At 43.3% G+C, this 72,089-nt stretch overlaps 1 protein-coding gene across 1 annotated transcript; it reads left to right on the top strand.

The window, feature by feature from the left end:
• Window positions 1-42,754: 42,754 nt before the first annotated feature.
• On the top strand, window positions 42,755-71,640 carry pdia4 (protein disulfide isomerase family A, member 4). The gene is made up of 10 exons (XM_078236452.1): window positions 42,755-43,087; window positions 56,714-56,882; window positions 58,013-58,218; window positions 59,328-59,466; window positions 59,748-59,953; window positions 62,879-63,037; window positions 66,203-66,354; window positions 66,722-66,878; window positions 68,876-69,109; window positions 70,968-71,640. Exons 1-10 carry the CDS (start codon window positions 43,006-43,008, stop codon window positions 71,381-71,383), a joined length of 1,920 nt encoding a protein of 639 aa, XP_078092578.1. The 5' UTR covers window positions 42,755-43,005; the 3' UTR covers window positions 71,384-71,640.
• The last annotated feature ends 449 nt before the right edge of the window (window positions 71,641-72,089 follow it).

The following is a 72,089-nucleotide window of genomic DNA, read 5'->3' as shown; positions in this document are numbered from 1 at the left end:
GGAGCAAGTGCCTCGTACCTGTTGGACAGGGTCAAGGGCTGAGGCTCCTGAGTTCCTGACTGCTGGTTCCCTTTACCTGCCTGACTTGCAGTCACACCCTGCTGTCCCTGGCCACTGGCAGGATTTAAACTATTTACTCTGACAGGTGTGACTGCCTCCTGAAACACAGTGTCCAGGTAAGTCTCCCCCTCCCGGATGTGCCTCAGTGTTTGAAGCTCAGACTCCAGCTCATCAACTCTGAGCCGGAGTTTTTCAAGCAGCCAACACTTACTGCAGATGTGGTCGCTGTTGCTCGCAATGGGATCTGCCAGCTCCCACATCAAGCAGCTCAAGCACATCACCTGACCAGCCATCTCTAATTAATTAATTAGTTTAATTTAAGTTTATGAGTTTAGCTGTGTTTTTTTTAAATTTGGGGCAGATTTGCTATCAACCAATCAGATCACAGCTTCCCTCTGACGTCACTTTTGAAGAAAGAAAAAGTGGAAAACAGGAAGTTGCCGTTAGGTTTTTATACTCACCCAGAGACTGCTCCTCCTCCTCCGAACTGCTCCCGAAACTAGGCCCCGATCCCCGGGTTAAAGTGAGTTTTTATACTCACCCAGAGACTGCTCCTCCTCCTCCGAACTGCTCCCGAAACTAGGCCCCGATCCCCGGGTTAAAGTGAGTTTTTATACTCACCCAGAGACTGCTCCTCCTCCTCTGAACTGCTCCCGAAACTAGGCCCCGATCCCCGGGTTAAAGTGAACCTGATGATTGATCCGGACCTTCAGAGCACCCTCCGTGCTCTCATCCTACGTATTCCCCGCGTTGGAGATCTCCACTGCCTCCCGAAGATACACAAGGCAAACGCACCCGGCCGTCCCATCGTATCGGGCAATGGGACCCTGTGCGAGAACCTCTCTGGCTACGTCAAGGGCGTCCTGAAACTCATTGTACAAAGAACCCCCAGCTTTTGTCGCAACACTATGGACTTCCTACAGAAACTCAGCACACATGGAGCTGTTGAACCAGTAGCACACCTCGTCACAATGGATGTCTCGGCACTCTACACCAGCATCCCCCATGACGATGGCATTGCTGCAACTGCCTCAGTACTCAACGCCGACAACTGCCAATCTCCAGATGCAATTTTACAACTCATCCGCTTCATCCTGGACCACAATGTCTTCACCTTCAACAACCAGTTCTTCATCCAGACACACGGAACAGCCATGGGGACCAAATTCGCACCTCAATATGCCAACATCTTCATGCACAGGTTCGAACAAGACCTCTTCACCGCACAGGACCTTCAACCGATGCTATACACTAGATACATTGATGACATTTTCTTCCTTTGGACTCATAGTGAACAAACAATTATATGATGACATCAACAAGTTCCATCCCACCATCAGAATCACCATGGACTACTCTCCGGAATCGGTTGCATTCTTGGGCACACGCATCTCCATCAAGGACGGTCACCTCAGCACTTCACTGTACCGTAAGCCCACGGACAACCTCACGATGCTCCACTTCTCCAGCTTCCACCCTAAACACGTTAAAGAAGCCATCCCCTACGGACAAGTCCTCTGTATAAACAGGACCTGCTCAGATGAGGAGGATCGCAACAGACACCTCCAGACGCTGAAAGATGCCCTCATAAGAACAGGATGTGGCGCTCGACTCATCGATCGATAGTTCCAACACGCCACAACGAGAAACCGCACCGACCTCCTCAGAAGACAAACAGGGGACACGGCGGACAGAGTACCCTTCGTCGTCCAGTACTTCCCCGGAACGGAGAAGCTACGACATCTTCTCCGGAGCCTTCAACATGTCATTGATGAAGACGAACATCTCGCCAAGGCCATCCCCACACCCCCACTTCTTGCCTTCAAACAACTGCACAAGCTCAAACAGACCATTGTCCGCAGCAAACTACCCAGCCTTCAGGTGAACAGTGACCACGACACCACACAACCCTGCCACAGCAACCTCTGCAAGACGTGCCAGATCATCGACACGGGTGCCATCATCTCACGTGAGAACACCATCCACCAGGTACACGGTACATACACTTGCAACTCGGCCAATGTTGTCTACCTGATACAGGAAAGGATGTCCCGAGGCATGGTACATTGGGGAGACCATGCAGACGCTACGACATGAATGAACACCATTCGACAATCACCAAGCAAGAGTGTTCTCTTCCTGTTGGGAAACACTTCAGCGGTCACGGGCATTCGGCCTCTGATCTTCGGGTAAGCGTTCTCCAACGCGACCTTCACAACACATGACAATGCAGAGTCACTGAGCAGAGACTGATAGCCACGTTCCGCGCACATGAGGACGGCCTCAACCGGGATCTTGGGTTCATGTCACACTATCTGTAACCCCCACAACTTGCCTGGGCTTGCAAAATCTCACTAACTGTCCTGGCTGGAGACAATACACATCTCTTTAACCTGTGCTTAACTCTCTCTCCACTCACATTGTCTGTACCTTTAAGACTTGATTACCTGTAAAGACTCGCATTCCAACCATTATTTTGTAAATTGAGTTTGTGTCTTTATATACCCTGTTTGTGAACAGAACTCCCACTTACCTGATGAAGGAGCAGCGCTCCGAAAGCTAGTGGCTTTTGCTACCAAATAAACCTGTTGGACTTTAACCTGGTGTTGTGAGACTTCTTACAACATAACAGCCAGTCAGGTTTGCACTTTCTCAAATTCGAACTCCCAAATGCTGGATACCAACTGCTGCTGTGCATGGCAGGACTGCAACTCCCATCAGGATCTGCAGGCTGGATCTTCCCCCAATACCATACTGTCATTCCTCACTGCACAGAGGCACAGCACTTCATGGGTAACATCATTGCCACTGGCAGTTGTATCAGGAAAGATCTGCCCCCTTCTCTGTGGTTGGCTCAGAGTGATTGACGTAAATCCTGGAAGGGATTAAAAGTAGTTCTGTTCCCGATTGGCCGTGAATGACTTTCTCATTCTTTTGGGGCCCCCAGTCATTTGGGGGCCCTATGCCTCAGCACAGTTGTTTCATTATAAATCCGTTCGGCAACTTCCCCCCATTTTCCAGACCCCAGCCCTCTCTCTGTTTCCGCTGTGCCGGAAAATTCAGCTCAAACTATTCCTGACTGAACTTCTTTCAGCCATTTCTACTTTGTCCCAGCAGAGGGCAGGAGTTCCCAATTCATCACAAGACCAGAAATTGTGACTTGCAGTAAATGCCCTTGAAAGCACATCTGTTATTGCAACACAGTAAGAGTTTTAACAACACCAGGTTAAAGTCCAACAGGTTTATTTGGTAGCAAATACCATTAGCTTTCGGAGCTCCTTCATCAGATGGAATCCATGCTTAGGGTGCTGATCTGCACCAGGGGATTAAAAGATGCATGCACGCATTCCAAGCAGGTATGTTCATAAAGTATGTTAACTGCAAAAATTCATAGTATCCCTACAGTACAGAAAGAAGCCATTTGGCCCATCGATTCTGCGCTGACTCTTTGACAGAGCATCTTACCCAGGACCATCCCCTGCCTTATCCCCGTAATCCCACACATTTACCCCACTAATCTCCCTAACCTACACATCTTCAGACACTAAGGGGCAATTTGCCATAGCCAATTGACCTAACCAGCACATCTTTGGACTGTGAAGGGAAACCAGAGCACCTGGAGGAAACCCATGCAGACACGCAGAGAATGTGCAAACTTCACACAGTCAGTTACCCAACGCCAGATTCAAATCCAAGTCCCTGGCGCTGTGAGGCAGCAGTGCTAACACTGTGCCACCATGCTACCCCCAAGAAGAATTGGATTTTCCTCACCTAATGAGCAAAATGCAGTATAATATTCTCAGCTTGATTTTTATTTCAATAATCTAAAGCACACCATCTTCAATGTGCATTCTTCAACATTCTTGATTTGATTTAATATTGTCACATGTATTAGTATACACAGTGAAAAGTATTGTTTCTTGCGCATGATACAGACAAAGCAAACCATTCATAGAGAAGGAAATGAGAAAGTGCAGAAAGTAGTGTTACAGTCATAGCTAGGGTGTAGAGAAAGATCAAATTAATGCGAGGTAAGTCCATTCAAAAGTCTGATGGCAGCGGGGAAGAAGCTGTTCTCGAGTCAGTTGATACAAAAGTCTGAGGTAATGTATCTTTTTCCCGACAGAAGAAGGTGGAAGAGAGAATATCCGAGGTGCGTGAGGTTCTTAATTATGCTGGCTGCTTTGTCGAGGCAGTGGGAAGTGTAGACAGAGTCAATGGAATGGAAGGCTGGTTTGCGTTCTGGATTGGTCTACATTCATGACCTTTTGTAGTTTTTTGCGGTCTTGGGCAAAGCAGGAGCCATACCAAGCAGTGATACAACCAGAAAGATTGCTTTCTATGGTGCATCTGTAAAAGTTGGTGAGAGTCGTAGCTGACATGTCAAATTTCCTTAGTCTTCTGAGAAAGTAGGTAGGGGCTTTCTTAATTATAGTGTCAGCATAAGGGGACCAGGACAGGTTGTTGGTGATCTGGACACCTAAAAACTTGAAGCTTTCGACCATTTCTACTTCGTCCCCGTTGATGTAGACAGGAGCATGTTCTCCACTATGCTTCCTGAAGTCGATGACAATCTCCTTTGTTTTGTTGACATTGAGGGAAAGATTAATGTGCTGCACCAGTTCACCAGATTCTCTATCTCATTCCTGTGCTCTGTCTCGTCATTGTTTGAGATCCAACCCACTGCGGTGGTGTCGTCAGCAAACTTGAAAATCGAGTTGGAAGGGAATTTGGCCACACAATCATAGGTGTATAAGGAGTCTAGTAGGGGGGTGAGAACACAGCCTTGTGGGGCACCGGTGTTGAGAATGATCGTGGAGGAAGTGTTGTTGCCTATCCCTACGGATTGTGGTCTCTGGGTTAGGAAGTTCAGGATCCAGTCACAGAGGGAGGAGCCGAGGCCCAGGCCATGGAGTTTGGAGATGAGTTTCGGAGTAATAATGATGTTGAAGGTTGAGCTGTAGTCAATAAATAGGAGTCTGACATAGGTGTATTTGTTATCTTGGTGTTCCAGGCTTGAGTGCAGGGCCAGGGAGGTGGCGTCTGCTGTGGACCTGTTGCGGCGGTAGGCAAACTGTAGTGGATCCAGGTAGTCGGGAGGCTGGAATTGATCCATGCCATGACTAACCTTTCGAAGCACTTCAAATGATGGATGTCAGAGCAACCGGACGATAGTCATTAAGACACGCTGCTTGGCTTTTCTTGGGTACCGGGATGATGGTCGTCTTCTTGAAGCAGATAGGGACCTCAGATTGTCGTAAAGAGAGGCTGAAGATGTCTGCAAATACCCCCGCCAGCTGATCTATGCAGGATCTGAGTGATCGTCCGGGTACCCCATCCGGGCCAGTCGCTTTCCATGGGTTGACCTTCGAGAAAGCTGCTCTGACATCTGGAATGGTGACCCCAGATACAGGTTCATCCAAGGCTTCCAGGATGGAGGGCATGCTCTTGCTGACCTCTTGCTCAAAACGGGCATAGAATGCATTGAGCTCATCAGGGAGGGGTGTGTTGGAGCCGGCGATTTTACATGCCTTCATCGTGTAGCCTGTTATGTCTTGCAGACCTTGCCACAGTCGGTGGGGGTCGTGTGGCTAGCCTGGGACTCTAGCTTGGTCCAGTACTGTCTTTTGGCATTTTTGATGGATCTCCTTAAATCATATCTGGCTTTCTTGTATAGGTGAGTATCGCCTGACTTGAATGCCTCAGACCTGGACTTCAGCAAGCAGTGATTGTCCCTGTTCATCCATGGTTTTCAATTGGGAAACAGGTGGATTTGCTTCTTTGGCACACAGTCTTCTACACACTTACTAATGAAGTCAGTTACTGTAGTGGCTGGTCGCAGAGTTTTTAAAAATTGACCAGTCCACTGACTCTAAGCACTCCCATAGGAGATCATCCAATTCCTTAGACCAACATTGCACGACTTTGACAGATTCTCCCATTTCAGTTTTTACTTATAAGCCGGAAGCAAGAGCACAGCCTTGTGGTCTGATTTGCCAAATTGTAGGTCGGTGATAGAGCGGTAGGCATGTTTGATATTTGTGTAGCAGTGGTCTAGGATGTTTGGGCCTCTGGTGGAACATGAGACATGTTGGTGGACAGCTAGTACAGATGATCACCTACTTTGCAAATTTGTGGCTTTGTGCCAGTCACTTCTGATGGAAAGAAATAGATACTTTCTGTCAGAAAGATTTCAATTGCTGGAAATCTGAACTGGAAATAAAAAATGTTGGAAATACAAGGCGTGTCTCAACTCGTGAAAAGAAAACAGAAGGATAGGTTAACAGTGCAAGAGTAGATCTTGGTGTAGTTTCTTTTAACAAAAGCTGTAATTATGAGACATGTCTGCTCTTGCTAATGAACAGTCAGCAGTCCTGGGCACTCCTCAGAATAATTTGTTTAACTGGCACCTTGTCCTCCCCTGTGATATAATGGGGTTTTAATCTACCTAATGGCTGTTTCTATCATACCTTCAGTAATAAAATTTTCACATGGCAATCACCCTCTCAGTTGAAAATAGATGTTATTCTTGATTTTATCTACAGTTAATTTAACATAGAATCATAGAACCCCTGCAGTGCAGAAGAGGCCATTTGACCCATCGAGTCAGCACCAACTCTCTGACAGAGTATTTTACCCAGGCCCTCTCCCCCGCCCTATCCCCATAATCCCATACATTTCCCATGGCTAATCCATCTAATTTACACATCTTGGGACACTAAGGGGCAATTTATCATGGCCAATCCATCTAACCTGCACATCTTTGGAATAGATTTAGAATGGATAACTAATTGACTGTAAGACTGACAGCAGAGACTAATGGTAAATGGTAGCTATTCAGATTGGCAGATGGAAAGTGAGGTGTTGCAAGAATCAATGCTTGATCAAATCTTGACCAAATTTATAATAACGATTTAGACTCAATTTCTAAATTTGCCAGTGACCCCAAATTGTGGGGAGGGGTGGAAATAGTCAATAGTGAAGAAGACTGCAACAAATTAGAGGAAGACATTAATGGAAGTTAGACTACTTTTGGAGCACTGTGTAGTTTTGGTCATCATTATGAAATGAATATAGAAGCACTAGAGAGGGTACAAAAACGATTTACGAGGTTTATACCAGAAATGCATTATACCTATCAGCAAAGAGTGAACAGGCTGAATCCCTTGAAAATTGAAGGCTGAGGGGTGATCTACTAGAGGTCTTTAAAATTCTGAAAGGTTTTGATAAAGTGGACACGCAATAAAGTATTTCCACTAATGGGAAGAGTAAAACTAGGTTACATCAATATAAGGTGTTCACCATAATATCAAGTAACAAATTCAGAATTTTTTTTAGCCAGAGAGTTACAAAAATATGGAACTCACTACCATGGAGAATTTGAAGAAAAGGGGAAGCTAGATAAACATGGGAGGAAAGGTAGTGTAGCAGTTAGATTACTGGACTAGTAAACCAGTGGCCTGAACAAATGATGAGAGAGACATGAGGACAAACCCCTACACAGCAACTCAGGAAATTAAATTCAATTAGTTCATAAATCTGAAATTAAAAAGCCAATAACAGTAACGATAACCACTTAACTACCAGTTTGTCATAAAAACCAATCTGGTTTACTAGTGGTCTTTAGGGAAGGAAATTAGCTAATCTGTATGTGCCCACAGAAATACGGTTGACTCTTAACTGCCCTCTAAAGTGGGCTTGTGAGCCATCCATTTGTATGAAACTACTATGACAAAGCATAATAAGAATAAAACCAGATGGACAACATGGTAATGGCCGAGGCATTGGATCTCGATACAACAAAGATACACCTACACACTACTTATTGAATCAGGGTTGGAGAGGGATGTGCCAGACCGTGAGGCAACAGATAGTGGTGACAAAGTAGTCTGCTTGATTGAAACCCCTTTCACAAACATTCAGTCCCTCCACCACCCATGAATGGTGGCAGCAGTGTGTACCATTTTCAAGATGCACTGCAGAACTCACCAAGGCTCCTTAGACCATAAGGTAAAGCCATAAGAAATAGGAGTAAAAGTAGGCCATTCAGTCATTGAGCCTGCTCACCATCCAATGAGATCATGACTGATCTGATATGGTAATCATCAACTCCACTTTCCTGCCATCCCCATAACCTTTGATTCTTTTACTGATTAAAAATTGGTCTATCTCAGCCATGAACATACTTAATGATCGAGCCTCTACAGCCATCTGTAGTAAAGAATTCCACATATTTACTATCCTCAGAGAAGAAATTCTTCCTCATCTATGTTTTAAATACCTTAAATCGCCCTTGCTCTGGGATTATGCCCTCTGGTCCTAGACTCTCCCACAAAGGGAAACAATCTCTTATTATCTACTATGTCAAGCCCCCTGAGAATCCTTTACATCTCAATAAGTTCACCTCTCACTTTTATAAACTATAAGCTACACAACCTCTCCTTATAAGAAAGTCCCTCCATACCTGGGATCAACGTAGCGAAGCTTTTCTGGACTGCCTTCGATGCCACTACATATTTCCATAGGTAAGGAAACCAAAACTGTTCACAGTATTCCAGGTGTGTTCTAATTAGTACCTTCTATAGTTTTAGCAGAACTTCCCTATTCTTCTATTCCATTCCCTTTGAATTAAAGACCAAAATTACATTTGCCTTCCCTATTACCTGCTGAACATTTTGTGATTTCTGTACACGGATCCCTAAATCCCTCTGTGCTGCAGCTTTCTGCAGTCTTTCTCCATTTAAATAATATTCAGTTCCTTTACTCTTCTTACAAAGTGCATCTGCCAAGTTTTTGCCCACTCACTTAACCTGGCTATATCCCTCTGTAGACGCTGTCATCCCCACCACTTGCCATCCCACCTATTCTTGTATCACCTACAAACTTGGCAGTAGTGCATTCACTTCCCTCATCCAAGTCATTAATAGATATAGTAAATATTTGTGGACCCAGCACCAATCCCTGTCGTACTCCACTAGTTACAGGTTACCATCCTGATAATGCCCCTCTTATCCCAACTCTATGTCTACTATTAGTTAGTCAATCCTCTATCTATGCTAATATACTACCCCCAACACCATGGGCTCTTATTAAATGGCCTTTTGTGCAGTACCTTATCAAATGGCTTTTTGGAAATCCAAGTATCTACCGGTTCCCCTCTATTTATCCTGCTCATTACGACCAAAAAAAACCCCATTAAATTACCAGATCTAAATTTGTCAAGCATGATTTCCCCTTCATGAAGCCATGCTGACTCTGCTTGATTATAATTACATCCTTTATAATAGACTCTTAACATTTTTCCAATGACAAATATTAAGCTAACTGATCTATAGTTACCCTGTTTTAGTTCTCCCTCCCGATTTGAATAAGGGTGTTACATTGGCAGTTTTCCAACCCTCTGGGACTTCTCCAGAGTTTAAGAATTCTTGAAAGATTAAGATTAGTGCATCTATTATCTCCATAGCTACTTCCTTTGATATCATCAGATGCAACAAATCAAGCCCAGGGGACCTATCAGCCTTTAGCCCAATTAGTTTCCCTATAATTTTCTCTAGTGATAGTTATCGTATTTATTTCCTCCCATACTTTTGCCCCTTGATTATTTAGTACTTTTGGAATGTTATCAGTGTCTTGATTTGCTATATATATCAATGTCTTGGATGAGGGAAGTGAATGCACTATTGCCAAGTTTGCAGATTGTGAAGATTGACACAAGGTATTTATTTAACTATTCTGCCATTTCCTTGTTCCCCATTATTATTTCCCCGGTCTCATTCTCTAAGAGGCCTATATTCATTTTTGGCCTCTACCTTCCTTTTTATATATTTAAAGAAGATCTTACTGCCTGTTTTTATATTACTTGCTAGTTTACCCTCATAGATTCTCTTCTCCTTTTCTTTTTGGTCATCTTTTGTTGGTTTTTAAACCTTTTCCAATCCTCTGGTTTACCACTAATCTTTGCCATATTGTATGTTTTTTTCTTTCAGTTAAATACTGTCCTTAACTTCCTTGGTTAACAATGGTTGATTTATCCCCTGCCAAGAATCCTGCTTCCTCACTGGGATATATCTTTGTTGTGAGTCATGAACTATTTTCAGAAACATCTGCCATTGCTGCTCAACCATCTTTCCTGCTAAACTCCTTTCCCAGTCCACTCCAGCCTACTCTGCCCTCATCCCTTATTTAAGTTTTGCACTGTTGTTTCTGAATCAGGTTTGTTACTCTCAAACTAAATGCTAAATTCTACCATGCTATGGTTACTGTATCTTCGGGGATCTTTTCCACAGATTATTTACTAAACCTGCCTCATCATACATTACCAGATCTAAAATAGCCTGATCCATGGTTGGATCCACAACATTTTGTTCTAAGAAATGTCCCAAACATACTCTATGAATTCTTCCTCATGGTTACCTCTGCCAATTTGATTTTTCCAATCTATGGGAATTAAAATCACCCATGATTAATGTACTGCATTTTTACATGCCCTCATTATCTCCTGATTTATTCTCCATCCTACAGTACAGCTGTTGTTAGGGGGCCTATAGACCACTACAACCAATGTGTTTTTCCCCTTGTTATTTGTTACCTCCACCCATATGTATTCTGCATCTTCTGATCCAAGATAATTTCTTGCTATTGTTCTTATTCCATCTCGCATGAGAAAAGCTATCCCATCATCCATTCCTTCCTGCCTGTCCTTACCCCTGAATAGTTATTTCCCAGTTTTGATCTCCTTGTAACCATGGGCTTGATTCTCCCAACGCGACACGCAACTTTTCTAGTGGGTCCGGTTGGGAGAATCGCGTGTTGGCCTTTTTCCGAGATTTGTGCATGCGCCAGGAACGCATGCACGTCTCCCAGAGTCGGAGAAAAGTCGCAGTCGAGACTGCGCTGGAAACCAGCAGGTAGAGGGGTAAGTAATTTGAATCTTTTTTTAATGTATCTTAAATATACTTTGCACGTCATTATCGGGCCCAGAAAGTTCCGTGCCGGGCCCGATCTCATCTCCCACCCTGCCAGGAGTACTTCATTCCGGCGGGGTATAGAGTAGCTCCCCATGTTCATGGAACGAGCAGGAGATCTCACCTAAATGAATGGGGGGCAATCGGGGCCCCCCCAGGGGGTCAGGCAGCTGGGGGGTGGTGCCCTGGCAGTGCCAGCTTGTGCCCCCTGGCAGTGCCCAAGGGGCAGAGTGCCCAAGGGCACCTTGGCACTGCCCATCGGTCATCGAGCAGTGCCAAGGGGGCGGGGCCTAGGGGCGATTGGTGGGGGTGGTTGGTCCCGCTGCCACTCTGCATGGGGATCAGTCTGGGCTGGAGGGAGGGCAGTGACTGGGGTGGGTTGGGGGTTGTCTGCCGGGGGGGGGGGGGGGCTGCCTCCCAGGGGGATCTGACCCGGGGTGGGGGGAGGGTGGGGGCGGGCTGGACATCGGGGCGCTCCGGGACCCGTGGGGGGGGGGTCAGGGCTGGCCCGGGAATTGTTGTGGGGGGCCATGATCGGGCCATCGGGGGGGCTAGAGGGGCAGCACTGCGGGGGTCCCGGGCTGGCCAGTGATTTGCTGGACAGCAATGGGGAGACTGACAGATTGGGGCGACTGCGCATGCGCAGAGTTCCGGAGCTGTCAGGCTCTGGTGTGAATAGGCCCCACCCTCCCCCCGGGTTTTTAATGAGATTCCCAATTGTGGCCTCTGCATTGCACAGAGTGGGGAGATTCAGGTCTGAAGCTGCACTGAAAAAACAGTTGTGATCTAGAACAGTTTTCCCACCAATTCAGCACTTCTGGGAGAATCGTCCCCCATGTCTATGTAATGGCTATAAGATCATACCCATTAACCTGAATTTATGCCATTGATTAATTTATTTTGTGCCAAATACTATGTGCATTTAAGTAAAGAGTTATTAATTTTGCTTTTTACCAACTTTCCCCTTTTGACCCTATTTGCTGCTTTTCTCTATGTTTGTACCCTCTCTCCCTTCCAGTCACACTCTGGTATCATTACCTAAATAGCTGCCTTGCAACACTGCCATATCCTTTTGCTTTGTAAGCCTAAGTAGCCCCTCTCCGGAACCATCCCTGCCCCCCAACACTGGTCCCAGTACGGTTCAAATGTAGGATGTCTCAATGGTACTGCCCCCACTTTCCACAGTACTCCTTGGGTCGCACATTCCAAACACGTGACCATTACCATAGCAAAGGACAAGGTCAGCAGACACATGGGAACACCACTACCTGGCAGTTCCCCTCTAAGTCACCCACCAATCTGACTTGAAAATATATCACTGTTTCTTCACTGTTGCTGGGTCTAAATAGTGGAGCTCCCTCCCTAACAGCACTGTGAGTGGATGTTAGATCTATTCTGAATCTATTCCATTTAGCATGCGATTGGTCAATAATGGCTTCACAGGATTTTGATGACAGGCCATTCATTGATGGCAATGCTAGTGAATATCAAAAGAAGGTGGTCAGCTTCTCTCTTGTTCAAGATAATTGTCAGGAACTTTTCTGGCATGAACATTAGTTGCCACTTAGCCACCCAAAACTGAATGTTTTCCTGGTCTTATTACATGCAGCAAGGGGCTCTTTCACTACCTGAGGAGTCGGCAATTAACTGTGTTACTTCAATTCTATATGTCAATCCTGTGCTTTCTTGGCATCCATAGAATTTTGATCAATTGAAAGGTCATTAAGAACTTCTGCCAGATATTCTCCCTTCCTTATCTAGTGAAATTCAGGAAAATAGTACACTGCCAAGAATGGTTAGCAGAGTCCTGACCAGGGATCAAAACTGGACTCTTTCCTATATATTTTGCTTATTACAATTCTGGTTGACTATAAACCAATGCAGGAGATATTGAGATTATATTTTCACCTGAAAATGGAATATTACCAAGGAGTCTGACATTTTAGATTAATGGTGATCCATCTATCAATTGTAATATTGCAGACACGTTTCCTTGTCCCTGGGGTCAAAAAATAGTTTTACTCCTGTCAGCCGTTATTACAGCACACAAATTGTGGGTGACAATTGTTTCAGAATATTATCTACCATTCATAACGTAAATGCGTTGATTTTCACAAAGCTGCACAATTTTAAAAGATGTCCACACAATCTCTGAAAATGGCAAAGTCATAAATCTGTAAAATATTGTGAAGTATGTTAACAAATTCAATCAAATGTGACCTTTAGACTACTTCAAGAGATAAAAGTGCAATCTTTATATTCACTCCTGGACTTCTGTCCCATTAATCCTTTTCTCCCAAAGGCTGGACTGCAATTTCATAGATATAAATTATTAATTTGAAAGCTTGAAAACTGAGGACTAAAATTCAATTAGGCCCATTAGTGGGTGTAGGGATCATAAAATCCTACAGTGCAGAAGGAGACCATTCGGCCCATGAGGTTTGCACTGACCACAATCCCACCCAGGCCCTATCCCCATAACCCCATGCATTTACCCTAGCTAGTCCCCCGACGCTAAGGGGCAATTTAGCATGGCCAATCCACCTAACCCACACGTCTTTGGACTGTGGGAGGAAACTGGAGCACCCGAAGAAAACCCATGCAGACATGGGGAGAATGTGCAGATTCCACACAGGCAGTGACCCAAGCCGGGAATCGAACCCGGGTCCCTGGCACTGTGAGGCAGCAGTGCAAACCACTGTGCCACTGTGCCGCCCTTTCATGTTGCACAATTATCCCATGGCCAGCCAAGTTAAGCCAGACAGCAGGCAAACTTCATGCTGCCTGTTCACCTCAATGATTGTGGTGTGCAAACCAATAAAAAAATACACTGCTGACTGGCTGAGGTTTGTGCATAGACAGAACTACATAGAGTTAACTGGAACTTTTTAAACGCACACTGCCCCCTCTGAAAGAGGAGGCTCGCTCACACTCCTGCAGTTGCAGTGTCAGAAAGTCTTTGAGGAAAGAAAGGAGACTGAAAAATGGAGCAACAGGTCAGATCAAGGGCTCCCAGGTTCTCTGTTGCAATACTGGAGATCTTAGCAGGAGGTTAAGAGAGGAGAGAGAGATCATGTTTCAACAGGGGCCCAGGAAAGTCCTAAAGGAAATGGAAGCAGCAGAGGTCAATTCCCAGTCTAGCCCAAGGACCAGTGGTGGAAAAGGTTCAATGACTTCACACAAATAATCACAGTCAATGAATGCACCTTCAAATGAAAGTTCCTATCCATCGCACCAACAAACTCCAACTGTTGCTCAAGACACCACACTCACATCACTCAAACACCAGCAATCAGGACTCACACCTAACACTCAGATGCTTCACTTTATCTGCTCACACATACAAATGCTGCCCCCCTTGCACACCCCTCTTATATTTTTCACATGCCTGCAATTATTCAGCTATGGCAGACACATAACCCAACATATTGCAATAACTCACTGACATTCTTCCCTGTGGGGTGTGCAAGGGGGGCAGCATTTGTATGTGTGAGCAGATAAAGTGAAGCATCTGAGTGTTAGGTGTGAGTCCTGATTGCTGGTGTTTGAGTCAGTGCAGCCTCACAATAAAGTGCACAAGCAAAAGTCTGATGAAGGTGCACGATTACTTATTCTGAGACTCGCAGCCACCAGTTGAGTTACTAACACTCGCGTACTTTAAAGGGCAGTATGGACACAGGATCCTAGAACCAGTTAGCTCAAGATGGTTAAAATGCAGCGCGTAATGATGCCATAGGCAATAAACTTGTTTACAATCGAACAGAATGTGTCATCAGATCTAAGGCACGAATCTCACACACACACACATACTCGCAGACACACGAGAGAGGCCCCTAGGTCCACCTCAGTCAGTACAGGGACTGAAGTGCAGCTTCAGTACTGACTGAGGTGGATCTAGGGGCTTCTCTCTTCTACCTGCCCCATTTTGATATAATGGCATCACGGAAAGATCATGGGCCGGCACGGTGGCACAGTGGTTAGCACTGCTATCTCACAGCGCCAGGGACCCGGGTTTGATTCCCGGCTTGAATCACTGTCTGTGTGGAGTTTGCACGTTCTCCCTGTATTTGCATGGGTTTCCTCTGGGTGCTCCAGTTTCCTCCCATAGTCTGAAAGATATGCTGGTTAGGTGCATTGACCCGAACAGGCGCCAGAGTGTGGCGATTAGGGGAATTTCACAATAACTTAATTGCAGTGTTAATGTAAGCCTTACTTGTGACTAATAAATAAACTTTTTAAGAAAGATAAGGAAATAGGGACATATGAAGAGTCATGATTACTAATGCTCCAACAACCAAGAACATGACATGAAGAGAAAGAGTTAACACCAACATGTGGTATATCACAAGCACAAGTGGATTTCAGCCAGGACAGAGTGATAAGGATAGCATTTGAACCAGCTCATTGAATAGCGAAGTTGCAGATGGAGATGGGCTCTGCTGCACACAATTCAGATGAGGACATTGATGTTGCAACATGAAGGAGAAAACGGGTGAACACAGAGATGCTTAATGCAGCACCATTGTCAGAGAGTTGGTTGAAATTGTCAAGGGGTACGGAGTTAGGCTCTAACCTGGCACATGGCTTCATGCAAAGCTTGGAGAACATCCTTTTCACATGGAAGTGGTGGCCAATTCCGTGACAGCATGCGCAGGCGCAGATGTGATGTAGTGTCTGGTGATCAATGTCTCAGTTTCCATTGCAGCACAGGCAGAAGCCATCTAACATTTCAATGCAGCAGAGTAAACTCAGAATGAGTTCATCAGATCCACACTTACTATGCAAGCCTAGCTTGGTGCCATGCAGATTCAGACTTTGCCATCATGGCTGCAGATACCAATAATGAAAAGGGCATGCAGAATGCCACAGTTGTTCAGAAGCCTGTGTTCCAGCTGATTACTAGGACTGCTGAAGTGCCACCCCAGAGAATTGACAGTGCCAGCATGGAGCAGGAATCTGCTGCCCTCTCTCAGGATGACAGCATTCATTCTCTCACTGCTGCTGCTCTGCCAGTACTCTGTTGCCTTTGAGCTAGCCAGCCCAGACTGCTGGCATCCATGCCAACGTAGTTCAAACTAAAAACAGATCTTCAGGGCCTACATCTGTTCAAGGGCATCCTTCAAGACCATATGCAGCCTCCGCCACCATCCACCAACCATGCACCAGTCACTTGAATAGCACTGTGCAGAAACACAAGGAGAAGCAAAGGCACCTACAATTAGATATTAAGAAAAAGATTGGTGAAGACAAATATCAAGGTAGCTTACAGTCAGAAACAGGTAAATTTATAATGGGGAGCAAATGGCTCACCAACTAAATACATACTTTGGTTCTGTCTTCACAATGGAGGACACAGATAATGCACCAGAAATATTGGGGAACACAGGGTTTAGCAAGAAGAAGGAACTGAAGGAAATCAGTATTATTACAGAAATGGTGTTGGGGAAATTGATGGGATCAAAGGCCGATAAAACCTCAGGGCCTGAAGCTCACCACCACCATCTCAAGGGCAACTAGGGATGGGCAATAAATGCTGGCCAGCCAGCGACGCCGATGTCCCACAAATAAATAAAGAAAAATCTACATCCCAGAGTCCTTAAAGAAGTGGCCCTGGAAATAGTGGATGCATTGGTAACCACCTTCCAAGATTCTATAGCTTCTGGAACAGTTCCTACAGATTGGAAGGTGGCTAATGTAACACCACTATTTAACAAGGGAGTTAGAGAGAAAACACAAAATTATGGACCAGTCAGCCTGATGTCAATAGTGGGGAAAATTCATTATCAAAGATCTCATAGCAGAGCATTTGGAAAACAATGGTAGAATCAGACAGAGACAGCCTGGGTTTACAAAAGGGAAATAATGCTTGACAAATTTACTGGAATCTTTGAGGATGTAACTAATAGAGTTGATGAGGGGAACCAATGGATGTGGTTTATTTGTACTTTCAGAAGGCTTTCAATAAAGCCTCATATAAGATATTAGCATGTAAAATTAAAGCACATGGGATTGGAGGTAATGTATTGAAATGGATAGAAAACTGGTTGGCAGATAGGAAACAAAGAATAGGAATAAATGGGTCTTTTGGAATGGCTGGCAGTGATTAGTGGAGTACCGCAGGGATCAATGGAAGCAATCTTTATCTCCGTTTTAAGATGTTTTGTCGCTTACCAACCCTGTTGTCTTTGACAGTTCCAGTCCTTTGGTCAGCTCCTGCATGATGATAGCTTCCGTAAATGTTCTCACTTTGGATGAGCTGAGAAAACTGTCCTGAATCCCACCCCCACCTACCCTCCCCACCCCTGGTGGCATTGTTCCATCCAGGTGGTGTCACTTGCACTGTTGAAGTAGTCTCTCCCCTCCATCCTCCTTCAGGGCCGTTGCTGCTACCGACTTCCCAGATGTGTTGAACATCTGGGCGGCACGGTAGCACAGTGGTTAGCACTGCTGCTTCACAGCTCCAGGGTCCTGGGTTCGATTCCCGGCTCGGGTCACTGTCTGTGTGGAGTTTGCACATTCTCCTCGTGTCTGCGTGGGTTTCCTCCGGGTGCTCCGGTTTCCTCCCATAGTCCAAAGATGTGCGGGTTAGGTTGATTGGCCAGGTTAAAAATTGCCCCTTAGAGTTCTGAGATGTGTAGATTAGTGGGTAAATATGTGGGGGTAGGGCTTGGGTGGGGTTGTGGTCGGTGCAGACTCGATGGGCCGAATGGCCTCCTTCTGCACTGTAGGGTTTCTATGTCACTGATGGTCACTTCCTGGAGCTGAGATGTGCTGGTGTCCTTACTTTGGGGTTGGAGCTGGAGTGCGCTGGTCTCCTCATTGTTTCCGATGCTCTAGAGCTCAGGTGTCCCCTTCTCCAACTCCTAAGAGCTTTGCCATTTCTTCTGTAGATGCCTTTTTTCCTTCCTTGTTCAAGGCATAGCAGCACCCATCATCTGTGTTGGATGGGTCTGGTCTCTTGCTGCTCACTTGGGAGAAGTGATAAGACCCTACCATCAACAGTAACATTCTCATCATCACCTTATCTGATGAAGACAAATCCAATAACTGCGGGCGCTATCTTACCTGTGGTTCATGCCATGCACCCGCTGCAGCAAAGTCAGTGAATTTGGTGGCCAGCCAAATCTCTGCTCACTGCGGCAGCATGGGAAAATCCCACCAGTGCGAACGGTTGTAAGATTCCGGCTTGTGTTCAAACCGGATATCTTTCTGGTTTGTGTAGCTGCCCTATAGCATAATTTGTTTACTCACTTAGCTATTATAAAAGTACTAATAATCAATTTTTATTCATTTAATGAAGGAAATCTATTATATTCCAAAATTAATGATTCAATACTGAAGCATGAATTCTGAAAAGTGCATTGTTGACCAATCTTTGAACAACTGAAATAACAAATGACTAATTTAATAATACATTTTAATTTATTTCCCCATTGTTAAAAATAGGAGCTGTATTGTTTTTCTTTAAATGCAGTCAATAACCATTAAATAATTTCTGTGAAGTGCTAGATTTAAAAAAAATAATTGTTGCATCATTTCCCGAGCAATGTTTAATTTAGAACAATTGATGCACTTTATACAAGAGGAATGTATTTATATTAATAATGGAATATTTTTCCTTGATGAAGCAACTCTTGAAGCAACAGGAAACTCCATTGTGTTACTCAGAATTATTTCTTAAATTTAAATTGCAGTTTACCTCACAACAACTGTTCAATTAGAAACAGAGAAAACAGAAGTAGGAGTAGACCATTGAGCCCTTCGAGCCTGCTCTGCCATTCATTTTGATCATGGCTAATCATCAAATTCAGTATTCTGATCCTCCCTTCCCCCCATCTCCCTTGATCCCTTTAGCTCCAAGAGCTATATCTAATTTCTCCTTGAAATTACACAATGTTTGACCTCAACTACTTTCTGTGGTAGTAAATTCCACACATTCACCACTCTCTGTGTAAAGAAATTTCTCCTCACCTCAGTTCTAAAAGGTTTACTCCTTATCCTCAAACTATGACCCCTAGTTTTGGACTTCCCACCATTGGGAACATTCTTTCCGAATCTACCCTGTCCAACCCTGTTAGAATTTTATAAATTTTTATGAGATTCCCCTCTCACTCCTCTAAACTCCAGTGAATATAATCCTACCAACTTAGTCTCTCCTCATACGACAGACCTGCTATCCCAGGAATCAGCCTGGTAAACCTTTGCTGCACTCCCTGTTGTTGTTGACACCATTCTGGTTTCATTAGAATTTCAAACACAATAAATTGTTGTGAATCCTTCAATTCTTCTATGGATATTCGACTTTATATGCCCTTATCCTAACTGCCAAGGCTGTGCTTCACAAAGGAACAAGAGATGAATTGTGCATTAGATCCAACAACACATGCAAATATGTTTGAACATTCAGTAACTTCGGCAATAAATTGGATAGCTCCCAAAAACAAGTTGCAGGATTACAATGCATGCTCAACTGCCACCTGTTGATTGCCAAGCAAACAGCCCACCACCATAATGTTGCTCCCTTATTTGAACGATCTCTGTGTTAGCCAGCATTAACTGCATTGTTTAATGGTTGGATGCATCAGCAAGAGGCCAATATCATGAGTGACTGGCACCACTTAAAGCTGGCCTGCATTTCTTGAAGGAGTGGTACACTGTGGCTGGAAGAGGTGAAAGTCATTATTGTACAGAATCTGATTTAGCAAAGAATGAGGAGTGGCACAACTTTGGCAAGCTTTAAAGTCATCTGGCGCTTCACAGGAGGTCTTGATGGATGAGAGGGAAAAGAGGAGACACTGCTGAAGTTTCTGCCTACAGAAACAGTTTGGATATGGCCACAGCAGCTGCTGAGTGCCAAGACAGGCCATTTAAAAGGCTCTGGAACTTTGTCACAGTTATGTGGTCGAATATTAGCTGCTCTAACCCTCACCCCCCCTCTGACCACTTCCCATGCCTATTCCATGTTGTTATGATCCCAGTTAGTTTTACTACTGGACAGGAAGATTTCAGAATGGAACCCTGGCTCAAAGATCGTAACTTTTACTTTTTAGAAAACTTGGAGGAACAGAGTCACAGGACCACTAATTGATTCTAACAAATAGAAAAAAAATTAAACATGAAAAGTTTGATTATGCTATTAGTCCAGTTCAGCTTCTGGTCAATGGTATTGAAAGTGGGGAAGTCAGCGATAATAATGTCATTGAATGTCAAGGGGCAATGATTAGATTCTCTCTTGTGGAGATGGTCATTGCCTGGCACTTGTGTGGCATGAATATTGTCAGTTGTCAGCCCAAGGTGACAAGTGACCCTATGTACCTTAAAGTGGAACACCAGTGAAAACTGGCCTGTGACAGCCTCCAAGTATTCAGGCTGTATTTAACAACAATCACCCTCATTGCCGAACTTGGTATAAGCCAAATGTTTTCTTCCAGATGGCCCTGCATGCTGCCATGTTCACAAAGATACTCCCCACACTTGCTTGATCATCTGGTTACAAGTGATTTGCTCTACTATTCAATACAGAGCAATTCTAGTTCCCCTCACAATGAAGATCAAAGAGACATCAATAAATAGTAGTATCCACTGTCCATGTTGTCTCGGTATTACTTGTAGATATGCTGACCTAAACAGAAACTACTGGAAAATGTCAGCAGGTCTGACAGCATCTGTGGGGAGAGAATAGAGCCAATGTTTTGAGTCTAGATGGCCCTTCATCAGAGCTGACCTACTGAGAACTATTTGCACTGGTTATAGTATTCTGTTTGAATACTTAAGCAGCATTTTTAATGGTGCTTTGGCTTAATGACTCAATTGTATCTTACTTCCAGCTTTCAAAAAGCACATTGAGTAAAGTTGTGAATTCCCGTGAGGCACTAAAATGGGAAAAAATAACTTCTAGTTAAAACACTATTGGTGTATTTAATGATTACTATCAGGACAGCAGTTGCAGGGATTTCTATTCATGCTCAAGATGTTTCAAACATTAAACAGCAGAGGTCTCAGTATTTCCAACTTCAGACATTATTACTTAGATCAAGTCCAGGGCTCGATGTCTCGATGTCCCGGTATTTGTTTAAACATGGAACAGAAATATTCCCTGCAAAGCTGCATCCATAGACCCCTTAAAATCATCACAGGTCTAAAAATATGTCATAATACAAATGATCCAAGCATGAAGAGATGCATTGATTTTTAATGGCTTGACCTGTATATATGAGCCCTATCACAAAAGCAAAATACTGTGGATGTTGGAAATCTGAAATAAAGTAAGAAAATGTTGGAAATACTCAGCAGATCAGGCAGCACCTATGTTTCGGGTCAGCTTAATGTTTTGGGCCCTCTGACTGAGGTGGCAGTTCTCAGGGGCGGATGACCATCCTATACAGGGCTGTGGCCCCAACTGCAATAACTTAATTAGCTGCTGATATAAAATTGAGTGGGACGTTCCACTGGCTGACTGTGTTTGTTGCCGACTCGTTTCTGCCAAATGTCAGTACCTCGACAGTTTTGGTAAAATCTTGGCCATTAACTCTGTTGTTCTCTCTCCACAGATATTACCTGACCTGCTGACCCAGCGTTATCCACTTTTATATTAGCTCCAACCTCACTTTGGTACAATAGGGAATACCCACCTTCAGCCAAAAATGAGAGTGGATTTACATGGAACACGAAGGCCTGAATTTCACTCCTGGGTTGGAAGCGCAAAGTCAGGACAATTCATGCCTCTGCAAACACAACCCAGGAAAAAGTGTTGCAGAAGTTTGGATTTTTGGTCCAGGCTGGGCCATGTGAAAATGGATGGGTGATCCTGGAAACAGATTAGAGGCTGTCAGATGTGGGGACATGCTGGACAAAATGCTTGCCTTGGTCCTCACATTGTCAAGCATATAAAAATTAATGAAACAAAAAACAACACCCCAGTCCTCACCTTCACATCCCCTCACCCTGCGACAGACTGCCCATGCTCCATCTACACCAACCCATGCCATGTCATGCCCCACGCATCCCCCCTGACCCCTTATCCCCTCCATGCCAACTCATGCCCCTCCCACCTAACACATGGCCTTTTATAGCCCCTATGCTAACTTGGTGCAAGATCATGCCAACTCATGACCCACCCATCACCTTACACCGACTATGCCAACTCACCCAGTATCCACCATGGGCAGACCTCAAGAGCTATGCTGAAATTAGATAGAGTTCTTAAGTGTCTTTTGATGAATTCACTATTTCAAAAAAAAAATCACTCTCATTGATAAAAAAGTCATTCACTACATTTAACTTCCTTTAATCGCTTATGAAAACAAGCATTATATTAAAACTCTCACTTCAAAGTGTTTATAACTACTTGGAGATGCCAATCAAACTGAACTAATAAGCAATCCACTGTGATAATAATAGGTTGCGAAATCAGTCATCCAGCATTAATCCTATAATGATAACCCTAAGCTTACATCAACGAATTGAGTGAAATAACAAGGAGTGATTTTTTGACACTGCAGACAATTTTTTTTTCAAATACTTGAAGGGCAGGAAATGTAATTCCTTGACAGCCTGACTGTTCTCTGGACATTTCTCTTGACAGCTCAAAAAACTTGACACTTCCAATGAGTTTGTGCATCTTTTACATACATCCCAAAGGGTAGCTTACTTCTCCCAAAGAGCACCTGACCTCTCCCAAAACTGTCCAGGGACCAGATCCAAAAGTGGATAAAGCACTCGTGAGAGACATACCAGTCTAAATGTCTAACACATTACAATCCCCCCTCCCTCCCATACGCACACCATGAATGTTTGATTGCTTCCATGGAAAGGGGTGACCAAAAAGATCAGAGCAGCAAAGGGGAACAGCATCTCCTCCACGCCTTGGCAGGGGTGGAACAAAGGGAAAAGGCAACTCAAGAACGGCTTCTTCCCTGCTGCCATCAGATTTTTGAATGGACCTACCTCGTACTAAATTGTTCTTTCTCTACACCCTAACTATGACTGTAACACTGCATTCTGCACTCTCTCCTTTTCTTCTCTATGAACGGTATGCTTTGTCTGTATAGCATGTAAGAGACAATACTTTTCACTGTAAACTAATACATGGGCCAATAATAAATCAAATAAATAAAATCAATGTGGAGTGAGGTACTGAAGAGATTCGTAAACAAGGTTGAAGATTTTGAAAGCAATGTGTTCAAGGTTCAGTGTAGAATCGAGCTTGAAAATCCAAACAATGGAGATGATGAAGGTGTGAATGAGGGCTTTGGTAGTGTTAAAATGAAGGAGAGATGGAAGTGGACAATATTGCAGAGGAGGAATTTGGCAGTCTTAATGACACAAAATGTAAAGAATGAAACTCAGCACAATATCGAAAGTTGCTTTTATCTTGAGTTTAGAGCATATTGGGAGGGATTGTGATACAATGTGCTAGAAATTCAATTTCCTGATAATATATTGCAGATTAGTTCTAAATTGAAATGCAATAACTACATCAAAATTATTAATATCTTTTTATGAACCTTCTGTTTAGGGGCCACTTTAACCATTTTGGAAATTGATCTCTATTCCCAACTTCCAATGTATGGGTCTCACAAAGCCAGCCATAGCCTTAGAGTAAACCTTCTGGATTTACTAAGACCAGCTACTGGAAGATCCAGTAAAAGATGGAAGTCAGCCTTGGGGGATCTAGCAGGTTTATTGCACAAGTCACTTGAATCAGACTAAAGACATAAAACACCCAACTGAATCCAAAATAAAAGCACGTTACAGGATAAAAACAGAAAGTGGTGGAAATGCTCAACAGGTCAAGCTGCATTCACAGTATTTTGTTTTTGCACTTTTCAACATTTAGTTCAAATGAGCAGTCAAGGATAGTTCAGATCAGAAAGAATACTTTTCTGTGTGCTGAGTTAGTTATCTCAACAGAGGCAACAACTAGCCAAGCACTCCTGGGTTAAGGGCAAAATTGTTCAGTATAGAGCTCCCAGATGCAATCCAACAACTGTTGCTGGAATTGTATCAGGTGTCAATGTGAAATCAGGCTCAGATGTGATGTTCTCACAGCTGAATAGCCTGCCAGTACTCACATGGGGAACAATCATATGGATAGGGTACTGGAGTGTGACAAGCATCCTCAAAAGCACACTCCACTAAGGAGTCAGCATCCTTGCGAAAGGAGAAGAAAAATTGTCACAAAATGTAGAAAAAAATTGAATTTTAAGGCTTTTAGTGCCATATTAATACAGCCTCTGCAGGAATTATTTTCTACATCAAAACAATGTTTTTCACTTTCATACTTACCATAAATTGTGAGTTACTGTGCTCTCTGGTGGCGTTTTGTTGCACTGTACAGTTAATTCCATTCAAGTCTTATTCACTCAGTGGGAGCAATTCTAAAGCAGCACAGTGGGCCAGGAGACTCGCGGAGGCCGTGTAGCAGGCTTGTCACTGGGCGCCACGGCCTCTGCGAGTATCTGGCCGCCGGATTTCCAGTGCCGTCAGCTCAACACCAGAAATCGGCACAGAGCTGCATAAATGATTAAAATGAAGATTTGCCTATCATTAGTGGGCCCGGGACTGAAGTCTCTGGGCCCACCTGCCTCTCTCTCTTCCTCCCTCCCTCCCTCCTCCCCCCCACCCCCCACCACGGCCCCCCCGCCAGGAGTGTTTCACTCTAGCGGGGTTTACAATAGCTCCCCACTTGCAGGGTGCTGGCAGCCCAATCCTGCTGGAGTGAAGGGGGGGTCCATAGAGGTCCCCCAGGAAGTCAACGGTAAGGGGCGGGTGCCCCCTGGGTATTGCCAGTTGTACAGTGCTAGCCTGGCCCCCAGGCACTGCCCAAGGGACAAAATGATAATGCCCAAGGGGGATCGGTGGGGCAGCGATGGGGGGGGGTTGCTGTGCTGGCCAGCGATTGGGAGGCCGGCAGTACAGGGCTACTGCGCATGCGCCGATTGATTGGCGCATGCACAATGGCCTGCTCAGCACTATGTTGTTGGCCTTGATGCGCGATTAAATCACTCAGGAGGCTAGATTGTACCCGGGAAATAAAGGCTTTTATTACTAACAAGAATGGAGCACACTATATACAATACAATCCCAGACTAAAGGGTCACCAGGCAGTGCAGTGACCTTTATACTTCCCCAGATAGGCGGAGCCAACTGGAGTGTACCACAGAACAATATCAACAGGTAGAACAGCCCAACCCAAACCCCAACAGTGACAACAGTAACATATCTACAAACACCCATAGTGCTGACCACCCATGGCTCAGCACTCATAGTGGTAACCAACTATGGTTCACCACATTCACCCCTCCTTTAAAACAAAGGCCGGCGGGGCAAAAAAAAACAGAACAACTGTTCATATATTCACAAGTTCAGTCGTATTGGAGGTCCGCACCGTCTATGCGACCTCCTCAACACTGGCGGTAACGCCGGTTCTGGTAACCGTGGTGACCTTCTCTCCAAGGCGGTGTCCAGTGACTCCTCCAGTTCCTCACGGACAGGTGGACCACGAGGTGGCGACAATCTGCTGGACTCGAGCACGCCTCGAGGTGGCGACAATCTCCTGGACTCAGGCAAGCTGTACACGGGAGTAAGAGGATTAAGTGGTGGTCCCGATACTGCCCGCGCCGTGTCAGGAGGGGAGATAAGGGTCAGGAGGTCCCGAACTAGGGGTGTGGGAGCAACTGGGGTTTCCAAGTCCCCTGCTGGCGCCAGATCTCTAATAGAGACCGTGTCCTCTCGCCCGTCAGGATATGCCACATAGGCATATTGAGGGTTGGCGTGGAGGAGATGGACCTGTTCAACCAAAGGGTCGGACTTGCAGGTCCTAACATGCCGCCGCAGGAGGACAGGTCCTGAGTACGTCAACCAAGACAGTAATGAGGTCCCAGAGGAAGACTTCCTAGGGAAGGAAAACATCCTCTCATGTGGAGTAGCATTGGTTGCCGTACACAGGAGTGAGCGGATGGAATGGAGCGCATCAGAGAGTACCTCTTGCCAACAGGAGACTGGAAGACCTTTAGACCTCAACGCCAGTAAGACAGCCTTCCAGACTGTAGCATTTTCTCGTTCAACCTGTCCGTTACCCCTAGGGTTGTAACTCGTAGTTCTACTTGAGGCAATCCCTTTTGAGAGCAGGTATTGCCTCAAGTCGTCACTCATGAATGACGAGCCCCTATCACTGTGGATATAGCTGGGGTAACCGAACAGGGTGAAAAGATCCCGTAATGCTTTGATAACCGTGGCAGCGGTCGAATCTGAACAGGGAATGGCAAAAGGGAATCGTGAGTACTCGTCAATCACATTGAGGAAGTACACGTTCCGATCTGTCGAAGGGAGGGGGCCCTTGAAGTCCACACTCAGTCTTTCAAAAGGGCGAGTGGCCTTAATGAGGTGTGCCCTGTCAGGTCGGTAGAAGTGCGGTTTGCATTCAGCACATACCTGGCAGCTTCGGGTTATGGACCTGACATCCTCCACTGAGTAGGGTAGATTCCGGGCCTTTACGAAATGGAAGAGCCGAGTGATCCCCGGATGGCAGAGATCATTGTGGAGGGCCTGTAATCGATTCTCCTGCACACTTGCACATGTTCCACGCGACAGGGCGTCTGAGGGCTCATTGAGCTTCCCTGGACGGTACATGATATCATAGTTGTAGGTGAAGAGTTCGATTCTCCACCTCAAGATTTTATCATTTTTGATCTTACCCCGTAACGTGTTGTTGAACATGAATGCCACAGACCGCTGGTCCGTGAGCAGGGTGAATCGTTTTCCCGCCAAGTAATGGCGCCAATACCGAACGGCCTCCACGATGGCCTGAGCCTCTTTTTCCACCGCGGAGTGCCGAATTTCAGGGCCTTGGAGGGTGCGAGAGAAAAAGGCGACGGGCCTGCCCGCCTGGTTAAGTGTGGCGGCCAGGGCGAAATCAGATGCATCACTCTCCACCTGAAAGGGGATGGACTCATCAACAGCGTGCATCGTGGCTTTCACGATGTCGGCTTTTATCCTTTCAAAGGCTCAGCGAGCCTCTGTCGCTAGGGGAAAGGAGGTAGACTTGATGAGCGGCCGGCCTTTGTCCGCATAATTGGGAACCCACTGTACATAGTATGAAAAGAAACCTAAGCATCTTCGCAGTGCTTTGATACTAGTGGGCAGGGGAAGTTCAAGGAGGGGACACATACTGTCTGGATCAGGGCCAAGGACCCCGTTTTCCACCACGTATCCGAGAATTGCTAGGTGGCGCTTGCGAAATACGCACTTCTCCCTTTTGTAGGTCAGATTCAGGCGAGACGCAGTGCGTAAAAATCTAAGGAGGTTGGCATCGTGGTCCTGCTGGTCATGGCCGCAGATAGTGACGTTATCCAGGTACGGGAAGGTAGCCCGCAGCCCGTTCTGGTCCACCATTCGGTCCATTGCACGCTGGAAGACCGAGACCCCATTCGTGACGCCAAAGGGAACCCTTAAAAAGTGATAAAGACGACCATCCGCCTCAAAGGCCATGTCTTTTCGGTCCTCTGGGCGAATGGGGAGCTGGTGGTAAGCTGACTTCAAGTTAATGGTGGAGAACACCCGGTACTGCGCAATCTGGTTGACCATGTCAGATATGCGCGGGAGAGGATACGCGTCCAGCTGCGTGTTTCTATTAATGGTCTGACTATAGTCTATGACCATCCGGGGTTTGTTTCCAGTTTTAACCACCACTACTTGCGCTCTCCATGGACTAGAGCTAGGTTGAATGATCCCTTCCCTGAGGAGCCGCTGAACTTCAGATCGAATAAAGATCCGATCCTCAGCGCTGTAACGCCTGCTCTTGGTTGCGATGGGCTTGCAGCCTGGCACGAGATTCTCGAATAAAGATGGTGGGGTGATTCTGAGTGTCGAGAGGCTACACGTGGAGCGCGCTGGGCAATTTGGAGGCTGCTGTGCTCCCACTGAAAGTGGAGGGAGTGGCCCATCGTACTGCAGGGTTACACTCCTCAGGTGGACCATAAAGTCTAGTCCCAGGAGTATCGGAGCGCAAAGGTGCGGTAACACGAGGAGCCTGAAGTTCTCATAAACTGTGCCCCGCACCGTTAGGTTGACCACGCAGCTCCCTCGCACGGTAACAGACCGGGACCTCGACGCCATCGAAATTGTCTGTCTGACAGTCCGTACTCGGAGACCGCACCATTTCACGGTGTCAGGGTGAATGAAGCTCTCCGTGCTCCCGCTGTCAAACAAACAATGAATTTGGCGTCCATTTACCTCTATGCCCATCATGGACTTGTCGAGTCTGTGAGGCTTGGCCTGGTCCAGGATGATTGACGCCACCGTTGGGTCTTGGGTGCAACTGCAGGCAGCTGAGATGGTTGATGATGATGACCCCTGCTGGTCGTCTGCGGTCGGTGCCGACCAAAATGGCTGCGCCCATGGATCGCATGTGGTCGGTGGCGCTAAAAGTGGCGGCCCCTGCAGGTCGCACGTGTCTTGCATCCCCGTCGTCAGAAATGGCGGCGCTCTGGAATCGCACGTGGTGGAAGACCTCGAAGACGCTGGAGAAAAGGAGACAGGCTCTGGAGAATCACACGCCGCGCTGCTAGTTTGGAGGGTGGTTTGGTCCTGCAGACTTTGGCATAATGCCCTTTCTTTCCACACGCAGAGCACAATACCGTTCTGGCTGGACATCGCTGCCGAGGGTGTTTCGCCAATCCACAGAAGTAACACCGCGGGCCTCCTGGAGCTGCCACCGTCGTCAGGTCCGAGGTTGGAAACACAATCGCGCAGTTTTTCGGAGCCGCTGAATAAAGTTGAGTCGGTGACTGTACTTGCCACGATGTTCCCACTTGGTCGGTGGGGTACGTTTCTAGACTTCTGGAGGCCGTTTCCATAGTGTCAGCCAATTCTACTGTCTTAGCGAGGTCTAGATTACCTTGCTCTAGCAGCCGAAGGCGAATATACGATGAGCCGATTCCCGCCACGAACGCATCTCGGATCAAGTCGTTCGTATATTGGGCCGCCGACACTGGCTTGCAGTTGCAGGCTCTGGCTAGCTGCTGAAGTTCACACAGGCACTGTCCTGTCGTTTCGCCGGGCTGCCGCCGTCGAGTGGCTAGAAGGTGTCGAGCATGGATCTCGTTTGGCGGTTTGTACCGTTTCTTAAGTAGTTCGATGGCCCCTATGTAGTCTTGGGCATCGCGGATTGATGAGTATACAGTGTCGCTTACCCTCGCGTGGAGGACCCGCAGTCTATCGGCGTCGTTTTGAATGGCTGTTGAGGCATCGATGTAGTCTTGAAAACACTTTAACCAATGGTCGAAAGTGTTCGACGCTCCTGCCGCACGTGGATCTAAAGTAAGCCGATCGGGTTTCAACATTTGCTCCATGGTTTTTTTTAACCAAAATTTTGTTAGTAATAAAACTGATGCGCAATTAAATCACTTGGGAGGCTAGATTGTACCCGGGAAATAAAGGCTTTTATTACTAACAAGAATGGAGCACACTATATACAATACAATCCCAGACTAAAGGGTCACCAGGCAGTGCAGTGACCTTTATACTTCCCCAGGTAGGCGAAGCCAACTGGAGTGTACCACAGAACAACATCAACAGGTAGAACAGCCCAACCCTAACCCCAACAGTGACAACAGTAACATACCTACAAACACCCATAGTGCTGACCATCCATGGCTCAGCACTCATAGTGGCAACCAACTATGGTTCACCACAGGCCTCTCCAGCAGGAATGGGCCTCACCCCTGGATTTTTAATGAGATTCACACTAGGCTACTCTGTGATGCACGGAATGTGGGAGATTCATTTTGAAAGTCCAACTGAAAAAACCAGCAGGATTTACTAAAATTTTTATGTGAATTCGGCACTTAGAATTTTTTTGGAAGAATCCAACTCAGTAGAGTCATAGAGATTTACAGCATGGAAACAGGCCCTTCAGCCCAACTTGTCCATGCCATCCTTTTATTTAGCCCCTAAGCTAGTCCCAGTTGCCCGCATTTGGCCCATATCCCTCTATGTCCATCTTACCCACGTAACTGTCTAAATGCTTTTTAAAAGACAAAATTGTACCCACCTCTACTACTCCCTCTGGCAGCTTGTTCCAAATACTCACCACCCTCTGTGTGAAGAAGTTGCCCCTCTGGATACTTTTGTATCTCTCCCCTCTCACCTTAAACCTATGCCCTCTAGTTTTAGCCCCTACTTTTGGGAAAAGATATTGACTTTCTAGCTGATCTATGCCCATCATTATTTTATAGACCTCTATAAGATCACCCCTCAGCCTTCTACGCTCCAGAGAAAAAAGTCCCAGTCTATCCAGCCCCTCCTTATAACTCAAACCATCAATCCCGGTAGCATCCTCGTAAATCTTTTCTGCACTCTTTCTAGTTTAATAATATCCTTTCTATAATAGGGTGACCAGAACTGTATACAGTATTCCAAGTGTGGCCTTACTAATGTCTTGTACAACTTCAGCAAGACGTCCCAACTCCTGTATTCAATGTTCTGACCAATGAAACCAAGCATGCTGAATGCCTTCTTCACCACTCTGTCCACCTGTGACTCCACTTTCAAGGAAGTATGAACCTGTACCCTAGATCTCTTTGTTCTGTAACTGTCCCCAATGTCCTACCATTAACTGAGTAAGTCCTGCCATGGTTCAATCTACCAAAATGCATCACTTTGCATTTATCTAAATTAAACTTCATCTGCCATTCGTCAGCCCACTGGCCCAATTGATCAAGATCCCTTTGCAATCCGAGATAACTTTCTTCACTGTCCACTATGCCACCAATCTTGGTGTCACCTGCAAACTTACTAACCATGCCTCCTATATTCTCATCCAAATCATTAATATAAATGACAAATAACAGTGGACCCAGCACTGATCCCTGAGGCACACCGCCGATCACAGGCCTCCAGTTTGAAAAACATCCCTCTACAACCACCCTCTGGCTTCTGTCATCAAGCCAATTTTGTATCCATTTAGCTATGTCATCCTGGATCCCATGAGATTTAATCTTATGCAACAACCTACCATGTGGTACTTTGTCAAAAGCCTTGCTAAAGTCCATGTAGACAACATCAACTGCACTGCCCTCATCGACCTTCTTGGTTACCCCTTCAAAATACGCAATCAAATTTGTGAGACATGATTTTCCACTCACAAAGCCATGCTGACTGTCCCTAATCAGATCTTGTTTCTCTAAATGCCTGTAGATCCTGTCTCTCAAAATACCTTCCAACAACTTACCCACCACAGATGTGAGGCTCACTGGCCTGCAGTTCCCAGGTTTTTCCCTGCAGCCCTTTTTAACAAAGGCACAACATTTGCTACCCTCCAATCTTCAGGCACCTCACCTGTGACTATCAATGATTCAAATATTTCTGCTAAGGGGCCCGCAATTTCCTCCCTAGCCTCCCACAATGTCCTGGGATACACTTCATTCGGTCCCGGGGATTTATCTACCTTGATGTGCTTTAAGACTCCCAACACCTCCTTCTCTGAAATATGTACACTCCTTTACACTAGCTGTCCCATTATAAATTGAGTGATAATGTGCTGCAAGTTCAATTTCTTGATACTATGTTATAGATTATTTCTATAACAAACTGCAAAAATTCCAACATGAGTCATTAGTACATTTTTATGAACTTTTTCTGAGAAGAGAGCATGTTCAGCAATTAAACAGTGCAATTAAATCATTATGTGTAATGGTATTTTTGCAAATATTTCATGACATGTTCCATTAGGTATCCCTTTTAAGGTACCAACGTAATAAACTAACTCAAACTAACTTAGGGGCAAAGTAAAAGGGGCAGCTCCCCAAAAGGAAGGGGGAACAGCCCGAACCAAAAACAAAGTCGAAAGGAAACTTAAAACGTCAAACCAAAAGGTGATTATCGGGGTCGATAATACACCCCAGCCCCTGCGGCGCCCCGCGGTCGCGGAAGGCGTCAACCGCACCCGTGGATACCGCATGCTCCCTCTCCAGAGACACCTGGCCGCGAATGTAGCCGTGGTAGAGGGGCAGACAGTCGGGATGGACGGCCCCGTCGATCGCCCGCTGCCTGGACCTATTGATGGCGCATCTCACCAGGCCCAGGAGCAGGTTCACGAGGAGGTCGGCATCCCGACCCGCCCCTCTCCGCACCAGGTGCCCGTAGATCAGGAGCGTGGGACTGAAGTGCAAACAAAACATCAATAAGAGGTGTTTGAGGAAACCAAAAAGGGTGTGCAGCCTAAAACACAGAATGTAGACATGGTCCACGGACTCCACGAGGCCACAGAAAGGGCAGTCTCGGGAGCCCGTGTACCGGAAAAACCTACGGTTGTACGGCACTGCTGCGTGCAGCACCCTCCACCCGAGGTCCCCGAGATAATTGGGGGAGATCCCTCCGTAGAGGGACCTCCACTGGGGACCTCCGCCGCCCGGCGGCAACAAGGCCCGCCAAGGTGTATCCGGGTGACAGGCGAGGACGCGGTAGTGAAAGGTGTGCAGCAGCAGCCTGCACAGGAAACGCCTCCGCGCGGTGGAAAAGGGCACGGAGGACATTTCTGCGAGGCGGCACATGCAGTGGGGCACCTGACCCGGGGGGGGGGGGTCTAGGCTTCGGGCCAATGTGAAATTCCGTCCAAGCAGGGGAACGCTCAGGCAGGATCCCACCGCACGCCTGTGCCGCCTCCAGACCGCGTGCGCACTCGGGGCCGAGCACGACCGTCCTAAGGTCTTGGATGGCTTTGGCCGCGCGCTGGACGGCCACCCCCGCGCGCTCAGCCAGCACGTGGGGGCTCATCCAGCCCGCTCCTCCGCCATCCAGCACGTCCCCGATCCTGGTCACCCCGCCGTCCACGGCCCTCCTCTCCGCCAGCCACCTGAAGTTGTAAGGCTGGAGGTGCGGATTCCTGAGCAGCGGCTCTCACACGAGAGCCGCTACTCCTGACGGGGGAGAGCTGCGTCGTGAGGCGATCGCGTTCCAGACTGTAAGGAGGTCCTGGTAAAAGACGGGCAACTCCCACAAGGAGGTCGGAATACGCCCCAGGTTGATGTGCAGGAGCTGCACGTCGTAGTTGAGGCCGTGCAACTGGTGGAAAAAATACGTCGCCGTCGCACGCCATCGTGGAGGAGGCTCGACGTAAAGGTATCTCTGCAGGGTCTGGAGGCGGAAGGTCGCTACCTGCATGCAGAGGCACACCAGACCTTGTCCGCCCTCCTCAATCGGGAGATGCAGAACCTCGGCAGCAACCCAGTGCAGTCGGTTGTCCCAGAAAAACCGCACGAGGGCTTTCTGCATATCGGTGACAAAGCCAGGGGGAGGGGTCAAAGTGACCAGCTGGTACCACAGCATGGAGGCGACCAACTGGTTTATGACGAGAACTCGTGCCCTGTAGGACAGCACTCGGAGCAGTCCTGTCCAGCGACCCAGGCGGGCAGAGACTTTGGCCTCCAACTCCCGCCAGTTCGCCGGCCAGGATTCCTCGGCTGGGCAGAGATGGACCCCCAGGTAGAGGAGGTTGGTCCTGCTCCAGGTGAAAGGCCTGAGCTCCTCCGGAAGGGGGTCCGTCTCCCACGGACCGACCAGGAGTCCGGAGCACTTGGCCCAGTTGATCCTGGCGGAGGACGCGGCGGAGTACACCGCCTGGCATTCTCGCATCCTCCGCAGGTCAGCCGGGTCCGTGAACATGAGGAGCACGTCATCGGCGTAAGCCGACAGGACCACCCCTACGTCCCGTCCGCGCAGAGTCAAACCCAACAACCTCCTCCGCAAGAGGCACAGGAATGGCTCCAAGCACACAGAATAAAGTTGGCCGGACAAGGGGCAGCCCTGCCGTACTCCCCTCCCAAAGCGAAGGGGCGCTGTCAGGGACCCGTTAACCTTAATCAGACACTCTGCGGCAGAGTACAGTAATCGGATCCGGGCGACAAACTGCGTCCCGAACCCGAATGCCCGCAGAGTTCCGAGCAAATACTTGTGCACCACCCTGTCGAACGCCTTCTCCTGATCTAAAGACAAGAAGGCACTCGACAGACCAGCCCTCTGGGAATGGTGGATCAGGTCCCGGACCAGATGGAGATTATCGTGGATTGATCGGCCCGGGACCGTGTAGGACTGGTCAGGGTGGATCATGTGGTCCAGCACGGACCCTAGGCGTGAAGCCAATGCCCTGGCAAAGATTTTATAATCCGTGCTGAGGAGGGAGACCGGGCGCCAGTTTTTAAGGCACCGGAGATCCCCCTTCTTTGGCAGCAGGGCAATGACAGCCCTGCGCCACGAAAGGGGCATCTCCCCGGTGGCATTGCTCTTTTTTAGAAAGGAAAATGCACGAGTTGCTTGGAAGACTTAAGGTACTTTGGTGAAGCCATACATGTGTAATGCATGAAGCAGGCTATGAATGAAATGGATACATTTCAAAATTGTCCTATTCTCAACAAGAGGTTAACAAATGAATCCCATGACCAGAATTGGATTCTACTCTGCAATGTTTACAGTGTTCTTCTGCTTTTACCGGTGATCTCCTTTCTCCACTTAAGTATCTTCCTCGTTTTGGATTCCTTGATCACAGAATCATCGAATTGTTACAGTGCAGGCGACTACAGTGAATAAGCAATTCATTTACTGCCATTCTTCGGCTTTCTCCCCATAACCCTGCTAATTCATCCTTTTCAGTTAACAGCCTAATTCTCTTTTGAATGCTTCAATTGAACCCGTCCCCTTCCATACTCTCAGGCAGTGCATTGCAGACTGTGGTGTAGTAATAGTAATGTCACTGGACTAGTAACCCAGAGGTCCAGACTAATGCTCTGGAGACACAAGTTCAAATCCCACCACGGCAAATGGAATTTAAATTGCTTTAATAAATCTGGAATTAAAAGTCTAACGGTGACCATGAAACTATTGTTGATTATTATAAAAATGGAGTTTACTCTTAAATGCCCTCTCTGAAATCACCTAGCAAGCCATTCAGTTTAATCAAACTGCTACAAAGTCTAAAAAGGAATGAAACCAGACAGACCTACCGACATCAATCAAGACACCAGAACCGACAATGGCACGCTCAATCCTGTCGACCCTGAAAAATTACCTTATTAACATCTGGGGGCGTGTGCTAAAATTGGAAGAGCTGTCCTACAGATTAGTCAAGCAACAACCTGACATAGTCAAAGTCACTGAATTATTTACAGACAATATTCCACACACCATCATCCCCAGAAATGGTGGCACAATCAGGAAGGAGGTGCCCTGTAGTATTCAACAATTACTCTAAAACCCATAAAGACTTGAATTTTATTCTTCTGGAGTTAGTTTTACAATAAAATACTGGGTGTACAGCAAAACAAAATAATAATTAAAAACAGAAAGATCTTTTGATTTCCTCCAGAACTATACTAACTACCCCCACAACCTGCCTCCCATCTCCCCTCTCCCCCGTCCAGCAGGCAAAGCCACATCAATCCAAGCAAATACAACCACCGTGTGTGATGCGCGTTATCACACACGAGGCTTGAGATGCTCAGGAAATAAAGGCTTTTATTAGCTGTTACAACGAAGCTACTAATTATATACACGATCCCAGACTGAGGGGTCCCAGACAGAGCAGTGACCTTTATACCTCTCCCAGGAGGCGGAGCCCGACTGGGATGTACCACAATAACTATAATACAAGGTGTAACAGCCCAACCCTAACCCCAACAGCAACAAGTAGAACAACCCATCCCTAACCCCAACAGCAACATATATACATACTTGTAGTACTGGCCAGACCCTGGCTCAGTACTATCTAGTGGGAACCAACGATGGTTCACCACAGTGTGTTTGTCTAAGATACTATGTATCCTGTGCTAAGTGAACATGACGTAAACTAATTGTGATTTGTAAATATGCTTCAAAAGTTTTAAAATATAGTATTTCACACTCTGGCAGGCACTAACTGTACTGTTAATGTTGGATACACTTTACATATTTAGCTTTGATATTCTTGGATGTCACCAATGTGATTTGTTTTAAAAATGCAAAACTCTCATGGACTTATGCAAATTATAAGTAAAAGTCTGCTCTCACTTTTCATGTTCTATGACAGTAACTTCTTTTGTCTTCCATTCTGTGCACAAAGGCAGATCGGACCTACATCACCCAAAACCTCTACCACTTGTAGGGTAAGAATGCAGGGCCTGAATCTATCCCAGTCAAAACAGGAATCCAACTCCATACAGTTAGTGCTAATCCGAACCGTACTGGTCATCCAGCCAACCAACCCCATAAGGAGTTGGTGTTGCTATGGCAACATACACTTTTACTTGCAAATTGTAGCTTAGATAGTGATGGTAGAGGCTCTTGCAATCACATGGTTGATGAGGAAGCTCTCCCACTCTTACAACCTACCATTGGCATAGGCTGGAAGGGTTTACAAGCTGACTGGTTGAATCTGGTTTCTCTAGCTTCTGATTACTACAAATTCAGAATTCTTTAGGGCAGTTGAGTGCATTCCGGAGAGTTTAAAATGTTAACCTTGTTCTTGAAAAATGTAGTCTCGTCTGCAATTAGCAGTGCCTGGAAAGTGCTAAGTAATTAATTAAGTTTCTTCCAGCCTTAGACAGGGTAAGTACTTCTGCTGAAAGAACTGAGTAGTTAATTAGTTAACTGGTTGAATCTGCGTTCTCTAGTTCCAGTTCAGCTGACTATAAATTCTGGGTTTTTTAAAATATAGTTTTAGAACTAAGCCTGTACCTGGGATTTTGGTGGGTGTGGAAGTTTGGTGAGAACAAGAAGGAAGCTTTCCTTTCCTTTTTCTACCTTTTTCATCCTGCATCAATTGGTTCTTACTCTATTAGAGGGAAGGGGTTTGGTGTGTCCCAGACCTAAGACCTCACACTATATTTTTATGAAATATATAACAGGTGAGGTGAGAGTGACTTAACATCAGGGCAGCATTTGACTGAGTGTGACATTAAGGAGCCCTGGAGTAAATGGGATGTAGATGGGAGACTCTCCACTGGTTGGAGTCATACTTGGCATAAAGGACATCAATACAGGAGTTCCATAGGGGAGTGCCCTAGGCCAAACCAACTTCAGCTGCTTCATCAATAAGCTATACTGCTAATCAGTCTGCCATTTCCCATTTAGCAGATTGGTAGAAGGGCTCTCTCCACATTTGAATATCTGCCCCCATCACCCATCTACATGGTTTCTACTAGAACTTCTGTCACAATGCCTACATGACTAATTTATCCTTACTTGCCTATTACATTGTGGAAGTCATCTCCTCTGCGTCAGTCTTGAGCCTGCCGACCTCAGTGAATAAATACACCATTGAACTTTGTTTCTAAACTCTGGACATGTGTGAAATGATAAGTCTTTGCTCTGTGGTCTTTGTCCCTATGTCTTTACTTATGCCTCTTTTTTATTTTATTAATACTGGAAGCTAGGTAGTGGCACCCCCCCATACATGTTTTGAGTGTGTTCAAATAAACTAACCCTCTGAGTTTACAATATCTTGAGTTTGCTGTCAGGTTATTAATATTATCACTGCTTTTACAGAGGGAAATCAAAATGAAAACATATTTCTGTTTATAGACAGGTGGTGAGAGGTGAAATCAAGACTGTTTAAATTAAACCCCCTCCTGTCCTGTAACAGGTAAGTATTGGTATTTGGTTGAAGTTTATTCCAGTCCAAAGGTTCAAAACAGTATATGAACTGGTGGTAAAGTTAATAAAATATATAAAGGAAAATAAGTAAGTGAATAATATCATTAAAAAATTAATCAAGACACATTAAGGATGGCAGGACAGGTGATGTGTCAAGACTGCAGCACGCAAGAGCTCTTGGGATGTCATTCTGATCCAGGGCAAGCACGTCTACAGCGAGTGTTTGTGGCTCGAGGAGCTTGGGCTCAATGTCTTTGAGCTGGAGGCTGAACTGGAGACACTGCAATGCATCAAGGAGGGGGAAAGTCACCTAAATGCTTTGTACCAGGAGGCAGTCACACCACTTAGGATAGGGTTTTCTGATTTGGCCAGGGACAGGAGAGTGTGACTGCGAGTGAGGCAGGTAAGAGTGCAGGAGACTCAACCTCTGCAATTGGCCAACAGGTGTGAGGCTCTCTCAGCTTGTTTGGATGAGAGTGAGGGCTGCCGGGGGGATGAGCTAACTGATCATGGAAACATGGTAAAGGAAGCCATTCTAATGGGGGAAGCAAAAAGGAATGTAGTGGTAGTAGGTGGATTGTTTAGTGAAGGAGATTAACACTATTCTCTACAGAAAAGAACAAGAGTCCAGAAGGCTGTGTTGTCTGCCTAGTCATGATGTGGAGATGCCGACATTGGACTGGGGTGAACACAGTAAGAGTTTTAACAACACCAGGTTAAAGTTCAACAGTAGGGATTCGCATTCTAATCAGTATTCTGTAACTTGATTTTGTGTCTCTGTGCCCTGTTTGAGAGCAGATTTCCACTCCATCTGACGAAGGAGCAGCGCTCCGAAAGCTAATGGTATTTGCTACCAAATAAACCTGTTGGACTTTAACCTGGTGTTGTTAAAACTCTTATTGGCTGCTTAGTGCCAGAGTTCAGGACAACTGCTCTGGGTTGGAGAAGAACTTGCAGTGGTAGGAGCTAGGTCCAGTTGTCATGGTCCATGTATGTACCAATGACATACGTAAAACTATGAAAGAGACTCTACATAGTATGAAAAGCGAGGCACTAAATTAAGAAACAGAATCAGTTCTGAGGAGGTTCACTAGATTGATTCCACAAAGGGGTTTGTCTTAGAAGAGAGATTGGGCAGTTTAGGCCTATATTTCCTGGAATTTAGAACTATGAGAGGTGATCTAATAGAGGTGTACAAGATGATAAGGAGGATTGACAAAGTAGACAGGGAGAGGATGTTTTGTCTTATAGGCAATCTAATACAAGAGATCATAGTTTTAGGATAAGGGGTAGCACATTTAAAACAGAGATGAGGAGAAATTACTGCTCAAAGCGGCGTGAGTCTACGGAATTCACTACACCAGAGCATGATGGATGCCAGGATTTTGAGTAAATTTAAGAAAGAGGTTGCTGGCTATGCTAGCATTTATTGCCTATCCTTGAGGGCATTTAAGATTCAACATGGTGCTGTGGATCTGGAGCCACATGTAGGCCAGACCAGGTAATAATGGCAGACTTCCTTCCCTAAAGAACATTAGTGAACCAGATCGGATTTTACAACAATTGACAATGGCTTCATGGTCATCATTAGACTTCTACTTCCAGATTTTTATTGAATTCAAATTTCACCATCTGCCATGGTGGGATTCGAACCCGGGTTCCCAGAGCATTACCCTAGGTCTCAGGATTATTAGTCCAGCGACAATACCACGCCGCCACCATCTCCCCATGAAGGTAATCATCTCCGGGTTATTACATGAGCCACATCAGATTGGAGAGATGAACGCATGGCTCAGAAACTGGTGTGGGAGAAGTGAGTTCCAATTTGTGGGGCACTAGCATCTGTACTGGGGAACGTGTGGACTGTACCATTGGGATGTTCTATGCCTGAACCTTGCTGGGACCAGTGATCTCGTGAGGCGCATAACTAGAGAAGTAGACAGGGTTTTAAACTAAATACCAGGGGTTAAGGGATCAAATTTGGGAAGATGTGGTAACTCAAAGAGTAGAGAAAAGGTAAGAGAGGAAAGAATCAATGTGGAAAATTATAAACAAAGTGTACCAAGAAAGGAACAAAGAGTACAAGGAGTACAAAAGAGTAAATCAGCAAATAAGGCTAGAGGTTACAAAAATAATAAAATGACAAACAGAAAGGTTCTGTATCTGGATGAACTGATAACATAACTGAAGCGAGGAAAAGATGGAGGGATGGCTCTGTTAATTAATGATGGTATTAGCACATTTGACAGGGATGACCTATGTTCAGGAAACCAGGATGTGGAAATGGATTGGGTAGAATGATCAAGGCAAGAATCACTTGTGGGAGTGGTGTACTGGCCCCCTATCAGTAACCATGGCTGGAATTTTCCAACCGTTCATACCAATGGCATTTTCCCATCCTGCTGCAGTGAATAAATATTTGGCTTGTCACCAAAATCTTTGCTGCAGTGGGAGTGTGACGTGAACAGGAGGTAAGATCGCGCCCAATCTAATAGGATGGTATATAAAAGAAGAAATAATGGATGCTTGTCACAAAGATACAGCAATAATCATGGGGAATTTTAATCTGAATATAGACTGGGAAAATCAGATGGGCAAACATAGCCAAGATGAGGAAGTGATAAAATGGTTTTGGGATATTTTATTTGAACAGCACATTCTTACGCCAACCAGAAAGCAGGGTATGCCAAGTTGGGATGGTTTGTGACTTGATTTGATTTATTATTATTGTCATGTGAAAAGTATTGTTTCTTATGCAGTATAAAGACAAAACATACCGTACATATAGAAGGAAAGGAGAGGGTGCAGAATGTAGTGTTACAGTCATAGCTAGGGTGTAGTAAAAGATCAACTTAATATGAGGTAGGTCCATTCAAAAGTCTGATGGCGTCAGGGAAGAAGCTGTTCTTGAGTCCGTTGGTACGTGCCTTCAGACTTTTTTATCTTTTTCCTGATGGAAGGTGGAAGAGAGTATGTCTGGGGTGCGTGGGGTTTTTGATTATGCTGGCTGTTTTTCTGAGGCAGTGGGAAATGTAGACAGAGTCAATATTTGGGAGGCTGGTTTGAGTGATGGATTGGGCATCGTTCATGACCCTTTGTTGTTTATTGCAGTCTTGGACAGAGCAGGAGACATACCAAGCTGTGATACAACCAGAAAGAATGCAGGCCAGCTCGCTTTATTCCTGCTGACTGCTGCCAAGGCAGATTGGCAGTGACAAGAGCAGCAGCGCCAAACCAGGCTTGACCCAAAACTACATGAGCCAGCATCTGAATATCAGGGGGCTGCCACAGAGGCTTAAGTGCCAGCCATGAGGAGGGCGTCAGAAGACGCAACTGTAGGCCATATGTCTACAGGAGGCCCTGGTCCTATCACTTGCTGTCAGACAACATGTGCCATTGAAGATTGCACCTTCAAAGGGAGTAAGAAGTTTAACAACACCAGGTTAAAGTTGTTAAACTTCTTACTGTGTTTACCCCAGTCCAACGCCGGCATCTCCACATCATGACCTCCAAAGGGAGACAGTGCGGCACCTGTGCCAGGTTCTCGCATACCAAATTCGCTACCAAATAAACCTGTTGGACTTTAACCTGGTGTTGTTAGACTCCTGGCCATGAAAGTCACAGCTGCCCTGAACTTCTTGGCCACTGGGTCTTTCCAGGGCTCGAGCGGGGACCTGTGCAGGATCTTCTATGCACAGGTGCATCTGTGAAGTGATGGAAACCCTGTATGCCTGGGCATCAAACTACATCACCTTTCACCTGGATCAAACCCACAAGGATGTCCAGGCAGCAGGATTCTTTCCATCGCTGGGATGCCCCAAGCCCCAGGGCACTATAGATGGCACTCACCACCCTTTCTCCCCTTGCCTTCTCCCCAACCCCGCTTCTCACACCCACTGCCACCATTCAAGACTGAGGCCAGGGGAAAGCCTCCAGCCTCTGAGCATCTATCCTGACAAGCCTTCCCAGAGTCTCATGTGGCGGTGAAATCACTGCTCATCCTTCTAAACTACTACAGACCCGTTGTACTCGATCTCTTCAAATCTTCTACGGCAATTATTTCCTTCCTTAGATAAAGGGACCAAAGCTTGACACAATGGCCTGTGAACCACGTCAAAAAAACTTTGGCTCTAATCTCTCCCTGCAGATGCTGTTAGACCTGCTGAGATTTTCCAGCATTTTGTTTTTGTTTCAGGTTCCAGCATCTGCAATATTTTGCTTTTAACCAAAACATTTATTCTCATACTTTAAAGTCTTTGCAATAAATGTTTTCCGAATGCTATCTGCATGTTAACTTTGTTTCTTGGACAAGGTCATCCAGATCCCTCTGAACACAATTTTCTTTTGCAAAAATATACTTTATTCATAAAAGAACAAAATATTTCAAATAGTCGTTACAGAAAGTGTAATGATATTCAAATTTTCCACATAGAGCATGTTGCACTCTGAGGTGCTTCAATACGAGTTTGATACAACACCAATATCTAACAGTTTTTCAGAGTCGAAATACTCAATTTCTATTCTTCCTAGCAAAGTGAATAACCTCACATTTACCCACATTATACTCCATCTGACTTGTTGCCCTTTCACTCAACCCGATTTCCCTTTGCAGCCGGCAGTCTACTTTTGCACCTAACTTTGTACTTTCAGCAAATTTAAACATATGCACCAAGCCAGCATGTCAAATTGAAAGCACCCAAGTCCGTATCACGACAATGTAGAGATTTGACCTATCCAGAACTGCACCGCATTGAGTAACCTCTAGTTATTTATTGCTATAACCGACAACTGAACAATGAAATGGTTCATTGGAATTTTGCACGTTAGCTACAAACCCCAGTTGATTTTAATATAGTCACTCATACACATATCCCTGCAGGACTCGCCTATCAAAATCAATTCAGCCCTCTCCTGCACCATTCACTAACACCCACGTAGCGCTCCCGGCTCCGGCGGCGCCGCCTCCTCCCTGACGCACAGAGTGGCACCGTCCCATTGGACCCCGCCATCGACCATTAGGAAGAGGGCAACTCAGAGCAGCCGTCCAATGAGAGGGTAGGAAGGCCAGCCGTCTATAAAAGAGTGGGCGGCGGTTCGCGCGGGAGAGCGAGACCCAGAGCGGGAGGGTGGCGGTTAGAGAGAGCCAGCCGCGAGACACAGAGCGGCGGTTAGAGAGGCAGAGCCGCGAGACACACAGCGGGAGGGCGGCGGGTAGAGAGAACCAGCCGCGAGACACAGAGCGGCGGTTAGAGAGGCAGAGCCGCGAGACACACAGCGGGAGGGGCGGCGGGTAAAAAGGCGTTTGAGGGGCTGAGTCGCGCGAGCTCCGGGCCTGGGACCACACTGAGCTGGGATGGAGCCGAAGAAAGCGTGGCTGCTACTGCTTCTCCTCGTCGCACAGTTGGCCCTGATCGCGCTGGCCCAGGACACGCCGGGTAAGCATCACTGGGACCTCCCTCCCCGGGGAGAGCCGCTCGCTGCACGGCCTCGCACTTTGAGAATTTTGGGTTCTCAGCCCCAGCCATTGAAGCGTTGCCACACCTACGACTCTAGGGGATCGACTTTGAAGTTTCTCCCATCAATAAATAAATTGGCCCTCCTCGGGCAAGCACTGGGAGAAATCTTGTGCTCGTTGGGCCAGCTCTGCCGTTCAGTACTCATCTACCTCAGTGCTACTTTCCCGCACTATTTCCATATCCCTCGATGTCATTAGTCTCCAGAAATCTATCTCTGTTGTGAATATGTTATAGAACTTTTACAGTTGTCTGTGATAGACTCTTAAAGATTCACCAGCCTTGGAGTGAAGACATTTTTCCTTCTGTCTTAAATGGGCTATTCTGCCCCCAGGTTTTGGATTCCTAGGCTAGGGGAACATCTTATCTACATCCACTCTCTCCAGCCCTTTAAGAATTTTGTAATCTTCAATAATTTGATCTATTATTGTCACATGTATTGGGATAAAGTGAAAAGAATTGTTTCTTATGTGCTATGTAGACAACGCATACCATACATAGTTAGATAGGGGAGAAGGAGAGGGTGCAGACTAGTATTTCAGTCATAGCTGGGGGTAGAGAAAGACCAACTTAAGGTAGGTCCTTTCAAAAGTGATGGCAGCAGAGAAGAAGATGTTCTTGCGTTAGTTGGTATGTGTTCCCAGACTTCTGTATCTTTTCCCCAAGGGTGTCTGGGGTGCATGAGATTCTTATGCTGGCTGCTTTTCCAAGGCAGCGAGAAGTGTGGATGGTAGACTGATTTACGTGATGGACTGGGCTATGTTCACAACCCTTTGTAGTTTGTTGTGGCCTTGATCAGGGCAGGAGCCATACCAAGCTGTGATACATTTGGAAAGGATGATTTCTGTGCTGCATCTGTAAAAGTTGGTGAGAGTTGTCAGGCCATCCCAGGGAATGATCTGGTGAATCTCTATGTTCCCTCTATAGCAAGTATATCCTTCCTTGGATGAGTAGACCAGAATTGTACAAGTGAGGCGTCACCAAAGCCCTATATAATTACAGCAAGACATCTTTACTGCTGTACTCAAATATCATCTTGATGAAAGCTAACATTATTTGCGTGAGGAGATTGTTTTTTCTATTTTGTTTAGTTGCATGTTTATGAATTAACTGAAGTGTTGGGGGAATTTGTTCTAATGTTACCAAATACAGGAGTAGTAATTTGTCCAGTGATGTGTAAACAGGTAATGAAAATAACATACACTTGGGACTTGAGGAAACACCAGCATACAGGAAGAGAATAAATTTTTTCGTATTGTGATTGAAATGCTGCAGAAGTAGCTTGCAGCTTCAGGAGTTGAAGATGTTTGCTTTTAATTCTGACAAAGTTGGCTGGGTGAAATTCACCTCTAGCTGTTTTATGAAATTGGCTTTGAGAGCCTTGAAGTGATGCCAAAAATAGAGAAGATTGTACTCTGCATTTGAGTTGATGGCAATGCTTGTTGCTTTGTAAATTTGCTTTCAAGGTAATTTTTTGTACTTTTAAAAAGCATGTTATTCCAAGTTCACACAAGTGCACTGCAAGATATAGCTGATTATTTAAGATATGAAGAAAATTGTAACCTAAAAGTAGCTTAAACAATTTGATGGATGATGGGCAGCATCGATTACTTGTAAAAATGTGGTATTAGCATATGACTTGTGAATTATAGGTTGTGCTCTCATTTCTGAAGACTTGCCAAATATTCTGTCAGTGCTTTAAATCGCCGCTTGGCTATCTGAGGAGTTCCAGGTCGTCCAATAAATTAATCTGAATATTTTATTTAAACCATCTCTTATAATTTTAATGTTTTTAAATTGGAGAAACCAAACTTTTGTGGTATCACTCAAGATTGGACGTAACATTTTTCCTCAAGTTACGCATTACAAATAGCTTTTTTTCTTAGTTGCCTTTGAACACAATATAGCTGTACCTAGTGACCTGTTGATCAAAACGCCAGCATCATTTTCTCATTGCAACACAAGCACACTCTGCTTGAATATGATACATCCTCCACCAAATCTCACCAATGTGCTGAGATTTCTGTAGATGCTTCTATAATTTAAACATCTAGTTTTTCGAAGTCCTTTTCCATTGATTTCCCAATGCTTCTAATTTGGTGTGCTCCACCAATTTATACATCACGGACACTATTCCATAAGTCAAAGTAGGTCTACCTCCAACACTGCATAGACAAATGGCTGATTCTTGGATATTTCTCCATGCATTAAAGCTAACTGCATACTGAGCAATCCATTTCTAATTCAGTCCATGCTGTACTTTATATGAACAATATCAGGTGTTTTGCTGATGTCCAGTTATAAAACATCCACTATCTTCCCTGTATTTACTGGGCCATAACTGCTTTCAAAGAAATTTAATGAGTTGGCTATACACAGTCTGCTGCTTCTATATGATGTGAATATCTCCAACATGAGGATATTCTTGTATCCTTCATCAGTGTCAAATGATGGGGGGGATATAGGTCTAACTTGTCAGTTCATGCTCACTTCCTAAAAGGCTATTTGTTACTTTTTGAATGTCCAGATTTTAGCCAAGCCCAGTGATGTCTGGAAACTACTGGTGACTGGACTCTCAAACATTACAGGGTTATTCTCATAATTTTACAGGTTTCTAGTTGATGTTTGCTGTTAACTGTTTCCTCAAGTTTGCCTTTTCTCCCCTTAGTTCATTTGTAAACACTACTATTAGTGGTCCAACACTAGAGAAAATCCTGGATAAACTCAGCAGATCAGGCAGCACCTATGGAGAGAAACATAGTTAACATTTCAAGTCTAAATGACCCTCTACAGAACTCTCTTGTAATGTGGTTTTTGACCTGTTTTGGGAGTTTTGATCTGATTTTTGCAAGTTCTCAATGCATTTCATTTATTTCACTCATCCTAGCTTGTTGTTACAGATCTCCCCCGAACATTATGTACACTTTTTCCTTCCAATGCAATCCATTCTATATTATCCGTGGATCATTTACTTTTGTTTCACCAGGATGTACTTTAAAGATAAACTGCTGTTTCATTTTTGCTTACTCATGAAAGGAAATGGGAGCGCTTTTTTTTCCTCTAGTCATTTCCTTGTATTTTAATTCATCCTGCTTACCCTTTTAATTTGTCTAAAGCTAAGTTTCCTAGTGGTGTTCCTTTGTTCTGCTGTCATTGCTATCCTGAAAAAGACATGGTCATTACATTCCAGTAACTTAACTGTTAATACCACGTACGTTACTGCATTCTTCCTTGTATGTACCCTCGTATTCAATTTTAGAAATGAGTTCTTTATGATTTTAATAGATTTCCTGCTCTCATGAAAACTATCCCCTATTGTATAACTGATTTTCAAATTTGGAAAGTATCAAACCTCCTATAATCACCATTGAGGACCTGCATTCATACATTTAACAACCTTGTGTGTAAGTATATTTATTTTCTTTGGATTGTTAGAAAAGCCTGTATGCCAAGCAGCTATCCTAAATTCAGTGTTGCCCAGCATAATTTTTGGGCATGCTTTTTTTCTGTTAACAGATGACTTCCAGTTTTCCCCCTAAAGCAGCCTGACCTTGCAAGTTCATTTACCACTCTTTCGAAGTTTATAATTCTCAAGATGACCGTTTAATGTCACAAATGTACATTTGATACTCCAGAAGAAATTTCCAATTCTGTATAGCAAGAACGATCTGGAATGTAGTGAGCTGATAATATGCGCTAGACTGATGAGGTCAATAGCAGCATGCATTGTCATAGCAATTTTAGTGGATGTTTGTTTTATAAGAAGGAGCATTTGACAACAGTGGATCACAAGCACCGCAATCGGTTGGCAAACTCTGCCAAACAAGATCAGTGAATGTTCACCAAGATATAAGGGGAGCTCCCTGCTCCTTTCTTTAAAAAATTGCCATGGAATCTTTGTCGGCCTGGGCAGGTAGATGAAGCCTAGGTTCACCTCCCCCAAAGACAATACAACGTCCTCTCTACAAGGCCCAGATTATGTCACAAATATATGGTGCGGTCTGAGCCAGTAACATTCATTCAGAAGTAGTAAGTGTTGCCAAAGGAGCGTAAAAAGAAGCTTAATTGTTGATAAACTCAAGGGATAAGTGGAAATGCATGAAAAAATTAGAGTAGCAAACATATCTTAAGCCATTATTTCCGGTGTGTTGGAAACTAATTGTTTGAGAGCCAAATTAACATTGTGAGAGCATAAATTGATCCAGCAGCACCTATCTATTTTTAATTGCATTTAAAATCAATCTTTTAAATTGATTGTTCTAAACAATTGATTTTTAAAAGTATAATGGAAACACTACTTCGCCTGCAAACCCCCCCCACCACACCCCTAGAATAACACTGAAGATTAATGTTCTGTTATTAAAGACACAATTTCTACTGTACAAACAATACATTGAATCCCACTGAACTAATCAGCCAACAATGATTTCTGAGCATTGTTAAATCTCATTAATGGTGACTATGTGTGAACTATTGAAGTTATTTGAATGCAGAAAATTGATATAATTTCTAAACACCTTGACAGTTACATAGCACTGGCGAACTCCACTTTAGTAACAGGAGGAGAACATAAATATGCATGCTGAGGGCTGAAGCATCTTTGGGTATAGGGCGATATATTGCCATACAGCTGCAGTATGCCTCTTTGGCATACTTGATTTCTTTTACAGGATGTGCATGTTGTGATTTAAAAACAGTATTTCCTGCCCATTATCAGCATTTACTGACTTGTGCGTTGAAGATGGTGGACAAGCTTTGGGAATTAGGGAGATGAGTTACTCGCTACAGAATTCCCAGCATCTGACCTGCTCTGTAGCCTCAGTATTTATATGGCTGGTCCATAGAACATAGAACAGTACAGCACAGAACAGGCCCTTCGGCCCACGATGTTGTGCCGACCTTCATCTGAAACCAAGATCAAGCTATCCCACTCCCTACCATCCTGGTGTGCTCCATGTGCCTATCCAATAACCGCTTAAATGTTCCTAAAGTGTCTGACTCCACTATCACTGCAGGCAGTCCATTCCACACCCCAACCACTCTCTGCGTGAAGAACCTACCTCTGATATCCTTCCTATATCTCCCACCATGAACCCTATAGTTATGGTTCAGTTCCTGGTCACTGGTACTACCCAGATTGTTGAAAGTGGGGGAATTCAGCGATGGCAATGTCAAGAGCAGATAGTTAGATTCTCTGTAGCAAGAGATGGTCATTGCTTAGCACTTGTGTGGTGTGAATGTTACTTGCCACTTGTAAGCCCAAGCCTGCACATAGGCACAGATTACTTCAGTATTGGAGGAATTGTAGATGGTGCTGAACATTTTGCAATTATGATGGAGGAAAGCTCATTAATGAATGAACTGTTCAGAATTCCGGCGATAAGGGTAGTTTGGAATACTTAGTGTATATTTTTGTGAGAAAAGCTATGCAAACCAATGAGAAACTGTCCAGTCTTATCAATTAGTGAAGAATATTTATTAACTTAAAAGAAAATGCACTGCAACAGTACACTAACTACACACATTGTTCTCTTGTTCCCAACTACCTAGGTTTCCTGAACTCTGAGAAATGCCCCTTTTCCCAAACAACATCCAATATTAATCTTAGATGGATAGGATGCAAAGAGTTGGTATAAATAGGTTTTTCCAATTGGCAGGCAGTGACTAATGGGGCACCACAGGGATCTGTGTTATCTCCAAATTTGCAGTTGATAAGTTGGTGGAAGAGTGAGCTGTTAGGAGATGCAGAGATGCTTCTGCGTGATTTGGACAGGCTGAGTATATGGGCAGATGTTTTTTAATTCATTTATGGGACATGAGCATGGCCAGCATTTATAGCCCATCCCTAGTTGCCCTTGAGAAGGTGGTGGTGAGATACAACTGAGTGACTTGCTAGGCTATTTCAGAGGGCAGTTGAGAGTCAACCACATTGCTGTGGCTCTGGAGTCGCATGTAGGCCAGACCAGGTAAGGACAGCAGTTTTCCTTCGGTTTTTCTGACAATCGATAATGGTTTTATGGTCATCTTAATTCCAGATTTTTTTTATTGCATTCAAATTCCACCATCTGCCATGGTGGGATTCAAACCTGGTCCTCAGAAGATTATCCAAGTTCCTGGATTAACAGTCTAGCGATAATGCCCCTAGGTCATTGCCTCCACTTCATGTGGATAAATGTGAGGCTGTCCACTTTGGCAGTAATAGGAAGGCAGATTATTATTTGAATGGGTGTAAACAGAGGTGGATACTCAGTGAGACCGTGGGTGTCCTCATGCTTCATTTGCTGAAAGTAAGCACGCAGGTACAGCAGACAGTAAAGGTGGCAAGTGGTATGTTGGCCTTCATAGCAACAGGATTTGAATATGCAATTTGCATAGGATGTTGGTGGGGCCACACCTTGTATTGTGCAGTTTTGGTATCCATCTGAGAAAGGATGTCCTTGCTACAGAGGGACCGCAGCGAAGGTTTACCTGGCTGATTTTCTGGAATAGCAGGTGTCTCATATGAGGAGAGAATAAGTCAGGATTGTATTCATTGGAGCTTAGAACAGTGAGGGGATCTCATTGAATCTTATTAAATTCTAACATGACAAGACGATAGATTTAGAACTGAAGTGAGGAGAAATTTCTTCACCCAAGGGTGGTGAATGTGTGGAATTCACTACCACGGAAAGTAGTTGAGGCCAAAACATTGCCTGATTTAAAGTTGTTAGATATAGCTCCTGGGGCTAAAGGGATTTGGTGGAAGGCAAGATCAGGATATTGAATTTGATTAGCCATGATCAAAATGAATGGTGGCGCAGGCTCGAAGAGCTAAATGGCCTACTACTATTTTCTATGTTTAACACAACGCACCAGGCTTTTAGCAAATTATATTCTCTCTCCACATTTCAACTAGACTCTTCTTTAGTTCTAACACCTATTTCTATATATCATTGCGTTCCTCTAGTCACTTAGATTAAACACTTGTTTTCCTACTACTATAATCCACACCTTCAGACAGTTGCACCCATCACTTACCCTTTTTATCCAATTTCTTTATTTTGTCCCAATTTCATTTTAAATCTTGATTTCACTTAATTCATGAATCATCTTTTACTCCAGTATTTGCCACCTTTACTGCCTGCTGTAACTACGAGCTTACTTTCAGTGAATGAAGCATGAGGACACCCATGGTCTCACTGAGTATCCACCCCTCAGTTTACACCCATTCAAATCATAATCTAGTATCTTAACAGGCCTAGTACCCTACGCTAAGGAACTGCTGCAATGCTGTCCCAGGGCTGAGATAATTGACCTCCCACAACCGCAACCATCTCCCAGCTAGTGGAAAGTTTTTCCCCTGAATGCCCACTGGCTTCAGTTTTGCTGGTGCACCTTGATGCCCAGGACAGTCAATCTCACCACACCTCACTGGTAGCTGTGATGCTGGTGATCTCGAGCAGAGGCTGAGATTGGTCAGTCACTGAATCTGCCTGGCTGAAGATGATTGCACATGCTTCAGCCTTAATTGTCTGGCATTTAGTGGACCAGATAGGTCTTTATGATCATCCTTGTCAGGAATGTGTTAATTTGAATTTACATACTCCAGTTGTTGTGGTGCATTTCAAGTCTTCTCCAGTGCATTAGCCGAGGACTCTTGATCACTAGTCCAATTATGTTATCAATATCTTCTCTTCATTACTGTATAATGCCAGGCTAATAACCTGCTCCTGTAACCGCAGTATTTATATGGCTGGATCAGTTAAATTTCTGTTCCTGGTGCTCTCTATGGGGAGGTGTTTTTTTATTTATTTGTGGGACATGGGTGCTGTTGTGAGTGGGTGCAGTTACAGTCCAGTGTAACTGTACTGGAAGAGATTGGCTAGGGGAATGGCAAGTTCTGAAGCACAAGTGTTCAGTACGATTGCTGGAATGTTATCAGGGCCCAGTACCTCTGACTATTTCTTGATGATATGTGGATTGAATCGAATTGGCTGGGGACCACTAGAGGAGGCTGAGATGGATCATCCACTCGACACTTCTGGATGAAGATTGCTACAACTGCTTCAGCCTTATCTTTTGTACTGATATGCTGGGCTCCTCCATCATTGAGGATGGGGATATTTGTAGAGCCTCTACCTCCAGTGAGTTGTTTAATTGCCACCACCATTCATGACTGGATGTGGCAGGCCTGCAGAGCTTAGATCTGATCTGTTGGTTGTGGGATCACTTAGCTCTGTCACTGGCTGTTTATGCTTTTGGCATGCAAGTAGTCCTGTTAGCTTCACCAGATTGACATCTCATTTTTAGGTATGCTTGGTGCTGCTCCTGGCATGCCTTCCTGCGCCTTCCTGCACTTTCCATTGAACCAGGATTGATCCCCTGGCTTGATGGTAATGGTTGAGTCGGGGGATATGCTGGATCATGAGGTCTCAGCATCTACCCTATCAAGTCCCCTCTGGATCTTGTTTTTGAATTAGATCACTTTTTTCTAACACCAATGAGCATAGGCCCAAACTTCATTATTTCCAGACAAGATAATCCTTCATCCCAGAATCAGCTATGTGATGCAACTATAGCTTTCAGAAAGTAAGGACTCAAAAGTGTACAGCATACTGTGGGTGTGGACTCCCCAATTGTAACACAACTTTAGTACTCCATCCCCATTGCAACAAAGACTGCAAACATATAGAAGCAGGAGTAAGCCAATTCAATCCATCTAAGCTGCTCTGCCATTCAATATGATCATGGCTGATCATCCACATCAATGCTTTTTTCCCCCTATCCCTTTGTCATTGGTATTTAGAAATTTTGTCCTACTCTGCTTTAATGACTGAGCATCCACAGCACTCTAGAGTAGAAAATTCCAAAGATTCACAACCCTCTGAATAAAAAATTCTCCTCATCTTGGTCCTAAGTGGTTTCTTGTTTATTTTGAAATTGTCCTCTGGTTCTGGACGACTCAAGAAGTCCAGGGACCAAGGGAAGCATCTTGTTTGCATCTACCCTCTATCCATTCAAGTATGTTGTCGGCTTCAATTAGATCGCCTGTCATTTTTCAAAACTAGAGAACACAGGCCCAGTTTTCCCAGTCTCCCTTCACAGGACTGTCCTGTCCAGCTATCTAGGACATTCCATTCATCTTCCTCATCACTTGTGATGTGATTCATGAACAGGTACACCCAGATCCTTCTATACTGCAGGATTCTACAGTATCTCCATTTAAATCTGCTTTTCTATTATTCCTCCAGGCAACCTCATTTTCCCACATTCTCCAACCAAATTTTTGTCCACTCGTGTCCTACCTGTTTGTATCTTCAGCAGATTTGGCTACATTACAGGCAGTTTTTTTCATCCAAATTGTTAATACATAAATAGTTGAGGCCCCAGCACCAATCCTTCTGGCACTCCATTTGTGGTTTGTCAACTTGAAAATAATCCATTTATCCTGTAACCATGCTAATATATCAGACCAACACAGTGAGCTCTTGGCAGTAACCTTTTTATGTGGCACCTTATCAAATGTCTTATGGAAATCCAAATATACTATATCTCTTGGTACCCTTTTATGCACCATGTTTATTACATAAACTTGCCAAAAATTATTTCCCTATACCCAGAGCGATGATTTTCTAAATGCCCTGCTACTACATAATGGATTCTAGCATTTTCCCGGACAGATGTTAGGCTAACTCCTATTGATTCCTTTTTCTGTCTCGCTCCATTCTGAACAGACGTTCAATTTGTGGTTTTACAGTCTGCTGGAACCTTTCCAGAATCTAGGGAATTTGGGCGATTACATCCAGTGTACTCACAAACTTTGCAGTCACTTCCTTTAAGACACTGTAATACAGGCCATCAATCCTGGAGATCTGTTGGCCTTTCATTCTAATAGTTTTCCCAGTATCTTTTCCTTATTGATTTTGTTTTAACTTCCTCCCTTTTGCGTCTTGATATTCTCCTATTGTTAGGATGCTTTTTTGTTTTCAAGGTCGATGTCATTTCTTTGTTACCCAAAATTAATACCCCATCCTCAACCTCTATTGGACCAAAACTTGCTTTGGCTGCTGTTCCATATTTCTTACTTGTAGAAGCTTATTTTACATTTCTTGCTAGTCTTCTCTCATACAATGTCTCCCATTTTATTCATATTTTAATCATCCTTTTACAGCTTTCTAAAATTTTCCAGTTTTCTGGCTATCACTAATCTTGAAGCCTTCCTTGAGTTAGTGCCACTCATTCAGATAGCATATTTCTTTCTCAATGGGATAGGTTGTTATTGAGAATTAGGAAATATCTCCGGAAAGTCTGTCCTTCACTGTCTTGTCCTCAATTCTATTTCCATTCATAGAAGAAATCATAGAAACCCTACAGTGCAGAAGGAGGCCATTCGGCCCATCGAGTCTGCACCGACCACAATCCCACCCAGGCCCTACCCCCACATATTTTACCCGCTAATCCCTTTAACCTACGCATCCCAGGACACTAAGGGGCAATTTTTAACCTGGCCAATCAACCTAACCCGCACATCTTTGGACTGTGGGAGGAAACCGGAGCACCCGGAGGAAACCCACGCAGACACGAGGAGAATGTGCAAACTCCACACAGACAGTGACCCAAGCCAGGAATCGAACCTGGGACCCTGGAGCTGTGAAGCAGCAGTGCTAACCACTGTGCTACCGTGCCGCTCATTCTAGCCAACTATCTTCATACATTTGTATAAGTTAAGACATTTCACGCTTAACTGGATTTTCGTATTCTGATCGGTTTTACCTAGAGGATCATTTGCTAATAAAACATTAATCCTTTCTCATTACACATTACCAGGCCTAAGCTAGCCTGTTCTAGAACATATTCTAAGAAATTTTCCCACGTATACTGTATGAACTCCTCTGCCAGGCTGTTTTTGCCAATTTGGTTCATCCAATCTATTTGAAGATTAAAATCACCCACATTTATTGCAGTACATTTCTTGCCAGACTCCATTATTTCTTGATTTATGCTCTATCCTGCAGTGTAGCTACTGTGCAGATGGGGGATAAACTCCACTCAAGGGTGCTCCACCCAAACTGATTCTATATCTTGAGTTTCCAAACTAAGAATTTCTCATCGGTGGACTCTAGCCCATCAACTTCGAGCTGGAGTTCCTTGAGCTGCAGAACTTGCTACAGATGATTGTGAATGACACAGGTGTCCTCCACTGCCCATGCTACAGCTGAAATACATCAACTCTGCCATCTTTATTGTTTTTATTTAACTAATCAGTTTTCAGGTTTGGAAATATCTCTCAATTATCCATAATTATGTTTTGTAGTTTTATTAATTTTTAAATTTAGTATAAGATTTGTATCTCCCCAGTACTAGTTTACTACAGTTTGGAAAGAAGGAAAAAGCTTAAACCTAACCTCACCAATCATCTAGCTACTTATCTGATTACTGCCTCTGGGCTTCAGCTTTTGGTCTCCTGCTCTATCCAGTGTGTTCTCTTGAAGAGATTTCTTTTTGCAAAAGAGCAGAATTGCAGCTTGTCTGTGTACCAAATTCAGAGTTAAACCCTTTGTCCCACTACACTCGAGTCTTGAGCCAGACTTGGTGCTACTTACAATGTGCATCTGTTAAACCTCCTGTATTTATACTAGCTAACAATTCGGTGACCTGAGTCAGCCACTGCTTAAAAGCTGTTATTGAATCTGCTCAAGTTCTAAGATCCTTTTTACTTTAATGACCTATTGACTTGTCTTGCCTGATAGCTAAGAAATGCCCTGTCTCAAACATGTTTTGTAAATCACTCTCTGTTAAGTATTTGGGAAATGACCGCAGTGTAGGAAATTATCAATCAATCCTTGCCCTCTAAAAGCACTGAATATTAAACTTTACAGTGTGGATATTAATGGTTTGCCATGGTCTAATCTTATTACGTTGGGTCCATAGCTTTATTTTAAAAATAATTTTCCATGTACAGTGATAGCCCTGCCCCAATTATGAAGTACTGTAACATGGAATAAAGGATAGCAGTATTCAACACAATCCCAAGAGAAATTGTAAGGGTATTATACTTCAGTGATACAAAGCATTGGTGAAACCACATCTCTCTGCATTGTTTGTCTCATTTAACAAAGGATATAAATATTTTAGAGGCAGTTTGTCAGAGGGTTACTAGATTGAAACCTGGAATGGACAGGTTATGTTATGAGGATAGGTTGGACAGGCTTGCTTCCACGAATTTAGAGTGAGAGGTGACTTGATTAAAGTTCATAAGATCCTGGACATCTGGATATGATGGAAATGGAAAGGATGTTTCCTCTTGTGGGAGAGTCCACACAGTTAAAATTAGGGATTGCCGTTTGAGGAATAATTTTTTTAAGAGTTGTGTGACTGTGTCTCAGAAGGCGATGGAGGCAGGGTTATTGAATATTTTTAAGATGGAGGTAGATTATTGTTAGGTAAAATAAGCCCAAGGTTATCTGGGTAGATGGAAATGCAGAATTAGAAACAAACAGATCAATCATCACAATGAATGGCATGGCAGAGCAGGCTCAAGAGGTTAGATGGCCCTCTTCTATTTTGTATGAGGATTTTAAAAATATTTTGGGGGAAATATTGTATTCTGTAAAGTGTGTGTCTATGTGTGAGATTTTAATTCAGCCTGGAGAATATTAATGGAGACTTTGCCCAGAAGAGTTGAGATAAAGGTGTTAGATTTGTGCATTTGTAATTCGATATGGTGGGTTTGACGTACAAGTAAAAAGGTTGGATCTGACACTTGCATTTCTAGATAAGCTGAAATTTTGTTGGAATATTGAAGGAAGTCAGATGACGAGAAATATTTTGCATCTTACAAGAGTTCCATGGGTAAACAGCAAAGTGTATATTGCATTTTATTGGCCCAAAAGCAGAAATGACATAGAAACATGAAACATTTTTATCTTGGCAAACTTGAGTTCAAAGAAATGTTTAGAACAATTGAATCTGGAATGAAAGAAGGGAAAAGGAATTTTAGATTTGCTGTGGGTAGCTTGGGGTGTTAGCTGTGAAAGGAAGCGCTGCTGGAAGAGTTGCAGTTTGAATCAGCATCCAGTTAAGCCAGAAAGGTCTTGAGGCTGGAAGTTTTGGATGTTTATCCCCAGCAAAGTGGAACGTAAGTGAGAGTGGTATGCTCTACTAAGTAGCAGCTTTGCCTTGGGATAATTTACTGGATTTTTATAGTTTAACATTGATAAGGAATTGTTGTCTGGAGGGTATTGATTTGTGGGCCTTGCCAAGTAGGGAATCTTTTGTGAGAGGTTAGGGAATGTTTTCTAAGACCAATTATTTACTGTGTAACTGTAATCTTGTGTTTAAGATTTTTTTCCGATTAAACTTGTAACTTTAAAATCCTAAAAGTGTTATTGAATGTTGTGCCGCTGAGTTCAGTATGTTTCCTTATCAGAATACAAAGAATATGGCCCAGTAGACCAAGTTGCCCTCTGGGATTTGGTTTGCTCAGCAATTAACATTGGTTGTGGTCATAAAATATGGTTCGTATGTTGGTATCCTTGCACAGTAGTGAAACTTGTTTTCCATTTCTAGAATCGGATGGAGAAGAGGAAGAAGGTGGTGATGATGATGATGATGGAGAGGAGGAGGATGATGATGGATCTGTCAAGGAAGAAAATGGGGTTTGGGTTTTGACGGATGCAAACTATGATTCCTTCATTGCAGACAAAGAAATTGTGCTGATTGAATTTCATGCCCCTTGGTAGGTTTATACTTTAAGGAAACCAAATCCATATTTCTGATGCAAAGAAGCCAGATACCATATGCTTTTTTGATTTTAAAAAAAAGCAAACAATATGACCATAGAATTGTACAACGCAGGATGTTATATGACCCTTTGTGTCTGTGTCATCTTCGGTGCAGCTGTCTAACTAGTTGCACTCCACTGCTCTTCACCATAGTATTGCAAATAGTTACTATTGAATCTGCTTTTCAAGCGGTACATTCCAAAACATCACTCAGTTTTTAGAAAAAAAACTAATCTTTCCCTTGTCTTCTATGCCAATTATCTTAAATCCTTAGCGTCTGATCACTTTCTTCCTATGTGCTTGCTACCCCTCACAATTTTGAATATCTTTGTTAAATCTCTTTAATATTAGCTCTAGGCAGAACAATCCAAGCCCTCTAGTCTCTCCAAATAGCTAAATTTCCTCAAACCCTGTAATCTCCTTACTTCAAGGCCTTGACATCTTTTCTGAAGTGATGTCTAGAATGTTTCTTTGAAGTCTAATCAATTAATTATAAGGTTTATTGTAAATTTGTTTTGTACTCTGTGCTTTTTAACAGCTGAATCAACTTGATCTACAACCATCTCAAGATTTGGGTATTTCAGCAAGGGTCCCTTGTTTTATACCCCATATGAAATTTAACTGTTTAATTTATACTGCCTGCCTTAATTTTCTCTTCTAATACACCTCACACTTGTCTATATAAACTTTATCTGCCATCAACTGGATGGGTTTTTAAGAAGGATTATTAATGGAATGTGGAATTTACATAATTTAATATGTTTAGACTAGATTATTCTTGAACTGTATTTTGAGGCCCCAGATGTCAGGCACAGCTTGGTAGGTAGCATTCTTGACACACGGGTCAAGACATGGATTCAAGTGTCACTCCAGAGACTTGAGGAAATGTATCTAGGCATTGTAACAGTGACTGCACATAGGGCCTTGGGATACCCTGAGGTTCTTAAATATTCCACAAGTCTTTTTATATTTATTGACAGTTTTAAATATTGCCAGCACTTTGGAATGTGTATATTAGATTTTGCAATTCTGCCTTGTGTTTAGCATGGGATTAATCTCTTGGATTGATTTTTTTCTTCTATAGGTGTGAACAGTGTAAGGACTTTGCACCAGCGTATGAAAAGATTGCCAGTGAACTGAAAGAACATGATCCTCCCATATCTGTTGCTAAAGTTGATGGTCCATCACAATCTGGCCTGGGTCCTCGGTTTGATATTGCAATGTATCCCACATTCATAATTGTGAAAAATGGGCAGCCAATTCGCTACAAAGGACCATTGGCAAAGAATGGTAAGAACATTTTATAGTTATTTGTTAAATAAAAGCCTCAAGTGCGTAGTAAAATTTTGCAGCAACAAATTAAAGCCCTTGTATGTTGGTTAACATATTTATCAATCCAAATTGAACTGTTGCCTGTAGATTAGTAATTAACAAGCCTTTGTTACTTTGTGCACCATGACAAAGCAGTAGTTATTCTAGTACAGTATATCATAGAAGGATGCCTTGTGGTCTTAAAGTAACATGCTTCTGTAATAAACCACTGCCATTTCCAAGCAGAATTTGCTCAAGTCTCAGCAGATTGGATGAGGGATGCCACCTCTGGCTGAGGCAACCCTGCAGGCTTTATCACAATATTCTGGGCACATGCCCAATCTGGCAAATGTTATTGTATTATTGCCAGGCTCCATTACCGCATCAGCACATCTGCTGAAACATTTGGCATTCCTTTGGCCCTTGACATGGGAATGGCACTAGGTGAATTAGTCTTGAAGAGATCCAGCTCAGACGCAAATGGGCCAAATGGTTTTCTTCTATGCTGTAACCATTCTATGGCTATTTCTATGTTCCTTTGAGTCTTGGGTTTGACTTGTAGCATTATAATTTTTCTTTCATGAATATGAGGAACTTGATAGTGTAAAACACAAGCTGATCCATAGTTTGCCATCAAAATGGAGGAAACTTGAAGGGAAGTTAAAATATTACAATTTGCAATAATGGTTTGTCATGAAGGCACATTTTTCAATGTGGCGCCGATGACCTGAGAGTACTTGCTGCTCTCTGCACAAATGTGTTTGGGCCTTTTTTTAATGTCTGCTACATTAGTTTTAGTTCGGAACCTAAAAAAAGTTTGAAGAGTTCAAAGCAATTAGAAAATCTGTTTTAAAGCACAACAGCCAAGCAGTGTCAACGTTTTGAAATTCGTTTTTTGTGATGAGCATTGTACGTTTGTCCACTTTATCCTGTAAATCTTTAACACAGTTGTAGAATCGGGCACAGAAATAGTACTTTACTAATGAACACCTTGGCCTTGTTCATATCCTTAAATATTAGTATTTCAAACTACGTAATTTCACTTTAATCAAATAATCCTTAGTTCTAATATTTTAAACCTTCAACAGAACTTTTATCTAAAGTGAAAGAAATAGCTTCCCCTGACTGGATTCCACCACCTGAAGCAACCATCGTCTTGACAGAAGATAACTTTGATGATGTTGTGAATGATGCTGATATCATTCTAGTGGAGTTCTATGCTCCATGGTCAGTACACAACTTTTTTTTTCAAAAGAATAGATTTATCACTTATTTGAGAACCTGATAGCCACTAATGGTGGAAATTGGTGTGACAAGAAGCAGTGAAAACAGAAATAATGCTTTATCATTGTCTACTATATATGAAGTACTTATTATGCATTGTTGAAGGAAAGGATCTTGCATTAGCTTGTAACATTTGTTTTATGTACATTTTGGTGCATATCTTATATTGCTAGTATGATTTTATAATATCAAATGCCAATTGCATTAACTCCACTTTGTTACAGGTGTGGACACTGTAAAAAGCTTGCTCCACAATATGAGGAGGCTGCCCAGGAGCTTGGCAAGCGTTCTGTGCCAATTTTACTTGCTAAAGTAGATGCCACTACTGAGACAAAGCTTGCTAACAAGTACCAGGTCACTGGTTATCCTACCCTGAAAATTTTTCGCAAGGGTAAACCTTTTGAATATAATGGACCAAGGGATACAGCAGGTGATATACTACTTGATTGTCCATTTATACCTATTAATAGTAATATTGTATAAAGTACATTTTCTACAATCGACTTTTTAAAAAAAAAATGTGCTGGAATGGCGCAGTGACTATAACGTTCACTGTTGAGGAGCAGCGTCAGTGTTCATCAAATATTCATGCCAACTCCCACTTTATGCTGAGCCCACTACATGGGGATTAGGAAATGGTACGAGTCAGCCTTAAGAACAGTTCATTAGCATAGTTAATTAGATGGGTTCCAGGATTGAGGGAATTGTCCTGTAAGTGCTTGATATTAATATATTCAATTCTGAGGTCGATAGATTTTTGGGGAATATGGGGATCATGCAGGAGGAAGAAGTTGAAGATCATGGCTGATCTTATTAAATGGTAGAGCAGACTTGAGGTATCAAATGGTATGCTTCAGCTCCTGTTCTGAAGAAAGGGGTTTGTGAATTGGAGATGCATGAGGTTGGTATTTGGTGACCTGGAGGTTTAAAAAAAAATGTTGAGGGTGATCTTATCGGCTCGTCACACCTGTTGATCAGCGGGGGAGTGACAATCTCCCAGGCAGGTGCATACGCAATAGCGTCCTCGAGCAGTTCTCAACCAGCTTCCCAGTGTCCACTCCTCCATCAACTTTGCCTCATTTTTCAAAGTGTGATAAGTTTTGAATTTTCTCTCCAAACAAAATCTGAAACTTCCATTTTCACACTTGTTCAGCACTTAAGATATTTTTTGGTAAGATCGCCTCCAATGACTTTGAGAAATACCATGCCTTTTATAAAAGTTAGCTACAGTTTTCTTTGCAGCCAGAGGTATATAGTAGAGCAGTTTCCCAAATCATTGCCAGATATAAATCAAAAGCTGTGTGATGCTTTAAAACTTAAGCCCCTTGATTAACTGGATGCCACAAGGTTTTCATTGGCTATCTTGAGTGGCCTGAAAAATTGATACCATAGAGCCTTTTGTGCATTACAATCTATAATGCCACACAGTGCATTTACATTGAAGCTCCACTGGTGGGTTGATTAGTTAGTATATTCTGTGGAACAGCACTAAATGCAGACCAGGGGTTCGCTCTCCAGTCTGCAATGTTTAAATCACACCATGGACAGTACTAAAATTGGCTTTCAGTCTCCCAAAATTGGAAGGTGAAAATCAATTGTTTACCCCCTGAGTACTATCAAGTGAACCCCTGCTTTAAGAATAGAAACACTTAAAATTTACAGTCCTTGTGATGCAGTGACCAGAATGATACACAATACACTAAATGTGTTGTAACTAATGTTTTCTACAGATCTAACATAATCTCCCTGCTCTTTTACTCTGCCTTGTTCAAAAAAAATTGCATCACTTTTGCCCTGCTACCTTTCAGGATCAGTAAACATTCATGCCAAGATCCATCTTTATTCCAAATTCTAACACTTAATGTATTTCCTTACTTGTTCACCATCCCAAAATGCCTCATCTCCAGACTGAATTTCATTTTACAAATTTGTCCACCTGATCAGATTTTTAATTTTTGTCAATCATACAACCAATTTTTGTATCATCCACAAACTACTTAAATCATTTCAGCCTAAGTTATTGCATACCATTGGAAACAGCCACCGTCTCATTGACTATTACTCTGTTTCCTGCCACCAAGCTAATTTTGGATCCAATTTGCCACTTCATATTCAAAGAGCTTTTAATTTTCTTGTCAGTCTGCCAAGTGGGACCTTGTCAAAAGTCTTGCTAAAATTCAGATCAACTATATCTTGCACAATACACCCATCCATCCTCATTGTTGCCATCTCAAAATTCAGTCAAGTTAGATGCAAACTTCTCAATACATTCAGGTTGACTGCCCTTGATTAATCCATACTTTTCAATACTTTCCAATAATTGGCCCACCATTAGGTTGAGGCTATAATTACTATAAGGGCGAACTCTTCCCCTTTTTAAACAGTCATATAACATTAGCAGTCCTCCACCTTGCTGAGGATTGGACAATAATGGTCAGAGCCTGGATACCTTTTCATCCAGGGTTTAGTGGTTTTTACATTTTCAAGGATGCTAAACACCTCTCTTTCCTCTTTCTGTATCCCATTCACTATCTCCCTCGATTCCACTACAACATTTCCTCCTGTGAACTGTGAAAAAGGATAAAAAGTATTTGTAAGAACCATGTCTGTTAATTGTGTACAGCTGGTGAACACTAACTCAGGATCCAGGTGCACCCCAAGAAATACAAACATGCACCCTGGGTTAGGAGGTGCATGTTTGTGATATCTCCCTAAAGACAAATACTTATAAACGTGACTTCATTTCTATCCATCAATACTTGGCATTCTAGAATATAATGTCCATGTTTTCAATCATCACGTGCAAGTTACCTTTTTCTGCTCTTTACCTGGTTATCTTGCACTTTATGTATTTTTAAAGCAACTTTTGGTTTTCTTTGATCTGGCAAAGCCTGGTTTAGATTTGGGAAGTCTACCATGTTTCTTAGTGAGAATATATTCATTCTAAACGCTCTGTCTCTTCTGACATTTTTACCTTCAAGGGGCTTTTTCCAGTTCGCTTAAAATCACATCTCGGCTTAATAAAATTTATCTTTTCCCAGTTTCAAATTTCTACCCTTGTCCTTTCTGTTTTCCTTGATTATGATCAATAAAACTGTCCCACTGGTGCGCTTTCCACCTTCCCAAATTAATTCCCTAAAAATAAACCCAAAATTGTCTCATCTCTTCCACTAACTGGCTAAAAAACAGATTGCATATCCTAAGAATTTAGGATTAGATTCTACTGTCCCTTAACTCAATTCTCATCAAAGTGGCAATTATAGCAAGAGGTAAAGTACTGTGTAACATGTGAACACTGTACATTGCAATATTATGATAAAGCTAAACCTTGTGTTCATCTCTTTTTAAAACTTAGGTATTATAGACCATATGATTGAACAGGCTGGCCCACCTTCCAAACAAATTCAAGCTCTTAAGCAAGTTCAAGAATTCCTTAAGGATGGTGATGATGTCATAATTATAGGAATTTTTAATGGAGAACAAGATCCAGCTTATCACATTTATCAAGATGCCTGTGAGTATTTTATACTGTAGAACTGGGTTATTGTACATGCTGTGAGCTATAGCCGCTGGTTTAGCGAAGTGTGTATCTACAAACACACAAATTAGGAACAAGGGTCGGCCATTTGAGCCTGCTGTGCCATTTGATAAAATTATTGCTGATCTGATTGTGGCCACTTCCATGTCTACCCCACACCCATTGAATCCTTTGTCAATCAGGAATCTGTCTTACTCAGCCTTAAAAATATTCATTGAACCTGCCTCCTGCTCTGAGGAAGAAAATTCCACAGACTTGATGGCCCCTTAAAAGAAAAATAAATCTCATTGTTTCTTAAATGAGACCCCTTTTTTAATCATTCCTCTGGTTTAAATCTCATCCACAAGGGGGAAACATTCTCTCTGCATCCAGTGTGTCAATTTTCCCCTAGGATCTTGTACGTTTCCGTAAGATCATCTCCCATTCTTCTAATCACCAGTAGATGCAGACCTAACGTGCCCAGTCTTTCCTTGGATGATAACCTCCCTCAACCCAGGGATCAATTAAGTGAACCTTATTTGAACTGCTTGTAATGCTATTTGTCAAGAAAGGAGATCAAAATTGTGCACAATATTCCAAGTGTGATCTCTATACAATTGTAGCAAAACTTCCCGACCTCGTACACACTATCCCCTTGCAATCTTATTGTACTTCCTATAATTTTATAACTGCAGCTTTCTTTTATTAATGAGTTGGCTTTAATTTTTCAAAAGTGGAGAGAAAATGTTTCCATGTCATGATCCTAGTTGTGCTGTATAGGTTTAGTTGATAAAGCCCTTCTATGTAATGATGGATGAAGAAATGGAGAAATATGGGTTATGAAATGACTGTTAGGAAAGATGTAACTCGAGAGAAAATGCCTTCCTTTCAAATTATTCAAAATTGCAACTTCAGTCCATATATATCCTAATGCTAAAAGTAATGTGTAATGTTTTAAATAATTTTAAACATGCGTAGATGTTACAGCAAATGGATCATTCAAGCCATTCTGTCAGTTTACCTTCCAGAAATAACAGGGCCATTCTGTACCCATATCCTTTCAACCCTTCTAATTCACCATGCAGTTTCAGCCCCAACTACTAACTCCATAAATTCCACATTCTCTCAACTCTTTAATTTTTAAAAAGGTTCTATTGTTCCTTTTATAAGACCATGAGAAATAGGAACAGGTGTAGGCCATTCGGCCCGTCGAGCCTGCTCCGTCATTCAATAGAATCATGGCTGATCCGACATTCTTCACCACTTTCCTGCCCTTTCCCTGTAACCCTTGATTCCCTTACTGATCAAAAATCTATCTACACAAGGACTCAGCCTCTACAGCTGTCTGTGGCAAGGAGTTCCAAAGACACTCAACCCTATTCCTCCTCGTCTCAGTCTTAAATTGTAGCACCTTTATTCTGAGACTTTTATCTGAATATCCTGCATTTGATTTTCTATTGATGGTCCATTCGTGACCCTCCAACCACTGACCAGGGTGATAGAAACAATTTCCCCGTTCTCTGATTTTAAGCAGTCCTATCGACATCACTCCATAATCTGCATTGTTTAAAAGTTTTTTTGACTTCCTGGTGGATCTATGCTACATCCTCCCTGAAGCCTCAATATTCTTTCAATTAAAAGGAACCCCAGAATGCATACAGTATTCTAACATGTTTTTAATTATTACAGACTTATTATTGTATTCTATTATTTGTAATTAAAATCTCCAATTCCATAGTATTTTTAAGCACCTTAACATCAACACCTCATGTTGATATCCAGTGAATGTTTACCCACAAAACCATGTAATATTCCACAGCTCTCGCCCCATTCAGAACTTAATTACTTCCTTTTTCTTTGCCAAAATGCATCACATCTGAGTTGAGCCTGAAATGTCTGCCTCTGGTGTAGTATTTTGTCAGCTGAACCACTAATTTGGATAATTTAAAATTTCAAAAGATAGCACAGATACAGATCATTCAGTCTAACCAGTCCATGCTCCAATCAAATCTTTTTCCCTTCTCTCCGCTAAATCTAATATTGTGACCATCTTCTCCCTCATGCTTATGTAGTCCCTTAAATGCATCTACACTATTTACTTCAACCACTCTCAATAGTACCAATTACACATTCTCACCCCTCTGGATAAAGAAGTTTCTTATAAAATTCCTGTTGGATTGACTCTTTATTTCAAATATTGACTGATTTTCTGTAGCTTCTGTGACAAATCTTTGTCAACAATGTCTACCCTGCCCTGAATTTCTTCTGCTTGGGCCAAACACTAGTTCATGCATTTCGACTCAAGTGAGAGGTTTATTGTCTGTTCTTGCCTTTTAAAAATGATTTACAAATATACTTTCCAGTGGTGGAATTTAGATACTGAGTAAACTAGATACTCCATGAATGGCTATAAAGTTAACTTCTGACACCATTTTTGTATGACTAGACCAGGGCAGCTCTTGCATATTTGTAAGAAACTAAACCATTTTGCTTTCACAGCAAATGATCTCAAAGCACCTGACAACTAAGTAAATACTAAGCAGTCCAATGACTGGTCACCTGATTTGTTCGGCAGAAATGCATTGATGGAAGCAAATGCAGTTAGATCTTATCTACCTAGTATATGCTTCAGTAACTCTTTACTGCTGCCAAAAATAAACCTTAACCAACAAATCAACATGTATAAAGTGCTTCACTTTTTCCCCTGTTAAAAACATGGAACTAAATCATGCACTTTAATTGTTTGAATTTTTTTTGCAAAAACATTTTTAAAATTTTCTTACTACTGTGGAAGACCTCCAGTGCTATTAGTTCTCAGAATAAATAGCAGAGGACTGCAATTTCAAAGTGGCTTCCAAGCTGCCCAAAACCAAAGGCTGGTGGATTTAAAAATTGCTATTGGCCCTCCACTGACGATTTGTAATAGTTTTTGAAAGCTGTACAGAATAAGTTTGTGAATTCAACTTGGAGCCACCTAATGTGGCTTTTTAAACAAAATTTGCAGTGGTTATTTCTTTCTATAGAAAGGGGTTATTTTGAACCAGATGACTTCCCATCCTCTAGTGATGGCCGTCAATAATTAACCTGTCTGATCAAGTGGCAGATGGCATATTTTATAATAATCTTTTAGGAAATATGTACTACTAACTGTTTATCTTCTAGGTAACTCTATCCGAGAAGACTACAGGTTACATCACTCCTTCAGCAGTGAAATACGAAACTATTTAAAAGTATCACCAGGACAGCTAGTTATGATGCACCCTGAAAAATTCCATTCTCTGTATGAGCCCAAAATGCGCACTTTGACTATCAAGGTATGTTTTCCACTGATTCTCTGACCCTCTAACACCTACTTGCTTTGTGCCAGCCACATTTGCTTCTAATCCTAGATAGTTTCATAATGCTCCAAGCTACTCCATCCTCCCCAATGTACGTTAACTTCATCCTACCACAGCAATTTTGACTTGATTTGAGGCTTCTATTGTCATCTGACTAGAAAAATGATTTTCTGTCTTTAAATTGAATTCTGAAGATTAAATACAGCTTTCATCTTTTTCACCTTTGCCCCACTCAAAACTGTATTCCACTTTCCAAGAATTTTAGTTAAAATATTAATCTTGTACTGTTGCCTTATGCATTGACATGCATTTATGGAACTTGATCCTCAATTTATTGTTGCAGGACACATTACCTCATTCCGAAGTGACTGATTTTATTACAAATAATGCTGTGCCTTTAGTTGGACATCGTAAGCAAAGCAATGATGCAAAACGTTACAGCAAGCGCCCATTAGTGGTGGTATACTATGGTGTAGACTTCAGTTTTGATTATCGTGTGGGTGAGTATAGTACAGTGTTTAAAAACAAACATGAGTAAGTTTTTGGTTTCATTCAATATTGGGCATTGTTCCCAATGGAATCAAAACACTTACAACCACAATAGAATCAAAATGCTTGCAACCACAATCTATTAAGTAGCTTCTATTCACTTCCTTTCTAAGTATATTTGAGCATATGGCCCAGGAATGTCCCAGGTTTGATCACTGATTTGGGGATGTACAATTTGCATTAGACCCTCCAGGATAAGGAAGGCAATTAATTGACTAATGCTGCATCAGTCACCTAGTCAAAATACATATTTCAGTGCTGGATGAAGACTGAATTGAGTTTACCTGTCCCATAGCGCCAAATAGTCTACCATGTCTAGATGTTCCTATGGAGCACAGAAGGCCATTCAGCCCATGTCAATGATGGCTCTGAAGAGAAATTCATGTACACACCAACATCCTTGCACATTCCTCCCATTCAGATATTTAGAAAATGTAGAAGGGAGGCCACTCGGCCTAATTCTATCTTCCAGCAATTGGTTTGTAGCCCTTCAGGTGTATTTGCAGACACCTTTTTTAATGAGTTATGGGTTTCTGCTTCTATCACATATATGTTTCAAATCCCTACCACCTTCTGGATGAAAATGTTTTTCTTCATCTCCTACTAATCCTGTGGTAATCGCATTAAATCTATGCTCCCTAGTCAGAGACCTCTCTGCTAAGAGAAACCAATACTTCCCATCCACTCCCAAGACCCCCTCAGCTTTGTACAGCTCAATCAAATCTCCCTTGGCCTTCTCTGTTCCAAGGAAAACAAATCCAGCCTATCCAATGCTGGAGTTGCATAGCTGCAGTTTTCCAGTCCTGGTAACAATCTCCTATGTACCCTTTCCAGTACAATTATATCATTTCTGTAAAGAGGTGGCCAAAATGGCGCACGCTGCTCCAATTGTGGCCTCGCTAGTGCTCTATATAGCTCCAGCATAACCTCCCTGCTCTTATTATATGCCTCAGCTAATAGTGTTCCATATGTCATCTTAACTAATACTCGCTCTGCTACCTTCGGGAATCTGTGGGCATGCACTCAAAGATCCTTCACTTCATCTGCACATCTCAGAATCCTCCAATTTATTGTGTATACCTATGCCTTATTTGACCTTCCCAAATGCATCACATCATTTCTGTGGGTTGAATTCCATTTGCCACTTTGACCACCTGACTGATCCTTTGATATCTTTCTGCAGTTTCCAAATGGCACCCACCCTCCCACCACACAGTCAATTTTTGTTATCCACACACTTCTTGATCATGTCCCCTATGTTTAAGTCCGAATCATTAATATATCACAGAGTAGGGAAATCAAGTACTGAACCCTGCAGAGCCCCACTGGAAACAGGCTTCCAGTTGCAATGACATCCACCAATCATTTGTTTCCTGCCACTGAGCCAATTTTTCCCAGCTTGTTACATTTCCCCTGGATTCCATAGGCTCTTTTTAAAATAGTCTGTCATGTGGGACGTTGTCAAAAGCCTTGCTAAAATCCTTCTAGACCACACAGATTTCATTAACCACCTCAGAAATTTTCAGTTAAGCTGGTCAGACATCATCCCTTAGCACAACTGGTTTTAGGGAATAAAATTCATGCTTTTTATTCCATCTGAGAGATTGACTGCTCCATCCTTCTATTTGTTCCTTTCAGCAGCTCTGTGGTCTCCCTCTATAATTTACTTACAGTACTACTTGTGCACTCCCTGCTCTTCTGACTTTGATTTATTGTTAGTATCCAAGCTCCCTCAATCTGCCTGATCTTGTCCTATGCAACTCTTCCTCCAGCTCCCATTCATTTTTTTCCCTCCAGGTTTTATTTCCTCAGGTGCGTTCATGTGAAAAACACTACACAATTGTTGCCATCACCAATTTGCTGCTATTGTTTTTGGAAATATCACATGACAATTTTTCCACATTGTACTTAATTTAAGCTAATTCTTGTATGTTACTTGTATTTTCAGCTACACAGTTTTGGCGGAAGAAAGTATTGGACGTAGCGAAGGACTTTCCTGAGTATACTTTTACAATTGCTGATGAAGAAGATTATTCATCAGAACTAAGTGACCTGGGTCTAGCAGACAGTGGTGAAGAAGTGAATGCAGCAATTCTGGATGTAGCTGGCAAGAAATATGCAATGGAACCAGAAGAATTTGATTCTGATACACTGAGAGAATTCGTAATGGCATTTAAGAAAGGTACATAATATCTTGCATCTTATCCAAAGTATGGGAGCTTTACTAAAGTGAATAACCTTTTACACACATTTTACTACATCTGCTGTCTTGTTGCCCATTCACATAACCTGTCCACATTGGCAGCCTTTGTGCCTTCCTCACTTGCATTCTCTCCTCACAGCTGTCTTTGTACTGTCAGCAAACAGATAAGTCATTAATATAAATTGTAAATGGCTGAGGCCCCAGCACTAATTCTTATGGCACTAGTTATAGTCTGCCAGCTAACTTGAAAATGCAGACGCAATTCTTGGAGGCAATAGAGTAGCGCAGCGGGCCGGGAGACATCAGCGGAGGCGGTGTAGCGGGTTTTCCCTCGGTGCCATGGCCTCCGCACATCTCCGGCTGCCGGATTTCTGGTGTCGGAGCTGAATAAATTGTTTAAATTGCCATTTACATCTTGATAGAGGGCCCGGGACTGAAGTCTCCGGGTCCACTAGCCTCTCACCTGCCCCACTCAGGAATATTTCACTCCAGGGTTTACAACAGCTCCCCACTAGAGGGAAGTTGGCAGCCTGCCCCTGCTGGAGTGAAGGGAGGCCTCCCAAGGGGTAAGGGGGTGCCCACTGGGAATTGCCAGCCTGGCCCCCTGGCACTGCTCAGGAGCACCTTGGCACTGCCCACCACGCATTGGGCAGTTCCGAGGAGGCGGGGCCTCTGGGGGCACCCGGTGGGGGGGGTTCCTGCTGCCACTCTGCTCTTAGGATCAGTAACAGAGGGAGGGAAGGGCTGATTTGAGCTGACTTTGGGGGGGGGTGGGCGGGGAGAGAATGGCTGGCCTAAACACGAGGCTCGCAATCGGGGTCGGGGGGGGGATCCCACAGCCAGCGATTTTGGGGGTTGAGAGGCTGGCCAACAATCAGGAGGCCAGCAGTATGGGGCTACTGTACATGTGCCAATCTTGGCACTGTGCTGACGGGCTCTCTGTGATACACTTCAAGATTTCATTTTGAAAGTTCCACTGAAAACCAACAGGATTTATTTCAGTTTTTATGCAAATTTGGCAATTAAAATGTTTTCTTGGGAGAATTTCACCCTGCATCTTTTATCCCTACACTGTCTATTAACCAATCCTCTATCCATGCTAATGTGTTGCTCCCAACTCCCATGAACCCCTTGCATATAAACTTTTGTGTAGCACCTTACTTTTGGAAATCCAAGTGTACTATATCTGTTGGTTTCCTTTTTCTACCTTTATTGGTTGCATCCTTAAAAATCTAAATTCATCAAATACCATTTCTCTTTTGCAAAATCATGTTGACTTTGATCATACAATAAGTGTTGTTAAGACTTAATAGCACACTCCAGCATTTTCCTGTAACTGATGTCAAGCTACCTGGCCTGTAATTCCCTGTTTTCTCTCTCCCTCACTTGACTAGTGGTATTATATTTGCTAACTTTAAATCTTGAGACAATTCTAAAATCTGGGAAATTTTGGAAAACCATATCCAACACACAAACATATCACTATTTCTGCAACCATTTCTTTTAGAACCCAAGGATGCTGGGCCATTGTGACTTGGCAATTTGACAGTTTTTAGTTCCTAAAGTTTCTCAAGTTCCTCAGTATTTTTATTTCCCTTCACAGTTGGTTTGGGTTATCATACACTCTAGCATTTCTCCCTTAGCTTCTGTCTTTTGACTTTTAGCAGAGTTTTAATCTACTTCAAGCATTTTGTTACCCTGATATCACCTACGTCTTTCATTGCACCTCTGAAGCACTTTGTTTTTCCTGTCTAAGGTGCTATATAAATGCTTGACGGGTGTTATATGTTTTCTCCATACAAGACTATGTATTCACAAATACATTTTTTTTAAACAGGTAAATTAAAGCCTATTGTTAAATCACAACCAATCCCGAAGAGTAACAAAGGACCAGTAAAAGTAGTGGTGGGCAAGACATTTGATGAAATAGTTATGAACAAAAAGAAAGATGTCCTAATAGAATTCTATGCACCTTGGTGTGGCCACTGCAAAAAACTGGAACCTGTGTATTTGGAACTTGGTAAAAAGTACAAAAATGAAGAGCACCTGATCATTGCAAAGATGGATGCAACAGTAAATGATGTGCCAAATGATAAATACAAAACTGAAGGATTCCCTACCATTTACTTTGTTCCAAGTAATAATAAAGACAATCCTATTCAATATGACAAGAATGAGCGAGACCTTGACTCTTTGAGCAAATTTGTGGAAGAACATGCAACCAAGCTATCAAGAAGGAAAGAGGAGCTATAAGGATTCTTCACTTTGATTATTGGGACCTTGGAAACTTCCAACAGGATTTAAGGTGAAATGACCGGTTTAAAAACCTTACTCAAAAATCACTGGGAATAAGAGATTAAACTTCTGCCAGAGAAATTTTGTTTCTACCTGTGTAATTGAGGTATTTACCTAGAATGTGTGAAATCACTATTTTGTGAAGTTTGTATGGTTTGTCATTCGATTTATATTTTGGTAAAAAACCTTCCAATAAAGACAACCTAAGGAATTAATATTTGCCAATTTATTTCTCAACTGTTTTCTTTCCCCTCTTTCCATTAGCTATTGTGGATTTTTATCCTTGTTTCACATATAACCCAAGATGGGTAGTTTTTTTTCCCGAACAAAATAACTTGATGCGCCTTCAGAAGTCTGAGCTTCCTATTTCAGCTGTCACTTAAGTTCTGGTTATGATTGATGTAATGCTGAAGGATAATTACATGTTGTGCCCTTGCACCATTGCAAGTTAGAGACATAATTCAAAAACTTTCAATTCAAACTGTTGACAAGTTTGACTTTAAAACCAGATTGCAGAAGCAAATGTAGTGTATTCTGTACCATTTGAGCTGCCATGTATTGTGAACAATTTTCCTTGCCTTTTCCAGGCCCCCCTCTTATGATCTGACTAGGTTCTAACACAGATTCTATGCAATCTTCATGGTTTGCCACTGTGCTTTAAAGC

The sequence above is a fragment of the Mustelus asterias genome, chromosome 2 (genome assembly GCF_964213995.1).
Source record: "Mustelus asterias chromosome 2, sMusAst1.hap1.1, whole genome shotgun sequence".
NCBI lineage: Eukaryota > Metazoa > Chordata > Chondrichthyes > Carcharhiniformes > Triakidae > Mustelus > Mustelus asterias.
This window is presented reverse-complemented; position numbering and strand designations above follow the sequence as displayed.

Excerpts from the sequence above, each read along its gene's own strand:
- pdia4 (XM_078236452.1), top strand. The coding sequence starts at position 43,006 with ATGGAGCCGAAGAAAGCGTGGCTGCTACTGCTTCTCCTCGTCGCACAG. Across the intron at positions 56,883-58,012 it reads ATTGAATTTCATGCCCCTTG|GTGTGAACAGTGTAAGGACT; the intron begins GTAGGTTTATAC and ends TTTCTTCTATAG. Across the intron at positions 66,879-68,875 it reads CAGTTTTGATTATCGTGTGG|CTACACAGTTTTGGCGGAAG; the intron begins GTGAGTATAGTA and ends TTGTATTTTCAG.